This window comes from Lissotriton vulgaris, chromosome 10 (genome assembly GCF_964263255.1).
Source record: "Lissotriton vulgaris chromosome 10, aLisVul1.2, whole genome shotgun sequence".
NCBI classification, from domain to species: domain Eukaryota; kingdom Metazoa; phylum Chordata; class Amphibia; order Caudata; family Salamandridae; genus Lissotriton; species Lissotriton vulgaris.
Genome location: NC_141698.1, coordinates 587,515,051 through 587,587,139, shown reverse-complemented (window position 1 = coordinate 587,587,139; position 72,089 = coordinate 587,515,051). Strand labels below are relative to the sequence as shown.

The window sequence follows — 72,089 nt, the reverse complement described above, 5'->3', positions numbered from 1 at the left end:
CCCCAGATTCCCTCGACATTCAACGTATCTTGCTAAAAATGTCATGGAACAAACACATTGCCTTAATAAATATATACTCCAGGCCAACTCAGAGTGGGCAAGAGTCAAAGGTCATCGAACAGTTGAGTAAATTCATGCTGACACTTGACCCAGAGTATGGTATAATAATTGGGGGTGACTTCAATTGTCAGTATGAACCTTCTAGTAATACGGGTACTAATGACATTGATGAGGAGAACCAGTACTGGAATATCCCGGAACCCCTGATTCCACCTGTTAAAGCATGGACACCGTTGGTCTTACAAATTACCTCCCTCACCCTGTCCACTTCGGTGAGGTCTTATAATGGTCGATTAAATTCAGATAGACATGGTGTTGCGACTTTTAACAGAGAAGGGAATACCTTGATCATAGACTACATTATGATCGAATCTAGATCATGGGATAAGGTCCTGGATTTACGGATCCATCCACGGACGGACAGTGATCACAATGCCCTGGTTATGACTTTAAAGGCAGGGAGTTGGGGTCTGTCCAATAAGCAGATTGACCCGAAACAGATCCAACAGCCTCTCCTCCTCCACAATAATAGACGGAGAGTAAAATGGCCCTATATAATGGGCTCCCCTCGCAGGCAGTCCGAAATCTACCACCAGGTTTTACCGCACCTTAATGAAATGGCCGAGGTGGAGTTTTTGGGACGAGAAGATGGGAGGGACAACAGGCCCATCGAAATTCATAGCGAACTAGCCTCAAAAGTGTTAGAGGTATTTTTCCCAACAAAGAATGTTAAGGTTAAACCAGCCAATACTCACCCATGGTATAATGCGATCTGCCGCAAAAAGAAGAGGAACTTGATTAGAGCAATTAAGGTGAAAGATAAACCTAGGATCAAGGTACTCCGGGTCCAGTGTAAGCAAGCCATTAAGAAAGAAAGAAAATCTTGGGAGGCGGAACAGTGGGAGGAACTGAGGTTAGCTCTACAGCAAAGAGATCTGAAATCATTTTGGGCAATTGTTAGTAATGATGGGAAGGGAGAGACGAACACAATTAGTCCCAATATAGCTCCAGCGATTTGGGAAGATCATTTTTGTAGTCTATACGCTCGGATGAGTGATGGCGTCCCTGCACTGATGTCCCCGTGTCTCCCTCATGAGTGTCGACTGGGGGAGCCCAGGTGATTTCAGTGCCATAAGTGGAATCTGCCATCGCTAGGTTGCTGCCAAACAAAGCCCCTGGGCTTGATAAAATCCCTGAAGAATTATATCGGTCAGAACCAAAAATACGGGCTCCATATCTCTGCGTCCTGTTTAACTCAATCTTAATGAAGACGGACCCGCCAGAGACCTGGCAGGGGGGGAGATAGTTCCTATCTCCAAAAAAGGCTGCCCCTTGCAACCCTCGAACAACAGGCCCATCAGTCTGATAGATATTGCGCAGAAGATATTGGGACGTATAATCCTGGACAGAATCCAGACCTGGGAAGAGGAAAATGAGATTCTGAGTACCTTACAGGCTGGCTTCCGATCAGGTACATCAACTGTAGATCAGATTTTCCGACTCCAGGTCCTTTACTGGAAATCAGTGAGTGTGGAGGGTGGCAGCCTCTATCTCATTTTTATGGACCTGCGGGCCGCATTTGACCTTGTGCCAAGGGACAAACTATGGAGAGTCCTATATAATCTCGGTATTCCTTGTATCTTCTGGGAGTGCTGACAAAGCTCCACAGATAAAACTTTGCTCAGGTGAGATGCGGGAGGTCGGTAGAACTGTCAGCACGATTCCCTGTACAAAGGGGGGTGCGCAGGCTCCCACTCTCTTCTGTCTCTACATTAATGGGCTTGTAAAGTTTCTTAGAGATCTAAAGGACACCGACGCCCCGAGATTAGCTACAGGTAGGGTGCCCGCACTAATGTTCACGGACGACACCTTACTGTTGTCCCGAACATCGACGGGCATCCAACGTACCCTGGACGGGTTTTCAGACTTTTGCAGGGAGAGTGGCCTGGAGATTAATCTAGCTAATACCAAATTTATGATTTTTAACCCCCCAAGGCAGACATGACCAAACCCTATTTTGAATAGTATACCTCTCGAGAGAGTAACGACATTTGAATATCTAGGCATTACTCTCAAGGAACAATTAGGGTGGGATGCTCAGCTAGCCAAATCTGCCCTAAAGCTGACCCAGACAGTAGATTGTTTATCCAAAATGTATATGACATCAGTCTTTAAGCCCGCTGCCCCTGTTGTGGAAATATACAAGGTAGTACTCCGCTGGTGCCATTAAGGTTCGACCTAGGGTTGCTCCCGGTTGAGGAGGAGGTGACCCTAAGGCCACTTACCTACTGGAGAAGACTCTGGTCTGTTCCGGAGCTAGTTTCATATCGAGTTCAAGGAGGTGTGGGTTGCAACCAAACCTAAGACAATTCCATGGTTAACCCACATCAAGGACCTCTGTGACAGGATTGGTATCCCGGAGCTATGGACAGCACCGGAGACATCTAGCCTGACTTTTGCCAGGGTTGACTTGGTAAAACAGTACAGACACCACAATCTGATGATTCTCCATGCTAGTTCATCGCTCGGAAGATTGACATTGCAGTTCCTGCACATAAAAGTAGAGTACAAGAGGGAGGAATTCCTAAATCTGATATACCGTGCTCAAGCAAGAAAGCTGTATATGCAACTGAGAATGGGTAGTTTGCCACTCAGGCCATTCACCAGTAAATGGGATGTAAAACAAAAAAATGAGTGTCCTGTATGTAAATACCCATTGGAAAATGAAACTCATGTTTTCTTTTTTTGTCCAGAATATGAAGTGACACGCAAGCGTTGGGTGAAACCCATTTGCAGGAATTTGGGTTATCGTAATTGCGAAAATGCCCTTAGAGTACTCAAATATGATACCACCCCCCCCCCATTGTATTTTCGGATTCCAGCTTTTTAAATTGTATGTGGATAAAACGTAGAACCTTTACAGTGTAGTAAATTGTGACTAAAAGACACCACATACTCAAATGAACTTCTTTGATAACTGCCTGGTTGATTTAATTCCGTTTTACCTATGAGTTTTTATTCTTGTAAGTAGGTGTATATTATGAACGAGTTCTCTTTTTAATACTTATTTATGTACTATTTGATGATAAATTTTATTGTGTCAATGTATGTTTTTACATGCACTTTTCTGGCCCATCGTGCTTGAAATAAAGTTATCAAATGAATGAAAAGAGGTAAAACCGTCTAAATAAAAACAATTGTTTGCTTCCCAAGTTTCCTGGAGGGCGATGATAAGATGTGATGCTAGAAAAATTTCCCAGTATAAATGCCCTCTTTTACCCGCTATGTTCCATGAAAGAGCTTTTCCATACTTGGCCCTCGTGGTATTTGGATCTGGAGAGATTCTGGGACTGGAGTGGTAATTTCAACATGAACCTCAAGTGCTGTTGTTTGTGCGTTTGGGGTCATGCTAAGTGGGGAGAAACCCTGTTCGAAGTTATCACCTCGCTCTAGTCAGTCATTTTCATCCAAGTTTTGCATGTCTGCCAAAGCCAAAGCTTGAAATCTATTATAAATTGGCATGTTGTTTTCTATCTTACTTATAACCGCCGGGTTCCCTGACTTTTGTGGTATTTGCCATTACCTCCAAACTATCTTTGGGGGTAGAAGTATTGTAATGGAACTACACTTATTTGAGATTTTAAAATATTCTGGTATGCACTGTCTATCAAGATCTTAGCTTTCTCTGTGTCCTTAAAATTAACGACTATGCAATCTCCTAAACTGATCTTTTTAGTTTGTTGGCCTATCTACCCCACTCTTCTGGCCATTATAATGTCAGATGATGTATACTGGCCATGTATTACATTTTTGGTGCACCAGCGGGTTTCCCTAGTTTCTTAGCAGAGAGGGGGGGACCTCTAGTAGGACTGCTACTAACGGTGCAGATACAGGGGGTAAGTCAAGAATATTTTGGTTCACGGCTTTAGGTACACCATGATTAGGCTGACTATATGTGGATGAGGATACCTTATGATTATCCCGGGGTCCTCCGTTCTGAGCCGGCTCTGCGTTTTGAGCTACGAGTCCCAGAGCTTCAGCTTTAACTGACTTGATATACCACTACCACTACTTCCTGATGCCACGGGGCCACCTAAGCTTCGACCGCGTAGGTCAGGTTGGGTTTGAGTTTGTGTCTTATTTTGGAATACAGTTCCACCCCCTCCGCCTAATAGGTTTGGCACAAAGGACGTAGAGCATTTATTACAGTTGGTAATCAAATTATGCACCAATTCCTCTACTTTATAATGTTTTTGTGTTATAGGTACTAAGAGTGTCTTTATCATTACTTCCTGCTTTATAAGTAAGGAATCCGATAACTGCCCTTGTCCCAGATCAGATTGTGAAAATAACTAAGTCCACGTTTGTAGCCGGAGGGACTTCCTTCTAGGCTTATTATAGACAGTTTGCTTTCTCTTCGGTAGTGGTAAGTCCGAGGCCACTTCAATTTCCTCTATTGTTTTATCGATTTTGGAGCACACATCTGACTTGCCAGAGATTAGTATCTCGTTTGGGGGTGCAGAGAATGTTGGAACTGCTGGGCATTCAGGAGGGGCCATATTGGCCGCTGGGTTCCCTTGTTCAACCTCCTCAGTAGTGATTTGGCATTGGCTTTGGAGACATTTGCTAGCCTCTATGGATAACCTCCGCTCAGTCAGGGCTATTGCCTTCGTAATTGCGTGCGCAGCTTTGGTCAGAAAGGAATCGATTTTACCCCCCTGAGCACCCCCCTGTGTAGCAAGTGTTTTCCTTTTGCCCATATCGGCGTTTGTCACCAGAGGTCCACTGTCTCTGTTCAAAGTCTTTTGTGGGGGTACTTGAAAGCTCAAAGAAGCAAAGTTACAAAAAAGTTACCTTGCGATTTTTGGATGAATGTGATACCGGAAGTTAGACTTCAAGACGTTGAAACAATCTTTGCGAGTTTCGATCTAAAATGGCCAGAGTGTCAGGTCCAGCCCAGCCGCCTCCGGTCGCTGACGGTGCAGTTGGGCCCACCCTTGGCCTGAGCACGACTGCGCGCGTCCCTCGCTGTGAGAGCCCGCTCTCCTTTTTAAGCACCTCTAGGTGCTGACTGTATGATGGTGGTGGTGGCGGCAATGGCAACGGCCGCACGGGGGCTGGGACAGGTAGTGCTCCTCTCCCCCCACAACTCCAGGCTGAAGAAAAGCAAATCACCAAATGCGGGCTTCCAGCGCTGCGGGAGCCTGCTCTCCTTTTTCTTGCTTTCTTGCACCCATGATGATGACTCTAGTAGTAAGGTACCCTTGGGCCTACTGGCAGAGTAGGCCACAAGCTTGGAGGCCTATGGCAAAAGCACAGTGGCTGTAAACACAAAATGGCCGCCACCACATGACCAAGCCACCCACAGAAAGTAATTGAACTCAAGCAGGCCTACACTAACTACATGAACTACTATGGTTACCTAATGGCTAACAAAAGACAACATGTAATTACACACAAAAAAACTAAAATTCCACCACAACAGAGTTTGCATTTGAATGCAATGCTATTCCTTCATGTTTTACAGACACCACAGAAACATGGTTGGACCCATGGGTACCTCTAGGCCTACTGGATGAAATTTCAAAGAAATACATCTTGGCCCCTCATGAAAGTACAGGGCTCCATCAATAATAATTTTTAAGAAAGATTGAGAAGCCCAGAAAACTGTAGTTAAAAAAAAAACATTTACAGTACACCAATTCTCAATTCTCAAACTTACTTGTAAAAGAAAAGTTCAAATCCAAAAGTCCTCAATAAATCCAATCAAATGCTATGATGCAGCAGACATACCATACACAAAGAGTGATCCTTCCAGCTCCAAATCCAAATGAAAGTGAACACCACATGGACAAAGCACTGGGAGGAGCCTGGTGGACAGGAACAGGAAGTTGGAGACTCAGAGGCACTTCCTTTCACTTGAAAAAAAGAGTAGAAACAAAAAGAGGACTCCTTGCCCAAATAAATACAGCCAAATCACAATCTGAAGGTTTTCCTGAGCAAAATTATAATTTTTTAGAAGGTTTTAACATGCTCGAGAGATATTCTTTGCCAGATTGCAGTTTCTGCGTGTTCGGAAACACGATCTTACCAACATGGCGCTTCAAGGAAGATTGCGCGTCCTAATGACGTGATCGCGCGTCTGAATGACGTTATCGCATTCTCACAGTTGCATGAGATTGTGCGGCCGGATTCCAAACATCGTGCGAATGCGACCGGGAGAGAAAAGCGAGAAAGCAAACGCAGAACCACGGTAAGTCATTACCGCGCATGCGAGAATGCTATTGAGCGCGCGAGGAAGAAAAACTACTACGCTACGCTGTAGATTGCGAAGTAGTCGACAACTTCGCGCTCACTGCGTTGCACGAAGTTGCCAAAAATTCGCAAACTCCACGAGCGGAGCGTAGTTCTCTACCCAGCGTTATAATGGAGCCAGGGACAATAGGTTCGGGCCATTGAACCGGGAGACCACCCTTGACCACTACAAGTTGCCCTCGGAAGAAGAGTTTGTCAGGGTGGCCTTGGGAGTCTCCTCAGGCTCACCACTGGATCCCATTCCCCCAAAAATATGGAAAGAGGTAGGCCCTGAGGTCTTTCCAGTTCTACGCCAGTTGTGTGGTCAGTCCCTCAGTAGTGGGGTGGTACCATCCTGCTGGAAGCAAGCGATAATAACACCCCTCCTGAAAAAACCTTCACTGGACCCAAACTGCCCTAAAAACTAGAGACCAATCTCCCTCCTACCATACCCAGTAGAGATAGTAGAACGCCTGGTGAGTCAGGCACTTTCCCTTTTTCTGGAGGCCAACAACAATCTGGAGGATGAGCAATTTGGTTTCCGCCCAGGTCATGGGACAGAGACAGCGCTGGTAACAGTGTTGGATCATCTTCGAATGCATGCAGACAAGGGACAATCAGCAATCCTAACTCTTCTGGACCTGTCCCCCTCATTCAACACAGTGAACCATGCCATCCTACTAACAAAGCTGGAAGAAATGGGGATGGTGGATATAGCCTTGAGTTGGGTTCAATCCTATTTGGTTGAAAGAGGACAGGCAGTAACCCTCACCCCTTGCCAATCTGAATTTGTCAACAATGAGCATGGGGTACCCCACGGGTCTTCAATCAGCACCATTTTATTTAATGCCTATATGCGGCCGCTCATGGATGTCTTAAAAGCTCATAATATTAGTGTGGTTAATTATGTCGATGACACCCAACCTATTGTGTCCATGGATGGCGACCACGCTGATTCCCAAGAAGCATTCCATAAATGTATGCGGGAAATGATGAATTGGTTGAGAGACATTTTACTGCAATTTAATAACAACAAAACAGAGATTCTGCACTGTGGGGTGGGCAGAGTGCCGCCAGTTCTACCAACTGACTTCTGGCCTATCCCCACAGATGTCCCTTTGGTACCCATGAGTACGGTACGCAATCTGGGGGTCAGCTTCAATGATAAGCTTAACCTGGAACCTCATGTCAATAGGCTGGTAGGAAGCTGCTACACTCTCATTAGAGGACTCCGGAAGGTGCTGCCTTTGCTACCTTCTCAGGCCAGAGCTACAGTGGTCAGGAGTGTCATCCTGAGCTGCTTGGATGATTGGAATGCCTTGCTACTGGAGTCCACGAAATATTTAATCATGAGGCTCCAGAGAATTCAGGCAGCAGCAGCCAAGCTTTCATTGACAAGATCACGTTGGTCATCAACTTCCCAGGCATTAGCAAAGCTGCACTTGCTCTCGGTGACCCAAAGGATACTGTTCAAGTCTCTGTGTATTGTGTTTAAAGCACTAATGGACTTGGGCCTAAACCGCTTCAGGGCAGGATCGGATGGTATGCACTATGGTCCTCATCAGCCAATCTTGCAATTATTCTGAGGATAAAGAGATCTACAATGGGGGAAGAGCATTCGGCGTGGCAGCTGTCCCCCCCTGGAATAGTCTCCCCTTGGAACTTAGGCAAATACAGGACTTATTGTTGTTTCGCAAGAAAGTCCTTCCCCAGAGCATAATCATTCGATCCAGCTCCCCAGCTTACCCGCTAGCATCTTACTCGTATTTTTGCCCCAGGATGGCCGTAGGGTTACAGCACGCTTTATAAATGCTGACACAATACAATAAAAGCCATTTCAGTAGCATTCTCAATGGCTTGTTTGATTTTCTTAAAACTGTTCTCACATTCATGGGACTACTGAAATGAAACATTCTTTTTCATCATCTCTCTCAAGGAAGCACTTACAGTGACAAAGTCTTGTATATATCTAGAACAGTAGCTGGTCATGCCAACAATTGAACGGCCATGGAAACATCTGGTGGAGGATTAGCATTTGACAGCACTCGTTCTTTAGCAGAATCCTGTGTCATACCCCCATCAGAAAAGACATGACCAAAGAATTTTAGCTTTGTCTTATGGAATTCACAGTTGTCTGCATTCAAAGTAAAACCAGCATCGTAAAGTAAAGGACATAACTGTGTAGGAGCTTTATCATGTTCTTTTTGTGTAGATCTGAAAGCCATTATGCTATTGCTGTAATTGAATGCATTGATGACAGGCTGTAGGATAAGTCGAATGACAAGTTCTGCAGTGGATGACACATCAAAGCTTAGTCTTTTATATTGAAACAGTGCAAGAAGTGTAGAAAAGGTTGTACTGTGCCTGTAATAATTTTCAAGTTCCATCTGCTGATAACCTTTATTTAAATCAAGTTGAGAGAAGACTTTTACATCATTCAGTTGCATTATGTCAGAAATGTGTGGCCCTGGATGTCGTTCTCATTCAATTGCCTTGTTTGCCTGGTACATGTCAACCAATATGCATACCACTCCTTCACTGTCCTTTCTGGGCACCACCAGGATAGGAGAAGCCGATGGCGTTGCACCAGTAGAACACTCAATGATATCATGCTTAAGTAACGGTTCAAGTTCCTTTTCAACCGCATCTTATAAGTGAAAAGCAATTCACCTATGTCTCTGAGCACCAGGACAGACGTCCTCATTATTATGCAACTTTACATTCATAGTCTTACATTTTCCCAAACCATGAAACACTGAAGTGAACTAACTTACTATTACAAGGTGAGCATTTATGTTGTAGTTCATGGAAATCAGTCCCATATCAGCAGCTGTGCTGAAACTGATAAAAAAAGCTACTCAACGCTGTCCCTTGAAGCACATGGAAGGGTGCTTGCACCTTTGTGTTCTTATGTTTCATCGTCGCTACAAATGAACCTTGACTTTTCAGGTGTGTTGATGAACCCCATGTATACACTTTAGTTTTCAAATGCATAAGTTATAGTAAGGGATGCAAAATCTTTCCTCAGGCATAATATTTATCAGCACACCACTGTTGATGATGAGAGGTATCAAACAACCATTTACTTTCAGTGTCATTTTTAGACAGTATTTGAATGCCTTTGGTGCTTTCTTTTTTTTCGATTGGTATTTTTTCTTTGCGTGCCGCATGTGCATGCTTTTCGGAAATAAACATCTACATGGCACAACCGTCTTTTTCACTCTCACTTGATACTGATAAGGAGGAACTGTTTGACGATGATTTAGATGACCGTCTAATTCATTTCATATCCAAATTGTGGCACCTGATATCTTCACTGGGACTTGTGGGTGCACATTGAACATTGCTTCTGGAATGTTCCGGCGACCATTTTGTATTCATGCTGTGATGCACTTGTTTTTCCCTTTGCTTTGCACACCATCACAAAATGGTTCTCCTTCCCCCAGCCCCTACATATTTGTATAATGCCGGTATATTTGTCTTTGTGTGGAAATGAAAATCCACTTCTAAAACATAACTTATTTTTACATGGGGACATCACCTTTTATCTTTCAGTCTTTTGCTTTGACTTGCTTTTAACATTCATGACTGATTTATTTGAGGCACCTCTGGCCTCCATGTCAGCAGTTTGATGATCAACACGCTCCTCAGCTCTAGCAGCCATCAACACTCGTTCCAAACCAAAAGTTTCTCTCAGCATTCGCCTGACACTGTGACATATGACCTCTTCACCATTCAATTAATTCAACGTACATTGCGAGATGAGAGAGTCAAGTCTCTCTACAACTTTATTAATGGTTTTTCCAACTTTCTCTCGTTCCTGACTGAAAATATATCTTTCATAGTCAAGATTTGGCATTGGATTGAACATGAGATTCAAGGTTTCTTTAATATGACGATTTGTGATTTCTTCATCTTTGTTTGTGGCATTTTCTTTAGGACTTTCTTAATGCCATCACCAGCATAATTTTTGAGGTATTTGATAATCTTTCTGTTATCAGTTTCTTTTTAATTCAAATGATGATGGTGGTTTTAGGAAAGTGACAGCATTGTAATCAGTTACGGGAGTGGCTGACGCTGAGGGTGAAGTTCTCTCCAACAATGCCTGCTGTTGGTTGGACCTAGATCATCTGCACAATCTCTAAGGCCCTGTCATGTGCTGGTCACTCGGTCATCATGGATGGTCAGTGGAATACTGATCTCTTCCTTGGTCTCCATTGGAGCTCTTCACTTCGTTGAGATCTTTGGCATTGTTCTAAGCCACCACCCAGTAGCTTTGGTGGTATGCCATTACAGGTGTTGGACTGTTCAGTAAGTACAAACCCAGTGGTTCTCCTTTGGACTCTTTGTCCACCACTGAGGTCATAGAGCTCTTTGGTTTTCAAGACTCTAGTAAGTACTTTGATAGTATGTTTTAGACTTGGCATCTTTGATGTGGTTTTCCCCTGACTTTTTGCCTCTACCTCCTGTATTTTTTGATGCTGTGCTGGATTTTGCTTTTGCTGGCTTAGATTCTCTGGGCACATTGGCCCTGCTGATCAGTATCAAACTGCAAGTGTTCCCTGTATAAATTATTACAATTGATTCTCCCTAATTGGCATATTTGATTTAATGGTAAGTCCCTAGTAAAGTGCACTGAGTGTGCCAGGGCTTGTAAATTGCGTCACCCCCCAGGACTAGCTCTGAAAAGGTATCTTAGGCCTGTCACTGCAGTGTCTGCGTGCAGTTTTAAGCTTTCATGTCGACCTGGCCCTGGCATCCACTTGCCAGGCCCTAACCTTCCCTTTTCTTACATGTAAGGCACCCTTATGGTAGGTCCAAGGTACCGCAAAACACACAAGGTGATGGACGGAATGTTGCACATTGGCAAAACATTCAACCCCAGTCACAGATCTGGGTTTAATCCATCGTTATTTTGCTCACCACGCCACCCCAGTTCAGACATGGCCATATGCAAATCATTCTTGACCCTGTGCCTCATGGGAACAGTCCAGACCGAACTGCCAAGCCATGTCTTCCCTGGACCGGGATCAAGCATCCCAGGACCGGTTTCTGGCTATCAGCCATCTTCAGCCTGGATAGCTTGACTCCAGTGGCGCAGTGAGCACGGGACCCATGTCTGGGCATACCCTTCCCACATAGGGCGAACAGCAAGGAAAGGACAAAGACTGGAACTTGGCTGTGAACCTGCTTGAACCAGAATCACCAAGTGTCTGTGTGCTGGCCTCCTGTTCTGAGGTCTCAGGGACACAAAGACTTCACCCCCAGCTCCCCTGAACTCTTCTGCTGAGGGTTCTGACCTGCCACGAGGTGCCTGTTCTAGTTTTGGGCTTCTGGAGGTTGTTCCTGCTATTGTGAGCTGGAAGAAACCCAAAGAACTGAGAAAATTGATGCGTCACCCTTCTTGTGGCTGTTTTTCCGATGCAGCACTGCCGTGTGGGAAGAATCTCCACACACCGCCACAAGGACGATGCTGTACCTGTTGCAGCTGCACGAACCAATGCATCGTGGGATTACAGCTGAAGAAACCAACACAATTTTGCTTACCGTATCGATCGCCCACGCATCTCAGATTCCCACACATCGCACCTGTGTAGCAAGTTCAAGTTCAAGTTTATTTATTATGTTTTGGCTCTCATCGAGGGCCACATAAAAGACATACCACCAATACATACAATAATACTGCAAACACGATATTTCAAATACATATGTCGTTCAAGTCCATAAGTCATTCATTAAAGTAAGCACAAGAAAAAAAGCTGGCACAATGAATAAATAACATTAATAAATATCTAAAAAGCCTTTAAAAAATTTAAAAATGTAGAAGCAGAACATTTCATTTGGTGGCCAATATAAAGATTGCAAAAAAATATTTAAGGTAGATATACCTAAGCGGAGACAGATAGGTTTTAGCCATTTAAGGCGCAAAGTGCGAAGTGCTGGGCAGATCAACAGAACATGCATACGGTCCTGTATACTTGTATTACAAAAATTGCACGTATTAGATGAACCGTGCCATTTAGCGAGAAGTACATTTAGTGGCAATAGATCGTGCCGAAGAAGGAACCAGAATCTTCTGATACCATGGGGTAAATTCCATAAAACATAGTTTACTGCTTTTTTGGCAACATATGAGTTAAGGAGAAGATGACAACCCCCTTTTCCTTGTAATATGTTTTTATCGGTTAGAAAGCATAGTTCCCACGATGCCTGTTTTAGCAGGGATTTTAGTTGTACTTGAGAGTACTGGAACAAAGTACTTTCCTCCAACCTCAGAATAGTCACAGCTCTTCTGAAGTTCTTTACAAGTAATGAGAACTCTTTAAAGTTGCCTAATAATTCACTCTTCAGCAGAGCTCTCATTGTCCCCGGTTCCGCTCTGGCTAGAGAGGCCACCCATCGTACCAGGGCACAGAGCCCCTGCACCCAGCTGCCCCTTAGCCCAAACTCAAGTCTGCATGCTGCTAAAGAGCAGTTAGTATTTAGGGAAGAGATGGATCTCAACAGTTTCCCTTCGATTTTATTGCAGAAATCCCATAGTTTTATATCTATGAGTTCAATGCCATAAATAAGGGTGGCGGGGATCTTAGCCCTATATACTTCTAGCAGACAGGCAAAGTGTCTTTTGCCAGTTGCTGAGTAGAGTGTTTTAAGGCCATTGCCATGTGCTATGGCCTTTCGTGTACAGTGTTCGATGTGTGGCCTCTCGCTCAAGTTGGCCGCGATGATTTTCCCCAGAAAGGTGTAAGTTTTAACGACCTCCAATTTTTGGCCGCCGATGTGCCAGCCGAAGTTTTCCGAGCGGCACTTCTTTCTCCCCCCTATGCACATAATTTTGCTTTTGGTGATGTTAATTTTCATAGAGTGGGAGACTGCAAAGGCATTAAGCGCTTGCAACCTATTTGCCAAACCTTTAGGTGTCAAATCAAGGAGAAGGATGTCATCAGCGTACATCAAACAAGAAACAGAGGCCCCCCCTATCACTGGGGCAATACCCTCACAGACCGCCACGGCGGCAGGCAAATCCTGCGTATATAGGGAGAACAAAAGGGGCGCTAGAAGACAGCCTTGCTTTAGACCGTTGAGGGAGGAAATACGATCCGAGAGACCCCTTTCACCCCCCTGCAGCACCCTACACCATGTTTCCGTATGTAGTATACGGACAAGGTCTAACAAGTACGGGGGTACTCCAAGAAAAGATAATTTTCTCCACAGCGTTCTACGATCAACTCTGTCGAACGCTGTGGAGAAATCAATGAAGGCTGCATAAACAAATCCCCGTCTTACTTTCGTATACTTGTCGGCTATTACGTGCAGGGCAGTTAGGTTATCTAAAGTGCCATGTTCCTTACGGAATCCCGTTTGTTCGCGTGGTAAAATATTGTTCTCGTCAACCCAGTCGGAAAGTAGACTTAAGAGGCATTTCGCAAAAATCTTGCCGACTGAGTCGAGGAGAGCAATCAGGCGGTAATTACTGGGGATTTCCCTTGCGCCCTTCTTAAAGATGGGTATCAGGATACTACCCCTCCAAGATGCTGGGACCCTTTTCGTCTCAAAACAGGATTTGAATAGAGGGTAAAGAATTTTACTCCAAAGTAGAGGCTCCTGCTTGAGAACAGTCATGGGGAGTTCGTCCGGTCCCATTGCACCGGACGAGCGCATATTTTTTATAGCCGCTACTATTGTTTCCTCTGTAGGATAGATAATTTCACCTTCAGAGAATACATCAGGGAAATTAGTATCCTCTATAGTACCATTCCCCCCATAGAGCTCCCAAATATAGGAGGACCAGACATCTTCGGCAATTGGGATAGAGCTAGGGATTACTCTACTGCCACATTCCTTCCCAATTATAGCCCAGAATTCACGGATCTTGCCGTGCACTACTGCTTCCCTTAGGTTAATCCATACTAGATCTTCCTTCTCCTTTTTTATTGTCGCCTTCAATCTAACTCTCTTTCTTTTTAACCTAGATACTTCTTTTTCCCGTTCCCCATTTCTACTTAGAAATTGAGCGCGTACTAATTTATTTATCTCTTTATTTAATGTTCTCATAGCACTAGGCATGTATACCCGCTTTAAAGGACACCTAGCTTTTTTAATATCTTGGATAATGTTCCGCATAAAGTTTTCAAAACTGGATATTTCTAAACCATACCAAGCATTCAGGTCAGCTATAGTTTTACACAAACTGATATGCACCCCAGCAATTGCAGATGGGTTCCAAAAGCATCTACCAGAGGAAGCATGAAAGTCCGTATCTTCACCATTAAGAGACCATGATGCCGTACTAGGTGGTTTTAAAGAGATAGCCAGGATAATTATATTGTGATCACTCAGCATCGTAGGAACTAATATAAGATCCAAGATGCGTGGGAATATATCATAATCCGATATCGCGTAGTCAATTATAGAGGGCTTGCCATGAGAATTATGCGTAAATTTCGCTGGTACATCAGAGGGGAATCTCCCATTTAAAATAAGCCCCTCAACTGTTGATAATTCCTCAAGGAGAAGCTTCCCTCTTTTGCTAGTAGTAATTTTATCTGGGAAAACAGATTGTGGTATAAAAAACGCCTCTTCTTTGGCTGTATTTCTAAAGAGATTCATACTGGAGTTAGAAATTTTGCAGTTTAAGTCACCTACTAATATGACTTGTGGAGAAGGAATTCTATTTTTAATGAGGCCAATATATTGAAAGACCTGCTTCAACACAGGATTAAAAGACTCTCCAGGAGGAATATATGCATTAATAATAACAACAGACGTCTTCATAGGAAGTGTGGGAAGATTTGCAATAGATATAGCCTGAAAGAGGTTACTAGGGTCAATGTACTGAGCAAATTTCCAGTTCACTTTGTTGGATAACAGGCAAGCGATTCCTCCTTTAGCATGGCCTTTCTTGGAAGCAACAGCCGGGACTTCCAACACAAAATAGTCATTTCTGACATCAATTTTACTGGTGCACCAGGTTTCTTGGATACAAATCACGTTTGCACCCAACGTAAATAAAAACTCAAGTTTCTCTGGGCTGCTGTGTATCCCGGCTGCGTTCCATGAAATGATTTTCAATTGGTTATTAAAGATGCTGAAATAATTTAGGATTGTCTGTGGGTTTAGATGCTAAAGCACTATGCAACCAGTTCCACCGATTAGAATCCTCTAACAAAGAGGAATTCTGGGTCAGTGGGAGTGGTTTTATCTGGGACACTAAACGTTTCCCTTTTGCTACCCAGATCTTTAGGTCTTTGAAGGATGAACCAATCCCAGTTTGATGATCGTCTTTTTGGGTCATCCTATACGACACATCTTTATAACCAAAATTCATTATAGGTAGGACATCAATGCCTGTGCATTGGAAACACTCTGCCTGTTGCAACACCAAATTTACAATTATTTTTGAATAAAATTTCACCCTAATACTCGACACAGTTTTTCCCCCCAACAGAGAGACTAACTCAATGTCCCTTGATTGGATGAGCTGTAACTTATCTATTTCACCAAAGCGTTTTAGTAGCCATGATCTATTTAAAAGTAAATCATTATCAAATAACGGCAAAAAGTCCAACACATTTGTGTCCACATAAGGTATATCTTCTTTTTGCTCATGAGTAGCAATTGGCGGCTCCTGTCCCCCCACTGTAATAATAAAAGGAGAAGCCAGTGGGTTAAGACCCCCGGATTTCAGTGGGTTAGCATTCCCTGGGTTCGGTTCAAGGGGAGATTTTAAACCCACCCCAGCTTTTTGTACTGGGTCCTCCCCAATCGTGGGAAGAGAGATTCCAAGGGGCTCTGAAGTATGGGAACTAAGACTCATTTCCAAGGCCACCTTTGCAGTTGTTGTAATAATTTCAGTGGCACTACTTTCCCCATCACTCAGATGTAAAGAGTCTTGAAAGGTAATCCTCCTCTGTCTTTTCTTCTTATGCTTTCGCACTGGTTTCCTTTTATTTCCTTTGTATTTTTTATGTTTTCCATTTTTTTCCCTAACTTCTAGGTTAACCTCGGCAGTTGCTTTTTTATTATCCGTGCAGAAGATAGAAAATAGTTCTTGTGGAACCTGGCAGTCAAGTTTGGGCATACTTCCTTCCTCCAACTCTAGATCTCCATTCATAATGCAATTAATTGCAGTAGTTACGAGCGGGCCCTTAACACTATTATCAAGTTCTACCGCAGGTATTGGAGCTGGGACCTTTAACTTCAAGTTTTCTGTACACACCTCAGTTTCCCCCTTGTTCAAAATAGTGACATGCGGGAGGAGTGGGGTGATCATCTTCTCCGGTGCTTTTTGAACTAAATGGTCCAAGATTTGTGTAACAGAGTCCAAGATGCAGTCCGAGCTGCCAACAAATTTCCCCAGGAGAAACAGAATGGAAGCTAACAGGTGTTCCAAGGCTATAAGGGATTCCGATAGTGGTTTATCTCCTGCCCCGACTATTGGGCAACTGCCTGAGAGATTAAGAAACGGACTCCTGGAAGTACTTAATAAATCAGACATGTCATGTTTGCCCGCAGAGGGGGTACTACTGTAGAGATGGAGCCCAGATGGGGTCGCCCTTCCCGGTGGTTTATTAATTTTCGAAACATCCGGGCTGTCAGGTTTCACATAGCGGCCACAAAGTTCAAGGTCAATGGAAAGTGGTAATGAGACCTGCCCATCCATACTATTCAGAGAGGACTCCAAGCGAGGGACGGAGTTATTAACTGGATTGATTTTAGGAGAGGTTGCAAGAGGATCAACAACCCCACCCTCCTCAAAGTGCACAATACAAGGAGAGTCAGTGAGTGTCATCTGAACGGATTCAGCAATTACAGGCAAGGCGTTGCTATGTACAGCTTGAGTATAGACCTCTTGATTTGTTTGGGCTATGTTATCAATGTTATCATTTGCACCGGTCACTAGGGGTTTATCCACCGGTTTTTCCCATAGTTCAAAAAGCTGACATTGACCCTTTAGCAGCGGGTTACTCACTGATTTATTTCTCAGAGGATTAGATTTTGTTTTGGCACAGGTTCTTCCACCCACCATTCTGCCAGAACGGAGTTTTTTAGTCATCTTTTAAATCAAAACTTCCCACACTTACAACGTATGTGGAAGTGAAATATTCCAAGTGTGAGAGTGAATAAAAAAAGTAAAAAAAAAAAAATAAATAAATAAAGAAAAATTTGAATACACTCAGAGGTAAAATGTAGATTACAATAATATAGCCAGCGTTCTTGGGCAAACGTTAGTGCTCACTTCTTTTAGACCAACAACGGGACTGAATTGGATTACAAAAGAAGAAACTGAAAATAACGGGGCCCAGCCCAGCCTACCTCGGCCACTGAGGGCCCGCCCTTTGCCCGGGCTTAGCCCCGGGCGCTCCCGCGCGCTCCCGCGCGCTCCCGCGACGCGGGCAATGACGCTGCTTTAAGGCGCCTCCTGGCGCGTCCCTGGCGTGTCCGCCGCAATGCGCGATGGGAAATGTAGTCCCCCGCTCGGCGGCCGCTTGGTTGAGCTAGCGGCGGCGGGGGGACAGTGGTAGCAAGGCGGCGTTCCCAAACTGGATCCACACAGGCAGGTCACAGAGCGTTTTTCAGCAGGCTCCCTCTCCAACACTCAACAATTGCAAATCGCGGTACACCCGCTCCACCGGCAATGACGCTGCTTTAAGGCGCCTCCTGGCGCGTCCCTGGCGTGTCCGCCGCAATGCGCGATGGGAAATGTAGTCCCCCGCTCGGCGGCCGCTTGGTTGAGCTAGCGGCGGCGGGGGGACAGTGGTAGCAAGGCGGCGTTCCCAAACTGGATCCACACAGGCAGGTCACAGAGCGTTTTTCAGCAGGCTCCCTCTCCAACACTCAACAATTGCAAATCGCGGTACACCCGCTCCAACGGCAATGACGCTGCTTTAAGGCGCCTCCTGGCGCGTCCCTGGCGTGTCCGCCGCAATGCGCGATGGGAAATGTAGTCCCCCGCTCGGCGGCCGCTTGGTTGAGCTAGCGGCGGCGGGGGGACAGTGGTAGCAAGGCGGCGTTCCCAAACTGGATCCACACAGGCAGGTCACAGAGCGTTTTTCAGCAGGCTCCCTCTCCAACACTCAACAATTGCAAATCGCGGTACACCCGCTCCACCGGCAATGACGCTGCTTTAAGGCGCCTCCTGGCGCGTCCCTGGCGTGTCCGCCGCAATGCGCGATGGGAAATGTAGTCCCCCGCTCGGCGGCCGCTTGGTTGAGCTAGCGGCGGCGGGGGGACAGTGGTAGCAAGGCGGCGTTCCCAAACTGGATCCACACAGGCAGGTCACAGAGCGTTTTTCAGCAGGCTCCCTCTCCAACACTCAACAATTGCAAATCGCGGTACACCCGCTCCACCGGCAATGACGCTGCTTTAAGGCGCCTCCTGGCGCGTCCCTGGCGTGTCCGCCGCAATGCGCGATGGGAAATGTAGTCCCCCGCTCGGCGGCCGCTTGGTTGAGCTAGCGGCGGCGGGGGGACAGTGGTAGCAAGGCGGCGTTCCCAAACTGGATCCACACAGGCAGGTCACAGAGCGTTTTTCAGCAGGCTCCCTCTCCAACACTCAACAATTGCAAATCGCGGTACACCCGCTCCACCGGCAATGACGCTGCTTTAAGGCGCCTCCTGGCGCGTCCCTGGCGTGTCCGCCGCAATGCGCGATGGGAAATGTAGTCCCCCGCTCGGCGGCCGCTTGGTTGAGCTAGCGGCGGCGGGGGGACAGTGGTAGCAAGGCGGCGTTCCCAAACTGGATCCACACAGGCAGGTCACAGAGCGTTTTTCAGCAGGCTCCCTCTCCAACACTCAACAATTGCAAATCGCGGTACACCCGCTCCACCGGCAATGACGCTGCTTTAAGGCGCCTCCTGGCGCGTCCCTGGCGTGTCCGCCGCAATGCGCGATGGGAAATGTAGTCCCCCGCTCGGCGGCCGCTTGGTTGAGCTAGCGGCGGCGGGGGGACAGTGGTAGCAAGGCGGCGTTCCCAAACTGGATCCACACAGGCAGGTCACAGAGCGTTTTTCAGCAGGCTCCCTCTCCAACACTCAACAATTGCAAATAGCAAGTTTTCCAGAAGCATCACCCACAGACCAGACCTGTCTTGGAGTTGACGCATCACCTCCCAATACAGGTTGGATTTGAAGCATCACTTTTCCTGCGTGCTGCAGAGCTGTTGCATCGCCTCCCCAAAGGACTCAGGAACTGACGCATCTCTTTGTTTCGCAATGCTTCCCTCTCTGCAGCTGTTTGGCTTTTTGAATTTTACCCATCTACAGGTACTTTGTGTACAATCATGCATCCATAGTTTTCTATGGACCAAGTTGCTTGAAACCTTTTGAAAGTCATATTCCTATTATATATATGTGGTTTCTTTGTCACTTTGGTCTTGTTGAGAGTAGATAAAGATACTTTATTTTGCTAAACTGGTGTGGTGTCTATTTGTGGTGTTATCACTGTATTACTGTGTCTTTTGAGTACAAACACTTTACACATTGCCTTTGGGATAAGCCTGTCTGCTCGTGCCAAGCTACCTATTTTCCGATATGTGAGTGCAGTAGCGCAGTAACAATGTCAATATCAATGTCAATATCAATGTTAGCAGACGGAAAGTGGAGAGGAGTTTCTGCACTTAAAAAATATTCGAAAGGTACACAATAAAAAAAAGGCCATGCTTTCTCCTTTCTTTTCAGGGGTCGTTTGTATCAGCTAATGAAAGCTTCTTTCAACCAGAAAATGTGGCTCTATTTTTTGCATGCATTCATGACCTAATTGTAGGATTACTACCATTGACTGATTTATTGCCCGGTGAATTGGGACAAAACATTTACTGGACTGTTATGGGAACGCAGATCCTTAACGATAGCATAAACACTGTCCAGTTGCTGGAAATAAATTGCTTGATCTTGTGTTGCCCCCGAATGTACTTTCTTTCCGAGCATAATGTGAGACGATTGCAGTCATTTGCTAAGGAAATTGACACTTACAGTTATTCCCCAGGCTTGTTTTCAACTGTAAACAGTTTCATTGTCCTTAATTTGTTTTCCAGGCACGTTACTGCACAACAAATGGACACATGATAACACTCAAATGCATACCTTACCTCTCAAAAACATCCCCTTATGAAAGATCTATCTATCTATCTATCTATCTATCTATCTATCTATCTATCTATCTATCTATCTATCTATCTATCTATCTATCTATCTATCTATCTATCTATCTATCTATCTATCTATCTATCTATCTATCTATCTATCTATCTATCTATCTATCTATATATATATATATTTATCCATCACCCTCTCTATCTATCTATCTATCTATCTATCTATCTATCTATCTATCTATCTATCTATCTATCTATCTATCTATCTATCTATCTATCTATCTATCTATCTATCTATCTATCTATCTATCTATCTATCTATCTATCTATCTATCTATCTATCTATCTATCTATCTATCTATCTATCTATCTGTCTGTCTGTCTGTCTGTCTGTCTGTCTGTCTGTCTGTCTGTCTGTCTGTCTATCTATCTATCTATCTATCTATCTATCTATCTATCTATCTATCTATCTATCTATTGATCTATCTAGCTATTTATCTAGATGGCTACCTAGCTAGCATGCTACACACAGATAGACAGATAGATAGATAGATAGATAGATAGATAGATAGATAGATAGATAGATAGATAGATAGATAGATCATGCGAGTGAAAATAAATGTAAATACATGTAACATATTGAGTCATATTATCCAGAGTACAGGTACTATTAAACACACATGCTCACATTTTTTTTTGAAAATTTCTTTATTAGCAGGATATATGAAGTTATAGTAAGCAGAGCATAACAGTTCGCTACATAAGTCACATATTTGCATCATATGGTCGCACTGACAGGATATACACATTTTTCATTTTTCATTATGTCACTGTAACACCAAAACTATTTTTAACCACAGTGAAAACATCAACTAGGATATTATTAACAGAGTACCGGGAAATTGACAGGAGGAAAGCACCTTTGATTGCCTCAAAGGTTTCTTGCTGCAATGATTTTATAAAGGGAAATAATTCAGCGAATTGTCAGGAGGCCTCTTTCATGTGATTTTATTTTGCTGCTTTATTTTAACCCCTTGTATCCTGTATTTACTTAAACATCCTTTATTTTTAAAAAGTAAATATAAAACCATTCCTTGACCTAAACCATAGGTGTAGATGTGCAGAGTGCAGTATGCTATTTATTAATATTGTTGGGAGGGAGAAGGGGCATAATGACACATTTGAGGCTTACACTTTTGTGAATCATAGGCCCCCTCACTCAATACTCTTCACATTTGCTTATATACTGTACATTATATTGTCAGCATTAGGGATGTGGAACTGGTAAGGTTTGAGATTCCATTGAAAGGGTGATTTTTGGTGTACTAATACATTTGGTGTTGTTTGATGAATCTGCATCAAACTTTTCAATCAAATTGAAAATTGGCAATATTTTGGCATGTTACGTTTCGTTCATAGTTTTTTTGGAGACATAATAAAAAAGGGGATGCAAAAAATGGGTGGTTTCATTTTTAAATCCAGCAAGGAACCATTTGCCTCTGCTACAGCATAAACCCCTTAATATTTATGTGTTGCCCCCAGCAAATGGGATTCCCAGTGCCCGAAGGCCAACCCTACACTGAGCACGCCAAACGCTGTGCGCATTGTGGGCTTGGCAGTCTGATGGGGCTTTGGCCACAGGGCTTGGTGGCAGGCCAATCCCTATGATCAACCAATCGCTGTGCACAGCTAAAGGCTGTGTGCAGCATGGGGTTGGCTGCCTGTGGGAAGTTGGAAGCAGGGTCTGGCTGCAACACAGGCTCTGCAGCTAACGTCACACACAAGCAAAGACTGTGCATGGTGTGAGGTTGGCTACTTCTGAGCTGCTGCCTGGGGGGAGTTGGATGCAGTGCCTGGCTGCAAGCCAGGACCTGCAGCCAACACCACGCAGGGCGCAATTAAAGGACGTGCACAGAGTGAGGTTGGCTGCCTGTAGGAGGGTTGGTTGCCACCGAGTGGGTTGGTCAATGGTTCTAGCCACAAAACTGCCCCTTTTGCCAAATTCCTACTTCGCATGGCTGAAGGCCATGTGCAGTGTGTAGCTGGATGCATGCGGTGGATTTGACAACAAGCCAGTCAGGGAGTTGGATTAAAGTATGGTAATAGAAAGAAATCTTAGGAACTCACTGAAAAAAACAACGGTTAAAGTAAGTAGATGAAAATATCAGTGACAACATTAATGTTTTGAAGTTAAAAAACACAGATATTCAACAGCTTTAACAAGTAGAGCTCAATATAACTTGTGCCCACCATGCCCTACTTATGACCTCACATATTACATCGCTCATGATATCATTGTATAACATAATATATGACATCACTGATAGCATCTCAATTGACACAGTTGATGACATCACTGATGACAGCATCCAAAAAGCGTGTTATTTTGTTTTATAGTTTACATAGTGGCGGCTAGCTATCAAATGATTTCTCTACCTAATTTGGTACAGCCTGTGTCCAGCTAATGAGTGTAATTGTGTTCACAAAATGTGTGTGCTTCTAATGCATTATAGATGTGCAGAGGTATTGAACACTTTAATATTCATGTTTGTATTGAAGAGAAGCTCTGTGTCAGTTGATGACTTGTGTCTGGTATGTCCCACACAAGTTTTTGGGTTCTGCAGAAAATGTTTTCAACTGGGCAAAGATTCTACATAGTAGATATTATGGGACTTCAGATCTGAAGTCTAAGTTTAGAGATAAAGTCTAAGTTCAGTCTTGAAGTTTAATTTTTAAATTCTAAGGTTATAGTTACCCACTCTTTTCAGCTCAATAACCAGACAACACTAACTATAACTTGCCACTCTACCATGCCCTGTGCTATGACAAATAATGATACTCAACTGTACAACACTACATTGTACAAGACTTTCTGGCACTCCACTGTACGACACTACACTCAACAACGCATAACTATACTTTTGAATTGTGAAAGTTTGTGTATTTTAAACTTGGTTTGTATAGGGAAAGTGCATTTTGCTAACTATAACTAAGCTTTAACCTTTGGTTATTTCATTGAATTTCAATTTTTTTATTTAAAAATAAAAAGGTGTTACAAATTGTAGAATCCAGTGCCATAAGTGGAGTGCTCTAAAGTATAGAGGAGGAGAGTTTTCTAGATTGGAATCGAGTGGAGTAGAGTGAAGTAGAGTATCATACAATGCAGTAAACTGTTACATAGTGTAGTGGCATGGGGTCCTAAATAGTAGAGTCAAGTATCGTAGACTGGAGCATCGAGTTGTACAGTGGAATAGTGTGTCAAGCAGTAGATTAGGGTGTCATAGGCTGTCATCGAGTGGAGTAGAGTGTTTTAGAGTGGAGCAGGGTGAAGTAAAGTGTCAAAGAGTTGAGTGTCGAAGAGTGCAGTGAAGGAGAGTGCTGTAGAGTAAAGTGCCCAGTCATATAGAGGAGTGACATGCCATAGAGAGATGTTGAGTGGCCTGTCATTGACTGTCATTGAGCGTCATACAGTATAGTACAGAGGCCTAGAGTGGATGGGCAGAGAGTTGAGTAGAGTGGCACAGAGTGGCAAAGAGTATAATACAGTGTTGTAGGTTGGAGTTGCATACAGAGGAGTGGAGTGTCGGACAGTGGAGAGGTGTAGAGCTGAGTATAGTACAGTGGCGTATAGTGGGAAAGAATTTAGAAGAGTGGAGTATAGAGGAGTGGAGTACACTTTTGCATGGAGTGGAGTGTACTGACATAACATAGTTATTAAACAGTTATAAATTAGAGTGGGGTCTCATGCAGGACACTTTTGCATTAGGTGGAGTGTACTGACATATCATAGGTATTAAACAGTCATAAATTAGAGTGGGTTCTCGTACAGTAGAGTGGAGGACTGTGTTATATAGAAAAGTGTTGTAAAGTGGAACAGAGTGTTGTACATTGGTGTGTATGGGTATACAGTGGAGTATAGAGTTGAACTTGGAGTGTACAAGGATTGAGTGGAGTAGAATGTTGCAGAGTGCCATGAAGTGTGGTAGATATTTATAGAGTGGAGTTATATAGTGTCGAGGAGAGTGTTACACAATGGAGTGACTTAGAGTGAAGTAGTGTACACTGTAGTGGCGTAGAGTGAATTGACGTAAAGTGGAGTAACATACAGTGGAATACTGTACAGTGGAGTGTAGAAGAATTTAGTTACACAGAGTGGAATAGCATAGAGTGGAGTGGTGTACAGTAGAGTTGCGTAGAGTGTAATAGTTTATAGTGGAGTAGCATGCAGTGGATTGGCGTATAATGGAGTGATGTAGACTGGAGTTGCGCACAGTGGCAGGAGCAGACTATAATAGCATACATTGGAGTGCCATAGACTGGAGTGATGTAGAGGGGAGTAGCATACAGTTGAGTGGCATATAGTGGAGTAGCGTACAGTGTTATGTTATGTTATGTTATGTTATGTTATGTTATTTTGTGTCTTTTATAGCGCTCGGCTACTCAAAAGAGTGTCCCGGCGCTTTATTGACAACCTGAAAAAGACAAACACAACACACAGATTAAAAGAAACAGGGTCAGCAGAATACGGAAATCTAGGAAGCAAAAAGACAAGTTTTCAGGCCCTTCCTGAAAGCCAACAGATTTGAGGTGCTACGTAACGTCAGGGGCAGAGAGTTCCAAAGCTGTGGGGCCCGGAGCATAAAGGAACGACCTCCCATACGAGCCTTCCTCACACGAGGGACAATGGCAAGAACCATCGACTCTGAGCTCAAAGATCTGGAAGGATGATAGGAGACGAGCCTCTTCTGAAGGTATTTAGTCCCTGTGGTATAGAAGGCCTTGTGAGCAAGAGTTAAGGCTTTAAAAACTATCCGCTGTCGGATAGGCAGCCAATGAAGCGACTGCAACAAGCCAGAGACTCTGACTCGCCTATGCAGGCCAAAAATGGCACGCGCTGCCGCGTTCTGGACCACCTGCATCCGTTGCAGGAGATATTCCGGCAGGCCAAGATATAGGACGTTGGAGTAATCCAGTCTTGAACCGATCAAGGCCTGTACCGTAATCCTCCTGTGGTCCTCAGAGAGCAAAGGGAAAAACTTCCGAAGCATGCGGAGAAGACCAAAGCAGGTGCCAGTGAGGGCAAGGATCTGAGATCTTAAAGTCAGACCGTTGCCAATTTTGATCCCCAAATTCTTAGCTGACTGAGACGACCGCCCCGGAGGAGACATGTCAGCAGGCAACCATCCCTGCCAGTCCGGATCGGATTGACAACCGAAGAAGAGCACCTCTGATTTATCTGAGTTGCACTTGAGGCTGTTCAGTTGGAGCCAATCAAAAACAGCCCCAAGGCACTCACGGATACTCTCTCCATCAAAATCCTTTCCGACAGGTAAAAAGCAGCTGGGTGTCATCTGCGTAGGATACTATCTGGGCCCCGAAGGACTCGGCCAGAGCCGCCAGAGGGGTCATAAAGATGTTAAAAAGAGTCGGGCTCAATACAGAGCCTGCGGGACTCCGACTCCCAATGGCGGCATCTCAGCAGAGCTAGAGGAGGCCCAGACCGTTTGTCGGCGGCCGGCCAGAAAAGATGTAAACCAGCTCAGACCGATCTCATGAAGTCTGACAAGCAGATCCTCATGGGGGACGGTGTCTAAGGCCACCGACAAGTCGAGCATGTCGAGCATGATCAGCATGGCTCTGCCACCCAAGTCCAGCGTCTCCTTGATGGCCTCAGACACCTCCAGCAGCGCCGTCTCAGTGCTGAGATTAGGACGAAAGCCTGATTGAGTGGAATGAAGCAGATCGTGTGATTCCCAAAAATTAGAAAGCACGTTATGCACGTGCTTCTCCAGGGTCTTAGCCAATGCACGGAGAAGAGAAATAGGTCTGCAATTGGCCAAGACCTCGGGGGCCAAACCGGGCTTCTTGATAAGGGGAATGACCATAGCCTGTTTCCAAGCCGAAGGGACCACACCCTGGCTCAGAGAAAGATTCAGGAGGGGGTTGACCAGCGAATTTACCACTGCCGCCATGACAGGACTGGCCCTAGGGGAACCGATGGAACTGGACCAGCCTCAGAGCAAAGGGAGGCAACGGCCGGCCGCGGTGGAAAGGAGTCCTGAATCAGCTTAATCTTTGTGGTGAAGAAGCATGCAAGATCCGATGCCCGAGTCTCTATGGGGGCAGTCTGGGTCGCATTCGACCGTGGGGCAATAAATTCCCTGACGATCGTGAAGATCTCTTTGCAGGAATTCGAGGCATCCTCAATCCTCCTAGCAAAGTAGCTCTTCTTCTCAAGGAGAATATCTCGGTGATAGGCTTTGACCACGGTTCTGTATTCGAGTCTGGCAGCTGGATCGTACTGAGCTCGCCAGGCCCTTTCCGCCACCTTGCACTGCCTGCGGGAAGCAAGCAGAGCTCCAGTGAACCAAGGAGCAGAAACCCGTTTAGGCGATGAACGGGGGGCCCTCAAGGGGGCCAGATCATTCAACCTGTCCACAAACCAGGCCTGCAAGGACTCCAAGTCCCTATCCAAAACCCCCGTAAGAGGGCAAGGATGTTCGCACAGTACCTGTGACAACATTTCTGGAGTAACCCAGTGAAATGCCCTTGACACTGATCCTAGCTGTCTATGGGCACTACTCAGGGGTTTCTTATTGCCCAGTATGTAAAAGTTGACCAGTCGGTGGTCAGTCCACAGGACCGGCAGGAGTGCCGTCACCTCTATGGGGGACGTAGAAAAGACCTGATCCAAAGTATGGCCTTTGTCATGCGTTGGTTCAAAGAGATAGGGGGCTAAGCCCAAGGGAGCCGTGATATCGGATAGTTTAATCACGTCTGGGTCCAAAGCATCGTCCATGTGAAAATTGAGGTCACCAGCCAAAATGCAATGGTCCGCTCTCATGGCCAACGTTGACATAGCAGACTGGAGCTCTTCAAAAAAAGTACCTGCTGGACCAGGGGGTCTGTACACTAACAGCCCTTTCACTGACTGAAGCGGCGCCAATGATAAAGAAAAGGCAAGGGATTCAGACCCTTTGATAGCCTCAGTGGGAATAATAGAACATACAACGGATTTCTTCACCACGAGTGCTACGTCTATCCTGCCTGTAGATGCTATATTCTGGAGGGATCGCAGAAGCGATATCCGGGTTGGAAGAAGCTCCTAGCCAGGTCTCTGTAAGCATCAGGCACACCGGTTTTTCCGTAGTCAAGAGGTCAAAGAGCTCCTGAGCGTGTCTGCGCACTGACCAATGGAGTGTTACAGAGTGGAGATGTATATAGTGGAATAGAGTAGAGTGGAGTGGCTTACAGTAGAATGGTGTACGGTGGAATAGAGTATAGTGGAGTGGTGTACAGTGCAGTGATATAGGTTGGAGTAGTGCGCAGTGGCATTGCATACAGTGTAATAGCATATTGTGTGGCGGCTACAGTGGCGTGGCATACAGATGTATGTGAAATTGAGCAGCAATGTCGATTATGGTGTGTAGAATAACAAAAAAAGCTAATTATGCTGCCTTGCATCTCTCCAGATTTACCTATCGATGCAGAGCCACATATGGTGACCTTGTGTTCCTTTGTAAATCTGACTTTAGTATTGCATTGACCACTCAACACGCAAGGGTACCATAATCCAATAATACATTTAGGCCTTAGTTATATTTGTGCCATGGTATACAGTGATAACTTTGCAGTATACTGCAATGACAAGCCAGAATATAATTGGGTAATGGCTGTTTTAAGAGAATGAAAAGACCACTATATTGCTTTTATTAGACTCTGGCTGGGTTCAGTGTTAGGTCCTTAGATATAGGCACGCAGTAGGTCTCTTTCTATTTCTACTTCATTAAAGTGATAATAGTTAGTGATATGTATTATATATTTTTATATATTTTCAAATACGTTTACTGCCATGTACCACAATAGTTTCACAACGTTTTGTGAAATTCAGCAAAAGTACTGTGGTGACAGATATCACTACATTTAAATGCCTTATAACTTCAAAAATGTTTACCCTACTTAACTGCAGTACAAACATGCATCGACTCTGCAGCATAATGTATAATCCTGCAAAATTTCATGAAAATTCATTCAGATATTTTCGCTCTACGTTGAAAACAACAGTTTATGGAAACTGCAGTGGTGGAAAAACATGTTTTGGGACCCCTTTGTTTCTTGGCACCCTCTTAAAGAATAACCATAAAAATGTACATCATCTCAAAATGTAGAAAATATTATAGGTCTTGAATGTTTTGTGGAGATTCGTTAAGCGGATAGAAAGTTATTAGGGATCTAATATCCAGGAAATACCTATCTTTGCGAATACTAACTATAACTGCAGAGTGGCAATCATGTTTAATGTGATTCTTTCTTTTTATCTATTGTATTTTTGGGGCTTATTTACAAGCCCTTTGTGCCACTTTTGATTATTTTTTAACATAGGAAAAGTGACGTACGCGTGGCACAAGGGGTTAGTAAATAAGCCCCACAGTTTATTGGTTTACATGATCATGTGACCATGAATATGTTCTTTAGTTGCTCATGTAGTAATTCACTAACTTTACCTATGCAGTCTAGATTATTACTTGGGGTTCCCAGCTACTATTAGTAGGATTGTGCTATATATGAAGTCCAAAGTGAATGAAAGCCATTGTACACATTAAGATTACGTCTTTTTCCTAATGGCCAATTATCATGTCCAACAAAAAACACTACGGTGAGGTAGGACCCAGGGGAATATTTAGAGACCTAGCTCCGGACACGTCCCCCACAAATACGAAACAGCAAAGAAGTGCCAGAGGGTCTATCAAAGAAATGAGGACTTACAGTGTATAAAGTACAGACAAGGTATAATGACAACCTAAGTAGATGGTCAGAATCACCCATCAGTCACCACTCGATACCGCCCTTCATCATTTGGGATATTTTCAACACCATCCATGCAGGTATGTATTACTCAGTAATATAGAGACCTGGATGTAAAAAGGTCTCTTAACTAAGCAGACGAAGGTATGGTCGGCCACTCCTCTGGGCTAGTGAATGGTCAAAATGTGGTGTGACTGGGGAAGTGCAGTGCTAAAAAATGTGAAAAAGTAATGATAATAGTGTGTGTAACTAAAATTGGATGAGGGAGCACAGAACAAACTTTATTCAGATGGTGCTCACTCCGCCAATGTTAAAAAATTGTTAAAGACAGTTAGAGAAAAAATACTGTCTAGAGGTGAAACTGGGTCGACATGTTTCAGCAACCAATTACTATTATATTATTATGTTTCTTATATAGCGCCTGAATCGACCCCTGAAGGGGTTTCTCCGCGCTTGCCTTGGGAACCCATCCTGGCTTTTCCCTGTGAGATAGCCCCTACAGGGCATCCCCAAGGTGAAAGCCAGGCATCCCGCCGCGGGGGGGCCGTTGTGGAGATTAAGCAAGCTTAATGCCCAGAGTTGCAGAGTGTGAACCCATGATTAGGTCAGGCACCGAAGCGAGAATTATCGAGTCCATGGACATTTGAGCTCAAGACTCTGGCGCGTCGGGAATTGAACCCTGGTCCCGGGTCTGACCTCTGCTTCAGGGTCTGCCTGCTCTAACCAGTGAGCCACACTTCTCCACACCATTGTCCTTGCTTTCATCAGGACCTTATTAACAATTAAGTGCTACTGCATACATAAAACTAAATGATAAGTGACAACTAAAAATGGGTGCAATAGACAAGTACAGAGATCACCTGCGGTATCCAAGTGACACGTCTCGTCAAAGACTCACAGCTTATGTCGTTCACATAGCTTGTAAGTAGTGAAGACCTCACCCCACCTGGCAGTGGCTTAGGTATTAGAGTGAAGCACCGCTCTTTCCGTCGGTACTTCCTTGTTGGCGTCTGATCCAACTGGGGAGGACAACAAGGAAGTACCGAAGTAAGATGCAACTTCGATAAGCTTCAGATTAAAATGTATTTCCCCTGATGAAGTGCGGACAGCACGAAATGCATTGGGTATTTGGAGGATTATAATATCGATTGAATGGATTATTTGAGAATTTTGAAACGTTTTGGAATTTCCATATAGCTGTGATGTAACAGCATATACTGAGAATAATTTTGAACAGATGAATAAATGAATGAGAAGTCGTTTTTCGTTGGTATACTTCTTGAATAGTTTTTACCTGAAACTTTGGTTTAAACATTGGAGAGATCCATATCTCCATAAGGAGTGCAATTGGCTACCCTGTCAAGCTTGACAGCATCCATTTTGGTAGTGCAATCCTCACCATTCAAGTAAACCTCTTTTCCCTCCCTAAGGCATCTATAGGTAAATGGTAGCGACCAAGCTTCATGGAGATGAGCGGTGCCCAGAGGTTCATATCTGCCAATTGCATAGTACTTCATACAGGCTTTGAATTTGAAAAGGGGAAACGTAGAGTTATTAACCCGTGGATAAGCCACGTTGCCGAACTGTTGTCAGCCACAGAAAATGGTAACGGTTCTAACTTTTCAATGTATAACATAGAAAAAGTTGCATCTTTCATTGACATAAAACGTTGCTTTTCAGTCAAATTAAACGAGGTAAATTATGATGACGTATTCATGTAGTGCCATGGCACTTTTCCTTCTTTCAAGGTTTGTAAGGTACATGCAAACTGCATAATAGAACACAATTGATTTTGACCATGGTACAAAACAGACACTTCATCTTGCACAATATCAACAGCAGACACACTAATATCTAAGGTGTAAATGCGGGAAGAAAGCGTGTTAATGCTGTTATCTACAACTGCTAGCACTTTTTCTAAATTTGCTTGATCTATAGCTCTGATGCGGGAAGCCGCCTCAATTTGGGACAGTTTCCAAACTTTGTTGTAAATAGCATATATCCATCTTTTAGATCTGCCGGAAGCCGGGCCTTTCACAAAATCATTCAGATCAACATCGTCTGTCAATTTAAATAAATGCAGCTTAACTGACGCCAAAGTGGAATATTTGAGCCAACTCTGACATAATTTGCCTACAGAATAGGTACTCACAGAATGGGCACTTTCAAAACGGGGATCCACCCTGACCTGTGTGTAGCCTGGAGCTAAACCCAGAAAAGTATGCTGGCATGAATCAGCACTTCTGGGCTACAGCAACCAACCCTTAGGATCCAAACTGGATATGTTAAAGGAAGAATTCAGTAACAGAGTCTGTAATTCTTCGATGGAATACCTGGTATAACTATTCCAACCAGAATATTCCTCTAATTCAGGAAAGGAAGGAGCATTTAATTTTTTTCTAGTAGCCAATCCAAAGCAAGTAGTTTGTGAAATCGTACAATTCAAAAACAGCATATGGTTCGGGATGAGGCATGCACGATGCAAAGCCTCAGTGCCTTGCACTTGCCAACTTTTAGAACCCCAAACAGATTTAATTTTGTGTGGGTAAGTCTAACCTTGGAAGTCGACTTTTCAGTCATTTTAAAATAAAATGCATTGGGATTTGACTGATTAAAATCAGTAAAATAAGAGAACCTCTTCAACAAAAAAGTGGAACTGCCTTGTACAGGAGCAGGACAATGTTCCCACTGGGTATAATTAACAGTATTCCTCCTGGTATTTGCTTTATGCAGGTAGTGATTGCCAAAATGTTGATAACAAAACAAATCACCATAATTTGCGGAATCTAGATACAAATCTTCAGCATCAAGGCCAGCATAATATTTCAAATCAGAAAACAAAGCTTCTACGGCCTGAACATCCCAATCATCAGAACGGATATTTTGTTTAATTACATCCCCCATAAAAACTCTTAGGACATTTGGGACATTTATAACCTCAGTGGGCCCATGGATTTGAAATCTAATAGCATCCCACACAATCCCATCTAAGATGGGCCAAGCAGTGATATTAACAAAAGCCAGGTCCCTCTTCAATCTGTGTGATGAGGAATGGGGAGCCAAAGTTCCATTAATATGTTGAATACATGTTCTTTCTTCAGCATAGTGTCCGATGACAAGGCGGAAAAAATACACCACAAATCCAATAGACATGAACAGGTAAATTCAAAAAAGCACCAACCAAATGTAGGTCCAAGGAGGAATCAAAACATGTTTTTTAAACAGTGTAGCAAGAACAGAAATCTTGGAAGGGGTCTTCGATGTTTGAGAGTCAGTGTCAAATGAAAATCTAGATTCTGTAGCCAAACAAGTTTGCAAATCTGGCATCGATAAGCCAGTGGGGTAAGTATATTCAGTCTCATCAAGGTGAGCACCAGGTAGTGAACCCATTAAAGGACTTGAAACTGCAGGCATCTCGAGGGCAACATCAGGCCTGGGGTTAGGAGCCGGGGCCAGCAAGCTTGCTGAATATAAAGTACAGTCTAAAATCCTCCTTAGGAACCTACTGGACAGGGGCTACCCAACCAGGGATGTAGCAAAAGAAAGGAAGAGAGAACAGCACAATAACAGAGATGCACTCTTGGAAAGAAGGACACTAAAACCCTGAGAGAAAGGAGCCTATAAGATGTTTAACCACATTTTCCCCAGCATCCAACAGTGTAAAAAAAGCAGTGAAACATCATTGGCAGATCCTCAATACTGGAGACATAGAATTCGAACAGCCCAGGTTTGCTTTCAAAAGGTCTAAAAATCTGAAAGATATTTTAATACACACCAGACCCAAAACAAAACAGACCAGAACACAGGCCACACTATGGCAGCTACCTCCAGTACAGGGCCACTTCCCGTGCGGGTCATGTAGTGTGTGCCCTTTAACCAGCACGCACAAAACAATCCAACTGAGCCCCTCTTTCTCCTGGGAACTAAGAAGCCATACTAACTGCAAGACTGCCAAATGTATCTACCTAATAATGTGTCCCTGCAGCCTTTACTATGTGGGCATGACCACTCGCCCAGTCAAGGTACGCATGGCAGAACACCGCAGCAACTTCCGCTGTAAAAAACCAATACTAAGATGAGTAAACACTTCGCAGAAGCGAATCATAGTGCAGACTCTATGAGATGGCTAATACTGGAAGCCAACAATGCCTCAACCAAACAGAGCCTTTCCTACAAAGAACAGCGATGGATACATCGCTTATGCTCAGACAGTGTAGGACTCAACGAAGACATCATATGGAGCGCCCTATAAACACTAGTTGTCAACACTACCTACATACTGGTGAAACTGGGTCCATAACCCTAGTGAGATACATATTGAGACATACCTTTGATAGACCACTGTACCGTAACCACCGTCCGCCCACTGGGCTAACCACAATCTCCCCTCTGATAGAGGATGTGACCACTACACCCCATTGATAATCTCCTTGTTAACACCACCTGCCCACAATTTAGAAAGTCCAGTACACTGCCAGCATTACCTACACCAGTCAAACGAACACACATCTTGGTTTCCGCTCTATTTACAACCAAGTCATCTGGCACCACTGAGCAACTTGTTAAGGATACCTCCTTTGACTTGATAGCACTACCCCATGATAGCGTCAAATCACAACACTCTTCCCGACCAGTCACTTAAGGTTTTTGTGAAGGTTTTTGTTAAATATGGGCCTCATCTCCCATCTCCCTGTGGCTCTAATGCACCTTCTATAATACTCTAACTCTCGACATTACTGTAGATCGAATGCACTTAATGATAATTATATATGGGCTGCCATGAATGGAGTGTGTAGAATGACCCAATGCGAACCCGTCTGGACCGTATTTAAAGGCTTTAGACAATTGCGGGCTTTTAAACTTTAATTTTAAACCATTCTGTGGCTCTAATATACTTTTTTCCATACTTTTTTCCAACTGTAAGATGGTCGTCGAGATTGCACAGGAATCGCATCTGGCAATAGGCTGGTGAGCACAAACAACCTACCCCCACCACGTGACCCTACGTTCGGCTTAAGGATTCTGCCCCTGCGCGGTCCGGGCATCTATCTGGTCCCGGCAGAGAGGGGTAGGTCTTCCGGTAGGAGCACGGAGGAAAACAAGTAAGTGCGGCGATACGCTTGTGGAACGGGGACGAAAGTTTCATTTAAACCACCCGGACGATGCACCTTTAACCAGTGTGTCTGTACCAGCATACTTGCGCGATGTGCAAAATAGTCACTTCCTCTCATTTCGACTGCAATTAACTAAGGCGGGCGATGCACCTTTTAACCAGTGTGACTGTACCAGCATATTTGCGCGATATATGCGAAATAGTCACTTCCTCTCATTTCGACTGCAATTAACTAAGCTCGGCTTAAGCGAATGCTACATTTAATTCACCCGAATGGTACACCTTTTAACCTGCGTGTGTATACCAGCCTACTTGTGTGGTGGGCGAAATAGTCACTTTCTTCCAATTCGATCGGTGGGAACTTTAAGTACCAGTGCTCACATACTAATAGTATTAGATAACGTACTTTTGATTGAACTCCATTAAAACCCGGTCAGGAACCGGGAAACATTATAACATCTCCCACTAAATACTGGCGGACCTACTGACTTGTGGCCACGAGGGAGCCGGCTGGCCTGATCACATTGACAACCCCTTAAAACCAGGTGATGACACTCAAACTGTATATAATCAATCGAATATCTGTGCGCAGATGAGGAATGCCCTCAGAGAGAGTGACAAAGAGAGAGAGATGAAGGGGAACGGGGTACACAAGATAGCCTGAACGAATATGAGTGGGAGAACGATCCTGGTTGTTTAGACCAGAGACCTAACAAACGAGCCACTGATTTCTAAACCAGAAGGGGCACCACACGATGTAAACCAAACAAGACGCTCACCTTTTATGATTACCACAGATGCTTAGTGGCCATCATCTTGGCACAAGAGATACATGTACTGGCTACTGTTTTACACAAGGCTTGATTTCTATCCACCAATATTAGCCTGAAAATTGAGAGGTTGAACCCGCAGCTCTACCTGCCGGCTGCTGTTGTTGTAGCTCACCCAATCAAGATAGATGAGTGCTCAACAATCACAAATGTCATGAGAATTCTGCTGATAATCACTGTTTTTAATTAGAGGGACTTACCCCTTTCAGCATGCCACTCACTTTGCTCATCACGGTTGAGTCCACTTGTTTTTATCGCTTGTCTATTATACACCCAGATAGGCATGCCTCACAATGTTTTGTTTGCTTTTGCCACATGTCAACTATATTGGAAACGTGACCTGTTGTGATATGCTTTTTTGTCTCCCACTTTAGGCAATTACAGCGCAACACAGGTATCTTTATCCTTTACACTAATTGGTAAATGTCCTCCAGCAGGTAAAGGTAACATGTAGATAGTGAATGAATCACAAACTTTTTGTTTAATTTTCTTGGTCCTGAGGAATTGCTAGTCAGAGGACTACCAGCGAGAAATATGCCGACCGATTGATAAGCTCCATAGCCTAGTCTCGCACTAGGGTACATTATTTCCCTACGAACCTATTCTATTTTTCCAATTTTAATTTGGAATAAGGGACCGCTAGAATAAACTTGATCCTGGTACCCTTTACTCCAATTTTAATTCCTTCCTCACGTCTACATACTACTGGCCCCTCACCCACACTTCACACATATGGCAGTTGGAAAAAGATCTCCGCCAAAGAGCCCCTCTTTGAGGTGTTGCCCGTTGGGTATTGCACCGCTGACCCAACGAGGAGCATTGCCGATGATGAAACATGACACCTGCAAGGGTGCGTGAAGCCATTATATCCAACACAGTGGATACCCACACATTCATCCACGACATACAACAGTCACCAATAGCAAACCTTCACCCTATTTAGGAACAGCCTGGTACTTTTTGTGTTTGATGCCTTCTCCTGTCTGGTTGACGCTGTCCCTCCGGGTGATCTTGTATCCGTCCGGGATGGCTATGGCGATGTCGGGCGCTGAGGAGGTGTTCATCCATGTTTCCTTGAGGAAGGCGATGTCTGGAGATGTGGTGTCGAGCAGGTTCCAGAGCTCCACAGCGTGTCTGTGGACGGAGCGGGTGCTGAGCAGGATGCACTTCAGGTGGTTGCTGCTGTTGCTTGGCTTGGCGGGTGCGGTGCAGGTCCGGATGCAGGAGAAATTGCAGGATCGGCAGCGGAAGGGTCCGTGGGTGCGTCGCAAGGTGACTCGGTAGCATCCGGGGGTTCGGCCGGGGTTGAGTGCGTTGAGGGAGGTGGCGTCGTAGGTCCGTCGTGTGGGCAGGCGTTGTCGAGGGCCAGGGGCCCTGGCGCTGAGCGCGGTCCAGGCGCGGACGGGCGCAGACGGGCTTGCCTTTGGCGCGCCTTCGGTGCACAATCTGCGCGCCCGCTGCGCGTGACCGCTGCGCAAGAAGGGAGCCGGGAAAGAGGGTCCGCTGGGTGGCGGGAGCGGGGTGACGAATCGGCTGGCGGGGTGCGGGCCGCAGGGAGGCAGCGGCGGGAAAGACGAGTGCGGGCGGCTCAGCGGCGGCTGGGTCACCTGCAGCGGTGGCAATCAGCAGCAGGAAGCAGGCGGCAAAAATCAGCAACAGGAGCAGGAGGAGCGTGGGGGCGACCCGGCCTAGGCAAGGCACAGTGGTCGCTCCCGAATGAGGATGGAAGTCCCCTTAAGAAGGGAACCGGGAGGGAGGGTCCGCTGGGTGGCGGGAGCGGGGTGACCAATCGGCTGACGGGGGGCGGGGCCGCAGGGAGGCAGCGGCGGAAAAGATGAGTGCGGGCGACTCAGCGGCAGCTGGGTCGCCTGCAGCGGCGGCAATCAGCAGCAGGAAGCAGGTGGCAAAAATCGGCAACAGGAGCAGGAGCAGCGTGGGGGCGACCCGGCCTAGGCAAGGCACAGTGGTCGCTCCCGAATGAGGATGGAAGTCCCCTTAAGAAGGGAGCCGGTAGGGAGGACCGCTCAGTGGCGGGAGCGGGGTAAACAATCGGCTGGCGGGGGCGGGGCTGCAGGGAGGCAGCGGCGGGAAAGACAAGTGCGGGTGGCTCAGCGGCGGCTGGGTCGCCTGCAGCGGCGGCAATCAGCAGCAGGAAGCCGGTGGCAAAAATCGGCAACAGGAGCAGGAGGAGCGTGGGGGCGACCCGGCCTAGGCAAGGCACAGTGGTATATGTTACATTCAAGTGCTTCGGAAGTACTACAGCATACTATAAGCTTTACACACTATTATAGAAATATAGCTCTTTTTTGACCAGTGAAGGTAGTTCTGAAAAGAACAGTTTTTTTTGTGTTTTTGAACAAGTTTTTTTTTAACGAAAAAAATGAAAGTGCAACCAAAAAAAGTGTGATACAGGAACAAAACAGTAAAAAAAATGAATGGCGTGAACAACGGTGCTCCCGTTTCCTGCCGATAATGAGGTCTCTCGATTATTCACCGTAGCATAATAATTCATTACGAAATTTGCAATGAATGGTCAGATCCGCAAAATCGGGTTGGATGTTTGGGGGCAGACTGCTTGCCGGAGGTGGTGGTGCAGTCGATGTGCTTTCAACAGTAGGTGGAGGGTTGTCTTGCAACCTTTGTGTTGCAACTCTTGCATAGTTGTAAGGGTGCATAGTTTTACCTTTGGCGCACCAGGCTCGTTGTCCCAAACGAGTATTTCTCTGTGGGGTTGCCCTTGGAGAGAGTTGTCTCACAGATCTTCCAGGTCACTTTTGGGGCATTGACCTTCTTTTCTTCATCAGGGAAGGTAAAACATTTCTACATGAGAGCCTCTTTTCTTTTCTGCTGAGGCTGCTCAGGAACAAATTCTTCCTCAGAAGAGTGGTGGGAAGAGGACTCCACAACTAGGTGAACTTTCCTTCTAAATTGACAAGCTCCTCAGAAGAGATGCTTCTCCTGAGAAAGTCAAAGAAGAATGATTAAAATGGGTGGGGTCTTTCAACAATTGGAATAGGAAGTGTTATGAACAAATCAAACCTGTTCTTTTAAAGTGACATGGCTTTGCGTACGCTTACGGAGCACTTACGAAGCACTTACGAAGCACGTACGGACAGTGCACGGATGACATACTTCCTCGATTTCCGTAATTGCATTTAAAAGTAATATACGCTTATTAAAAGTTTAAAAAACTATTTTCATGATTATCCCAGATAATGTCTTCCCTTAATATGTGCATTAAATACATGATAATATGTTTTTAAACAATTAGAAACTTTAGCACCGTACGCATACGGGACGCCGTACATGACGTCACACAGAAGCGTTGATGCGACGCGTAACATCAAAGCATATTCGTAACATATGCGCCGGTGCGAGCAGAGTACGACTACGTGTACAAACTATGGTGCGAAAACCGTACGGTACGATATCAATAAAAAAACAATGAAAAAGGAATTATATAGAATTAAATTTTGACATATTTAAAAAAAAGGAAAAAATTAATTATTGCTGAATTTAGCTTTGTTATTATTTTACATTAAGAATATGAAATATAACTTAAAAATAAAATTAATATAAGAATAATAAAAATGTAGGAAATTTGTATAAAAAGAAACAAATATAATAATTAATACATTTAAAAATTATCATTTACAAAACCTTTGAAATCCACAGAAAAAATCACTACATGCATAATACATAGCACTTTGAATCACGGCATTTCCTAAAGCCTGTCTCACTGCATGAGTACATGCTTACTGAGTGAATGATTACATTAATATTTGGTAATAAAGAGAAATAAAAAAAGTTTAAAAAAAGGGAAGTTACTAGAATAATAAATCGAAAAAAGGGAAATTAATGTTAACACTCCTATTAAAAAAAAGTAACCTATAGAAATACTTTAATAATAAAAACGAGTTTAAATAAAGTATTTTAGAAATTATACGAAAGTTAAATGTTATGGAAAGAGGCACATTTACATAAACACGTGACACGATAAATCAGTGGAAATGAGAACACCTGTCAACTGAAAAACATGAATTCATAGTGGGAGGAGCAATAAATTGATCCCATAGACTGTTAAATAACCAAAAAGTATATAAACCACACCCGTGGTATGATTAGTTTCGTTTTAGAGAATGAATATGGATGAAGAAACTACGACCAAGGTAATGATTCGGGGCTGCGGAAGAATCTGGAGAATGTCTTTCATTTCCTCAGAGGGAACATATTGTTAATGTATACTTAAATATACATAAAACACTATGTTCTCTGTAGAGGAGCTGGATGAATTTCAACGGAGGAAGGAAACAATATCGAAGAGAGGTAAATTATATGAATTAAAATATAGATTATTTAATAAATTAGTACATGCAAAGTATTGATTAGGAGCGATGTCATAATCTTCAATTTTTCTTTCATTTCCAGAGAGGGATCATATTGTTAATGTATATTGTAATTTATATTAAACTCTATGATCCTTCAACCGGAGTTGATTGACTTACAACTGACAATTTTTGTTTTTAGTATGCAAGTATTTCTTTATGATTGGAAAATGTACTAAAAACAAAACTCTTTATCTTCTAGAGTGAAATTGGGTTAAAAGTATTTATATTAAGTAGTGCTTTTTGCAATTTTCACTCGTGAAGAATAGGAAGATTATCTTCGCAAGCACCTTTTTGAAAAAAGTAATATAATTATGGTTTAAAATGTTATGATTGTTAAATGTAATAATGACATGAAATGTACATAAAAAGAAAGATGTAGTAGTGAGGGAGTGTTTGTCATAGCACTTCTATTCTACTTTATCTGAAAGTAAAAGAAGCCCAAACATTTATAAAAAGATGATGGAGCAATTGCGCCTCCGTGACATCACCCGCTGCTGTGGCTTACCTCGTAGCCTCCAACAAAGCCTCAGCCTCTTGACTGTTTAAGGATTCCGAGGGATTAAGTGAGCTAGATGTACTTCCACATTCCACAGTGAGCCCAGATACAGTATCTGGTATGGCCCCCTCGGCTCGCTTCGTTAAAGATGCTCCTGTCTGAAGGGCCGGGATCAGCGTCTCTGCTGGAACTGGTGTCGTATCCAATGGGTCTTCGTGCAGCGCTGCAGGGGTCTTTGCAGTCGGAGCTCTACGTAGCATTTCCACTACGGAAGGCGCTGGAGTGGTGGGTTTCCTCGCTGACTTCAAAGTTCGTGTCAGCTCCTCCGGTCCCCCTGCCGCATTGCTTCCCGTATTCCCGCTGCCAGCTGCTCCACGCTTAAGCATATTCTCTCAATCACGGAGAGCCTGTTTCGCGGCTCGAGTTTTGGCAGCGGCTGCGGCAGCTGCGTTCTTCGGAGCCATTGCTGTGGGGAGAGCGCCGTCCAGAGTGCCTTCACGCTGCTGATATATGTGAGCAGCTTCAGGTGAGCGGGTGCCGTTTAGAAGCCGCAATACCGTTATGCCGATAAGGGAGGAAAAGAGTGAGAGCTGTGCACTCAGAGCAGTTTTTCCTTTCTGGCTGGCTGCTTCCTCTACCGCCGCCACCGCCAACATACGTTTCTTTTATCTTTCCCCAGAAGTTAAAAAGTTAGCGTATTTTAGAATCGGTGAGTATCAGAACGCTTTTTAGTTATGCTGCATCATGTTCGTACTGCTGCGGCGAGGTTGTGGAGTCATTCCTGTCCTGTCGTCTGCATGGTCATCAGAACTGGTCAGGGAGCAGCTAACAGCGACCTAGCATGTCGCCGCCATCTTGCCTCAATGTATGTCCCCAGGCGCAGGCTGTAGCAGAGATTTTTGTGTGACTTTAACTTTAGCTCCTAATACTCCAGAGATGCCCAAAATGCCAGTTATGTCTCTATTAACTAACACATTGGGTCCGAATGTCCCCCTCGCCAGTTGTACAGGAGTAGATACTGAAACACCTATACCTACATCTCCTTTATTGATAAAAGACTTTAGGGGGGAGAGTGGAAGTGTAAACGCACAGACGGGCTGCGAGAATATGGGGCATCTAGAGCGCCAGGAGCACCCAGAAGCAATTATAACTAATGCAGAGATAGAGCCTTATAAAAAGGACACTCTCAAGAGCATGGTACTGGGCAATATAATTGAAGCCACAGAAGCCACAGAAACAGAAACATTCGAGACAGATAGGGATGCCAAAGACCCCACTGACTTTTACTCGTTCTCAGAAGATGCCAATTGGTCTGGGGATACAGAGGAGGAGCTTGAAGAGTTGGATGATGATGATGCAGAATCAGTTATTAGCACAGAAAGTGATCAAGACCTACGTGCTAAGGAACTACGGTCTGGGTGAAAGACAGTACTAAAGAAAAAAATGGGCCATCACGGGGCAAATGATTTGGCGTGGGATTATACTCCAACGCTCCAGGGGCTGAACCAAAGCCAAAGCCAAATGCATTCACCCCATCCATCTCAAATATCCCCCTCTTTTCAAGCAGCATCATTAGATCAACCAGAGCATTCTGGGGCTACCCTGACTCAAGTTATGGACACCGTACTTCAGGCTATTGTCTCGCATCGCGAAGAGACCTCTAAAGATGGGCATAAAGCACGGGCGGCTCTGCATGAAGTCCAAGGAGTTGTCTGTAAGCTTACTAAAACTGTAGGCACATTTAATCATCGCATGAATGAGATGGAAGTACGTATAGTCTCAAATTAAACAGATGCAGCTGCGGTTCATGAGCGAGTTGACTCCCATGAAGCTGAGCTTCAGGATGTGAGGTGGAAACTGGAGGACTGCGAAAATCGGCTACGCCGAAACAATCTACCTGTCCTTGGTATCCCCGAAAAAAGTAAAGGAGAGGATTGCCGCTCGTACAGTATACAACTTTTTTGTGATACCCTTCCAGAGCTCACCAGCTGGGACTGGAACCTTGAGGTACAACGGGCCCACAGAGTTCCTTTAACATTAAAAACCTCAGTAAAACCGGGGGGGGTACCCACAAGCAATCCTAGTGTATTTCGGGAACTTTATACTTCTGCAAGCCATCTCGGATAAAGTTAGACCTGACTCACGCCGCAGCAGAGACTCGATTACCTATTTCGTGCTGGGGGGGGCCGCAAAAAGTCTTTCAAAGTGCACGCAGGTTAAAAACCATTCACATTGGGCACCTGATATAATAAATGAAAAATGGGCTAAGTATCTCTAAAATATATCAAACGATGTGAATCATATCATGAAGGGAATGCATTTGCACTCACCCTTATGTGGTGTATCATCTGAAATGCGACGTTTGTCCTCACCCCAATTATTTTTGTATTCACAATTATCGCTGTAAATGAAGGAAAAAGTAGCCATTAGTGCTACTGATAGTTCACTACGTGGTTATTTTATCATTCACATAAATCAGAAGGTTCCCTGTTAAAAAACGTCATGTATTTAAGAGGAGAAATCACTGTGCCATAGTCTTAATATGGGCTGCAGGTATATTGTAATCATCGAATGCCCACCTATCACAAACATATGTAGATCCTAAAGATATATCATGAGCACAAACAGAGCCACACAAGTCGCATATGTCGTTCCCGTCCTGATGAAGACCCTGTGTTGAGGAATTGAACCACCCGGTTTATGGTTGGGTCGAAACGTCGACATTTTCCTGTGGGAGCCTGCACCTATCAGCCCGTGCCCCCTTTCCCCCCCCACCTCCCTCCCTTCCAAGTCCCATTGCCAATTGTGCAAACACAGGATAACGGAGGTGGTGCTTCAAAAAGCACTAGCTAGTAAAAAAGAAAACATTTTTTGCAAGCTTTCTCTAGGGCAGGCTCATGTTTGTATATAAATAATTCACACTCTGTTTTTCTGATCTCTTTGATCAATCACCTGAGCACACACTTTGACCTTTCTCTGTGCACGCCTCTTTTTTACCTTGGAAACGAGTTTTCGTTTATTGTTAATGTAAATATTTGTAAAAAGATCTGCTAAACTCTTTTCTCCCTTTGAATTGTATATTAAATATGATAATCCAATTGGATTTTTGTGGAATTTCTAGTTTTTTGGTGCGTCTATTGTAGTAATTTGACCATGTGGGCTAGTATACCTATCTAATCAACAATACAGATTTATTCAGGAACGAGTTGAAAAATTGATCCAACCAAATATAGTAATTATTTTACGTGTTGAATTTGTGTCGAGGACCAATTGTTCATTGTAATATCAGATACCCAGGTCCTTTGACTTTATTGGGTCAACCCCGTCTTTATAACAATTTCGGTGTAGATTTAAACACTAAGTCTGTTGATGGGGGATGACATCAATGTTTAATTAACTGTCCTATCAAGGCCTTCTCTATCTTATCCTCCTTATTACTTTATTCCCGTACTCTCTTGTCTTTTTTTTCTCTTTTTTTCTCATTAAGGTTGCATGGTCATTGTGTATTGGTCAGGCAGCGCTAGTCCATCACTACAGACTCTCACAGAGTCTAATTGCCTTTTTGTGGGGTGTAAGGGGGGAGGGTCATGTAGAGGGTGTGGGTGGGGGTGGGGTTAAGCACAAAATGAATAAAATGAGCAGGTCAACATGTACAATTAACATATTAAAGAAACTAACAGTTGAGGCAGTAAGTGAGGCTCAATTTATGGTAGGACAATATGGAAAAGTTAGCATTTATTTAAATTCAGGAAAGCAAGTAATTTGGTGCAATACTATGTATGGTCTGACTATCCAAAGTGAATCATGGGGAAATTAAAACTCTGCTGCTGGAATGTGGCGGGTCTTAACGATAAGGGGAAGAGGGCACAGTTATGTCAAATAATACATCAAGGCTCATGAGATAATTTTTGCCTACAGGAGACCCACATTCCAATAGGTGAAATAGAGCTGTTAAAAATACCAGGTTTTAACATTCTTGATATAACTACACAGACATCTAAGACTCGAGGTGTTGTCATTCTAGCAAGTACTTTTTTGGGCAAACCCACGCGAAAATTGGCAGATCCCCATGGTAGGTGGGTTATAGTACAGCTTAATATAGGCATTACTTTCTGCTCGATCTATGGGTCAAATCTGGACGACCCGGCTTTATTTAATGACCTAGAACTTGAGCTGGCATCCTGGACAGGGCCTCTGGTCATTTGTGGCTATTTTAATATAACACTGGTCCATTCACAGAATAGACAAATACAGCAGGTATATACTGGACGTAAGCCCAAAGTATTTAGGGCAGTGCGGCAATTTATGGCCAGCCACAACCTATGTGATATCTGGAGCCTGAGAAATAATAAGGACCCTGGCTATACGTATTTCTCCTACCCCCACAACAAATACGTACGTATTGACTACATAATGTCAACTACTGATATTGCCCTAAATGCTGTGATAACCAAAGCCCCTAAGAAGATATCAGATCATACTGCTCTTTTTGTTGTTTTTGATGTTGCCAGCTATAAGAGGCCATATTTTCAATGGTCATTTGACCGCAAGCTTCTCGTTAATCAAGAATATATAGCGTATATAAAATTATGGACAAAGGAATTTTTTGATTGTAACCAATACAGTGCACCTAGGTTTGCTGTTTGGGATTGTTACAAAGCCGCCCTAAGGGGGGAAACTATCTCCTTTGTGTCCAAACGTAAAAAAGATTGTGATAGGTCGGCTGAACAGCTAAATACAGAACTAATAAACCTAGAGCAGCTGCACGCTACCCAGATTCATCTTGGAGAGCAAGCTGAAGATACCCTGTGTAAGATTGCAGTCTTAAAAGCTGAGATTAATAGTGATCTATCTCAAAAAGCAGCAGAAATTCTCCAGGCAAATCGGAATAAAATATGCGAAAACTGAGAAAACGTGGGGAAACATCTGGCCCTTATAACTCGCCAGAAGCAATCACACAATGCTATACAATCTATTGATTATGAAGGACATAAACATACTTCCTCGGCAAGCATTGTAGTGGCATTTCAAGACTATTACCAGAAGCTGTACCAAAATGAAGACCAACTGCTAATACCTAACACTAAAGATTTTTTGAATAATTGGCTTGTTGAAACAGACCTTGGCAAGGCTATTGATGATATAACCAGGGAGGACCTTGAAAAAGAGATCTCAATTACTGAGGTGGAGTTAGCACCATTAGAACTAGCTACCGGAAAAGCCGCAGGACCAGACAGAATCCCTCTAGATTTTTATAAGTTGCTTGGAAACCTGATTGTACCATATTTATTGGATCTATTTCTTGGCGTGCAGTGCCATAGTAACCCGCCCGAATCATGGAAACATACAAATATTGCCATCTTCCCTAAAAAAGGTAAACCACCTGAGTTAACTTCTTCATATCGTCCAATCTCACTTATTAACTCGGACTCGAAGATTTACGCCAAGGTTCTGGCCAACCGGATCAGTGGGATTGTCGAACATCTGGTCTCCCCCTGGCAGCACAGCTTCATTCCCGGTAAGAGCACGAAAGACCATACTCATAGAGCCATCTCCCTATTTGACATTATGGGAGTAGAGGGGGGCCGGATGTCAATGATCCTACTGGACGCGGAGAAGTCCTTTGACCGGGTCTCGTGGCAGTTCCTACTATAGGAAGTGTTAGAATTAAATAATCTTGCCCGGTCCTCATAAAATCTATTAAAGCACTCTATGTCGATCCCATGGCAAAAATGATGGCGAGGGGCAACGAGTCAGAGTCTATTAACATCCAGAGGGGCACGCGGCAAGGATGCCCGTGTTCCAAGATCCTATTCGCTCTCTATATCAATCCACTCAATCTTAAACTTCTTTCCTCCCCACCAATCGAACCGGTTAAAGTTGGCACGTATAGTACCAAAGTACTCGCATACGCCGATGACGTGGCGGTATTAACACCAAACCTCACAGAGGCAATCGATGAGATTGAATCAATCACACAGTCTTTTGGTTCATATTCAGAGTACTCCTTGAATAAAGATAAGACGATGGTCATATGCACCGAGAACACATCTTTTGTAAGCCTGTATAGAGTCAACAATGCGGTATATCTAGGTGTAACCATCTCTCCTAAAGTAAATGAAATTAATCAACTTAACTATGATCCGCTTATCAAGAAAGTTAAAAAAGATCTTGTTAGAGTTAACAACCTTCATTTATCAATAATTGGCAGGGGCAATTACCTTAAAATGAGTGTGTTTCCAAAAATGTTATATTTATTTCGGGCAAGTCAATTTTTGGTTGATAATGGCATAATTAAAATCCTCGACTCCTCCATGTCAAGATTTATTTGGAATTATGGTAAAATCAGGAGGGCCCTACCCAAGTTAACTTTACCCCACCAAAGAGGAGGGCTTACGATACCAAACTTAACATTCTATCTGTGGGCAACTCTCCTGCAACAAATGACCACTCTCTTTAATACTAAATCACCAGTAATTACCAGCCCAAGACACGTTATACCATCAATATATGAGCTGTTGTTAGGAGATAAAGCTAGAGGACTGCTGCTAAAACAAGTTGAACCATCTTATTTCAAAAAGATTAAATTTAAGATCATCACAGATGCATGGAGAATCTGGAAGAACACCACTAAGTACTTGCTAATACCAAAATACACCATATACACTCCTCTTTGGTATAGCTCAATTATCCCGGCCCAACTTAATGATAGTACCTCTAGGAGATGGGAGAGTCTAGGGGTAGTGAACGTAGGAGATTTCCTTGGTCGGGACTCTGTACCATCTTTTGAAGAATTATGCGGAAAATACCACATCCCCCGCACTGACTATTTGAAATTCATACAAGTTTACACTACCCTTAGACAGTTGGTACCTAGAATAGAACTAAAGGCTGTTCCAATCTTAGAATTATTCGGTAAACGGACAACCAGGATAGGTAACATCTATGAATTATTTATGAATAACCAACCTGATGATCTAGAACAAATCGAAAAAAGCTGGGCCACTAAGTTAAATAACCCAAACATCGATGTAGACATGTCCCTGATGTTATCATCTAAGCTGTTTCTAACTTCTAACTTAAAGGCACAAATTTATAAAACAATTTATGATCTCTCCTTTACCCCTGCAAAACTATTTACCTGGGGCAAAAGAGTAAGCGATCAATGCCCGAGATGCTCTCTTGGCCCAGCTAATCTTATACATATGCTAGCTGCTTGCCCTAAGCTAGATACGATTAAAAAAGGGATGTCCGAATATTGGGCTGAAATATTTGGACATGAATTAAGAACATCATCGACACTTTTTGTTCTGGGTTATGATGACTCTTTAGGGTACAGTAATAATGAAGCAATGTCTGTGTTCGTTGGGACAGCTGTATTTAAAATCATTTTGGCAGCGCAGTGGAAAGATTCAGACGCTCCTACTTTCCAAGGATGGCTAAGCAGACTACTAGGAATTTACAAGCAAGAGACTGTAATTTATAAAACTAGAGGGAAAAAATCAAGAGCTCTCGGGGCTCAGATATGGGCCCCTGTTGCCACCTGGTTTGATAACAAAAGAAATTCGTAGCCTCTAAAGACGAGATGGTGTAGGAATGTATGCTTTGTATTTTATTTTTTTGGGAGAGTAATTGGGCATGACTGTGATAAAATTTAAAATGAATTATGTTTTATGATTTTGATTATGTAATTTGATCTTTGGGAACGATTGAAGCAATGAACTGTCTTTTTTAGCATTACATTGTCTATTTGTTATGAACTGTACATTTATGAACTTGCTCAAATAAAAATATCAACAAAAAAAAAGATGATGGAGCAACACTTATATAATGTAAACATAAGGAATGAGTGCTTATGATAAAATAAAATAAATGTGGTCGAACGCGTTATACCAATGAATGTAAAATAATTTTTGTATTTCACCCATATGATGAATATAAGACTCAATAAAAAATATTTTGAAAACATTAACATTTTTCTTTCAAGGGTGGTTTGAAGAGTTATACATTTTATAAAAGAACATAGTACTGCACGCTAAAGGAGAAAAGTCAGCACAATTATGATAGAATAGAAAATAGAATAATGTTTTTAAATACTTTTACAGTCAACAAACTCGTAAGCAGAGTACACAGTTTAAGTTAAAAACACCCTACCACAACTAGTTTTTGAAACGCATAGTAAGATAAAGTGCATCACAAAATGGGCTACATGCATTGTGACTGTATCGTAACGTCACATAGAAAAAAGAAAGCCAATCATGATTAGCATCAGGAAGGTAGACGTAAGTACACAACAGCCAATCAAATGTTTTTCAAAATCTGCGCAAGGAAAGGGATTGGTCGCTAATATGTTTTCTTACAATGCTTCACAACAATCAAAAAGAGGTGTTGAAAGTTTCTGTTTTTAACATACGAGCAAATCAGATATGTTTGCATGTACACGCAGGGAGAGGCAATTATTAAAGATGACTTGCTTTTGTAAGACTCCGAAAGGCTTCTTCCAGAATAAGTACGCACTTCACTGCCAGACCCCATTTAATTATTATCCAGGCTCTCAAGCCTAAACACGTCAGAAATCATCTCTCATCACTTTCTCTTCTTTTTTAGTGTATTGTGTGTGGCAGACTGCGTGACCCTATGCCCAGCGCCCTCGAAGGCAATGGAGACTGCCATGCTCCAAGACCAGCTCCTGCCGTGTCCCAGAGCCGCGCTGCCCCCCTCCCAACATTTAAAAGCCCCGGGGGGTTGGTAAATTAATTGAGACTGAATACGTTAGTACATCCCACTGTGCTTACGCTACCAGGAAAACAGAACCACACTACATGGCCCAGAATTCCATTGTAATGATTTCTTAGTTCCAGGTCTAGTTGTTCGATCAGCACACACACTCCCTCATGGCTGGTATACACCCACACCACACCCATCCAGCGCATCCCTCATTACACACGTGTCCCTATCTATAAAAAAGATGGAGCACACGTGTTGTACGCCATTTTAGAGTTGTTCCAAAGCTACCGAACAAGGGGGCCCACTACCACAGGCGTGGCCTCTTTAGTCACTGAGTTAGTGGTACCCGAAGCACTGAGCGGGTGAAGAACCTGCGATGATGATGATGGGAGCACAAGTATGTCGTTAGCCATAGAGATATCAAGACTCGGCACCATATATGAGACTTCTTTTTTGCAGATCGGGACTACATGATGCAGAAAGTGTCTTTTCCACGAAAGGGTAAGCAGTTAGGCCTGGGTATACATTGGAGGGAGTCAAAGGGCTGTAGCAGACTAGATACAAAAAGGCGACACAGCGATTTAGACGAACGCACTCCTATATAGTGTATCAAATTACATGTATATATTTTTTTCCCAATAGCAGGAACGTTTTTACAATCGCTCAAATGTCCAGAATATAACCTATACAAATAGTTCTTTTGAATGTGAGAAGGAATGTGTATGAAAGCACAATGTTATCCAACTCCACATTAAGGTAGTAACAATTACCAATCATAACATCTTTCTTTTACTATCTTTTAGATGTAGAGCTTCAGGGTGCATTACGTCCGGCACGTGGTGAAAAACACTGGTGACAGTAAGGTGAGCTGCGAATATTGTTTTCAGCCACTCTCTCATTTCCTCTCTCCTTTCATAAAAAAAATTATACCCAATGTTAACTTCCTTTTTATCTTACAGGTTGTATTTTACAAATTGACAACACCCCACCCCCAAAAGAAACCTACAAAGCTCTACGTTTGTGTATTCTGCGAAGATGCGTGGCCATTGTAACAACGATTGAGAAGCCTGCTTCGACACATAGTGCTCCCTGTTTAAAAGACGGCAATGGCACAAGGTGAGCAAAGAAGCTTGTTTCCGAAAGAACGATAAGTTATCTGTGAAAGGAGAGAATGTGTAGTATGCAGCAGGTGCGCAACATCCATTGGCCTAACGGGGCTTCAGCTAGGATGAGATAGCTTTCCGGTCCCGCACACAGTCACACCTGAGTACTTCACAAGTCTTTTAAAGACCTTTTGCTTGCTAATGAGGCTTTGATGTCCCCCCCTGCTTAGAGCCCCTGCAGCTCCACTCTGTCTTTTGCTTGATTTGATGATTTGAAGCTTATAAAGCGGACAGCTACTTCCGGCGGGGTGTCCCGGCGCTGCGGACCGTAAGCAACCAGAGGGATCAGACATAGCCTAAAGATTGGAAAACAGCCAAGTTTTCAGTTTACTCCAGAACAGCAGTGGTGGTGAGCTGAAGGCCCAGTGGGAGGCTGTTCCAGTGTTTTGCTGTAACTACAGCAAAGGCTCGAACCCCCGTTCTAGAACGGTGAAAGCGTGGGGTACAGAGAAGGCGGAGATGGTTTGATCTGAGGGCTCGGGAAGAGTGAACAGGTTTGAGCCTATTTCTCAGGTAGACCGGGCCAAGGCCATTAAGGGCCATGAAGGGAAAGACTAAAGCTTTGAATTGAATGCGACAGGTCACTGGCAGCCAGTGTAGCTTCACCAGGTACGTGGTGATAGAATGGCGATAAGGGATGTTACAAATCAGCCTGGCGGCAGCGTTCTGCAGAATCTGCAGTCTCTTGATCAAGTAAGCTTGGGCTCCTACATACAAGCTTTTAGAATAAACAAGATGAGAAGTGATTAAGGCGTGAACAACGGTTCTCCGGGAATCAAGAGGAAGAAAAGGAAGAATTTTCCTGATCATACGGAGTTTACCGAAACAGGCTGCGGTGACTTTGTTGATTTGGGTTTTACAAGACAAAGCGTTGTCGAATTGGAAACTCAAATTACGAGCGGCTTGGACTGGAGCCGGTGGGGGGTTTAACTCCGCAGGCCACCACAGTGTAGAGGGAGGTGGGGAACTTGATTGAAGAATAAGACCTTGGTCTTATCCGTATTAAGTTTGAGATTGTTTGTAGTCATCCAGGAGCAGATGTTAACAAGGCAGCGTTGAAAGTTGGAAAGGCTGCCGTCAGAGTGATCTCTAAAGGAGAACACGAGCTGAGTGTCATCAGCATAAGAGATCACTCTGACCCCCCAGGATTTCCCCACTTCCGCCAGGGGAGTGAGGTAGATATTAAAAAACAGGGGGCTAAGTGCAGAGCCCTGCGGGACACCACAGAGCAGAGGTTTCTCTTCGGAAACAAAAGGCCGGAGAAAGACCTGCTGGGATCTACCCATCAGAAAAAATCTAACCCAGGCTAGAGGAGTACCCCCAATGCCAATATTGCGCAAACGATCCAATAGGATGTCATGAGAAACGGTATCGAAAGCCGCGCATAGGTTGAGGAGGACCAGCATGGCCTCCTCGCCGGCATCCACGCACTCCCGAATGGACACCTCAAGTAGTGCAGACTCCGTGCTAAAGCCTGGTCTAAAACCGGACTGGGAGTCATGAAGGAGTTGTTTTGATTTAAGATAATTGACTAATTGCTCCTGCACCACTTTCTCAAGGATTTTTGCTGGCTTAGGGAGGAGCGATATAGGCCGATAGTTGTTGAACAGTGACGGGTCAGCATCTGCCTTTTTAAGGATTGGAATCAACATGGCCTGCTTCCATGCAGAGGGGAACAGGCCTGAGAGCAGAGAGGTATTCCAAATGGCAAGAAGCGGGTTGATCACCAGGGGGGCAAGGCTGCCTAACACCTTTGCTGGAACCGGGTCAAGGGGAGACCCAGATTTGCACCGGCGTAACAAAGTCAGAGCAGACTCGAAGGTTAGATTTTTAAATGAAACAAACGTCTCCTCTTGAGCGGTTTTAATATCAGGCGAAGGAGGAGCCCTGTCCTGATTGAATGTGGATGAGATATTAATGAATTTCTCATGGAAAAAGTCAGAGAGACCATCACAAAGGGTCTGACTAGGGGCAATCGGGGAGGCCAAGGCTGAGGGGTTAGAAATTCCTTAATAATAATAAATATAGTCTTTGATGAATTATCAACAGCCTTGATTTTCTCTATAAAAAATTCCCTCATGGTGGCCCACTTAAGTTTGTGGAAATTCTTTAGAGCAGTTCTATAGGTAGTTTTAGCAGCCGAATCATTCAGTCAGTCGCCAGATACATTCCAATTTTTTACATCTGCACCTTTCCTCGCGCAGTGCCGACGAAAACCACGGGGCAGACAGGTTAGATCTTAGAGTAGCTAGCGATGGCATAGGGGCAATTAGGTCAATAGAGGAGGAGAGACAGGTGTTGAACTTGGATACGTCTGAGTTCAGATCATTAGAGGGCTGCCCTATCAATTTTGTAAAAATGGTTTCAAGGGCATTACAAGTAACCTTGTGCCATTTTCTACCATGGTCCCTGACTTTAGATGGAGAACCAGATGGCTGTGGCACGGTCAGCTCGAGAGGGATCATGTAGTGATCAGACCAGGTGAGAGGTAAAGAAGGGAGAGTATCTAGGCCAGGGTGATTAGAGAATATGAGATCGAGAGTGCGGCCTGCTGAATGTGTAGAGCCCTGTACCAGCTGAGTCCGGTCAGGTTGAGGCCGAGCGTAGAATCCAAAAAATGACTAGCCCGTGTGCATGTAGACACATCTATGTGGAGATTAAAGTCTCCCAGAACAGTAAAGTAGGGATGCTTTAGCGAAAGATAGGCAATTGTGGCCAAGAGAGCAGAAAGCGGGGAGGGTGAAGCGCCCGGGGGGTTATAGACCAAGACGCCTGCAAAGATGGCGGAGGAGGCATCAAGGATGGAAAAGTACATTGCTTCAATGAGGCCTAAGTTAGCAATTTTCCTAGTAGTAATTTTTAGATAGGATTGTAAAATTACAGCAATCTCACCCACCTACCTTTGTACCCTCGCAATTTATTCCCACAAAACGATATCCAGGGGGGGTAGCCAGGTTGATGTCAGGATTAGAGGAATCTTTAATCCACGTCTCTGTCAGAAACAGGAGATCCCAAGCGTGGGTGAAGAGCGATAGCCAGATGTCACTGGCATGGCGGGGAAGAGAGCGACAGTTAAGCAGGCCAGCCTTGAAGGTCACAGGGTGACTAGATGGCCTGGGATGCCTAGCCTGCATAATGGAACGTTTTCTAAAAGGTTCCAAGATAAAAGTGCAATGCCTGCATCTAAAATGCTGCATTTCAGGCCTAGAGAGACTGCATCGTGCTGCAGGGGTGCAGGCCCCATTTCCCCAACTCAAAAGCTGAGACCTAGACCAACGGAGCCGGGTAGTCGGGGAGCAACCAGTAGCATGGCTGGCGCTGGTCGCGGGACAGGCGAGGACGGGTTGAAGACTGGCTTGCCTTTGGTGCACCAGCGGCGCGCCAGTGGCACGCCCGCTGCACATTGTGAACTTCATGGCATTAAATAGCCTAGACCGCTAACCCCTGACTCCACCCTTGTGACCGGCGGTGAAGAACGGTGGCCCTTGCTACCCTCCACAACAATCGGGCGAATCCCGTGGTGGACCGGGGCAGGAGGAGGAGAGATGAAGGTACGAGGTAAGCCGGCACAAGATAAAGTTTAAGTGAAGAAAAAACATAAATTCCGTTGTAGGCAACAGTACAGGTTAAAAACCGTCTTTCTTTAAAAGCTATGGCAGTAGACTAGCAGCTAGCGTGAAACAAACCTGATTGTAACGCGTTTCTGCTGCGCGTCATGAACTTCATAGCATTAAATAGCCTAGAACGCTAACCCCTGACTCCACCCTCATGACCGGAAGTGAAGAACGGTCGCCCTCGCTACCCTCCACAACAATAGGGCGAAGCCTGTGGTGGACCTGAGTAGGAGGGGGAGAGATGAAGGTACGAGGTAAGGAGGCCCAAAAAACAACGTAAAATTCCGTTGTAGGTAACAGTACAGGTTAAAAACCGTCTTTCTTTAAAAGCTATGGCAGTAGAATAGCAGCTAGCGTGAAACCAACCTCATAGTAACGCGCGTCCATGCTTGAAGTTTAGCCCCCCCCCCCCCGAAAACATTTTCTAGCTCCCCCCAGATATTTTTGACTCTGGTTGCGCCTCTGGCTTTATCCCCCCCACCCCCGTCGTGTGTGTCTCTCCCACATTTTAATGTCCTTTTTCTCTCTTTCTCTTTCTTACTCTCTGTCACATTGTTTCTCTTTCTTTTTTAAAGTTTTGGAAGCTGCTGTCTCCAGTCTCCTGTATAGAACCTTATCTGAGTTGAAGTGGTGAACTCTCTTGGTTACAGTGAAGCCTGCTTCAACACGTAGAGCACCCTCTTTGAATCACGCCAACGGCACTAGGTGAGCAAAGAAACTTGTTTCAGAAACAACAACAAATTATCTGTGAAAGGAGAGAGTGGGTAGTGTGCAGCAGCTTGACTGTGTAGAAATGTATAATTACCTCCGAGCAGTGACAACAGATAGGTTACAACAGTCTGAGGAACAGATCTACAAGCTTATTGGGCCACTTTTGTGTCACTTTTAACATGGGAAAAGTGGTGCAAGGAGCTTGTAAATCTGCGCCTGACTTTTCAAGAAAAACTCTCAACTCCAGACTCTGCGAGTCAATGGGGTGCAACAGTCTAGGTTCGCAATATTAAGAACTCACATTAAAATTCCCTTTTGTCAGGAGTTTCGCAGCTCAGTTTACAGAGATTAATCAAAGGACCTTTTCTTTGCTTCAACAAACATCCTTCAGTACCAATCAGGGCATATATACCATTATTGATGTTTTCTGTAATATTCCGTTTAAAAATATAGTTTTGCAGCACTTCATTGAGACAAATGTTCTCAAGATGATGACTTCTATTTGGATAATATGTATCCAACATATTTGTTTTCACAATATCTGTACTTTCTGGCTCATTTTCAGGTAAATATTAATTTTTTGTACAGATTTAAGTACTCAATAACGTGTTGCAGCAAGACCTAGACGCACCCAAATGATTCTTCTAGATTTGGAGTATAGACTTGCAGATGATAAGCAATCCGAGCATTCATACGCTCCAATACAATTTCTTAGTCAGACTCTTCTCGTGGGAAATCTCTTGCCACATTTCTTTAAATTCCATCTTTTCTGATATTGTTATGTTGGATGTTACATATCGAGCAAGTTGAGGGTGTACTCTGAAGCAGCACATCCGTGGACACACAACGGAGGCAAAAGGTAAGCTATGAGTATTTTCTCCTGTATTAACTGCTACATCTATAACTTTCTCTCACAGTTTTAATGTTGTTTTCTCTCTCTCACTCTCTGTGACATCATTTCTCTTTCTTTTTTAAAGTTATAGATAGTTTGACGTGTAGAAGCAGAGTTAAATTCAAGTTGGGCATTCTTGTTGGCCACAGTGTTTATACACGGTGAGCACAGCGGCCTAGATATAAAATGACTCCAATTAAATGCATTAGAAATAAATCGGCGTATTTACAATCATGTTGCTCCACTTTTGTGTCAGTAATGCAGTAGGCACTTCCATAAAGATACCACTTGAACGCAGGATTATAACGGAAGTGAAATGTACCAGGCATACTGCACGCGTAAGATCGTAGTGTTGCCTTGCCTTGTAATGTTTGACCTTATTTAGTCACATCAACATAATTTTAAACACTAATTTTCTTTTTTGTTTTGCAGATTACCTATTGCACGTCTATTGGAATCCACATCACAATTTGTTGATAATACTGTTTTATTGAAGTTCTTTTTCTAGTTGTTTATTATATTGTTATCTTTAAGTTACGTTTCCAGTTATTGTTGTTTTGATAAAAATTAGTAAAAAAAAAGATTTACGTCTTTTTTATTGGGGGGTGACGGTCCACAATAGAAATAATATTTATAATTTGAAGTACTATGGTAAGCCATTTGAGAGTAGGGTTGAAAAGTACTGGCTCTATAATAAGTTATATTTACTCTGGATCCTCTACAAGACAGCAAGGAAATCAAAGTAAAACGAAACAATTTGTACCAGATTTAAAATCCCTTGCGCCACTTTCGGGTACAAAGCCACCCCCTACAAAATTAAAAGTGTGTGGGCCTCAATGACACACCTCAAACCACGGAAACAACCACCCCCCGGAGATTTCTATATTGTGCGAGGGGGGCTGCGTGATACTCCGCCTGGTGCCCTCGAGAGCCCTGGAAACCGCCACGCCTAGACCCGGTTCCTGCAGTATTCCGGGGGGAAAAGCCATTACAACGTGGTCATAGCCACGCGTGACAGTCACCATGAAGCCATTAACACGCATTTGGCTTTACCACGTATGCCTTTACCACACATGCTTTTACGACGAGTATGCATTTACCACGCATGATAACGGCATAAGCATGGTAATGGGTTTGCGGTGACGGTCACGCTTCAGTTTCAAGTTTATTTTATTTGCATAGTTCGTTAAAACCATTGCACCACGAAAATATTTAATTACAACCAATTTTTGTATATAAAAGCTCCTTAGTTATGAAAGCATAAAAATTCTATAAAAAGGACTGTACAGTGAAAATTCAGGTATTACAAGTCAAGTTTTTAGGCACGCTATAACCATAGTTGCGTGTCATGATTCTAGGATACATTACTTTGTTTATAGACGCGCAGGTAAATTTAAAAGTTAGAACTTCAGCCAATATTTTGATTTCAGGCAGTTTCTTTTGGCATGCTGTCAAGAATTTTACCAAAGCACAGTTTAATTAAGGGTCACTTGGGGCAAAGCAAGCCAGTAATCCACACAGGAGCCAAGGGGGAAAAAGGTAAGGACAGGGTAGCCCCCCACTCAACACGTTTCAATAACAACAACCCTGTATCCAGGAAGCTTTTTGTCACGCAGTTACTTCTTTTCGCTGCTTTTAATTTCACTGGAAAAGCGCAAAGTCACCATCCAGTGCCACAACCCCTACACATAGAAATGGGTGTGTTGTCTGTGTTACGTCCAACTTTTCAACTGATATAAATGGGGAATCTCCTAGTGTAATTCAAAAAGACAGTCCCACAGAGCAATGTATAATGTCTGCAACCCTGGAGCAGTACATTCACCCACTCTCAATATCTAGTGAAAAAATGTGTGAAGAAAAGAATGACACCTGACGGGCGCAACACCCTAGAGGCAAATGGCAGATGTTACCAAATTATAACCCCATTCTCATCATTGGTAGTTATTCAGTTCATAAAGGAAAAAAAGTGTCCAAAAGGAAAACCAACTAAAAGTGTAAAGAATAAGGTGCAAAAAAAAGGAGCAATGGCATTCACTCCTTGACGTGACACAAAAACCATTAAAATCAACAGGCACACCAATCATACACCTTTATTCCTAATTTAGGTGTGATTGGATGAATTAAAAAGGATGGTAGCTTAAATCCGCATACCAATACCTCCAGCCAACATGCTTCACTGCCTTCACAACTTCTGGCAGATTCGTTAGGGGTCACCAAATGGTCACTGCACCAATGTAGGACACCTTAACTCTGGGACTGTCAAATTGAAAACACACCACAATTAAAATTTTGTAACCCATAAGAAACATCCTCTCCAGGCTTAATCAATTTGTACATAATAATCAACTGGAACTGATTCATTACCCTCATACTAGCCACGTCTTCTCATACCAGCTTGATGGGGTGAACAAGATCGGCTCTCAACACAAACCTATATCTATTATTGGAGCGCACTTCCCGGCGATAGTGTCATCGATCTATAAAAACAGTACCATATAGATTTATTCAACACAAAAGAGAGGCGCCTCAACTGCAAAGAACACTACCATATGGACTCATAGAAAGTTCATGATAACAGCCTACAGCAGACTGCATAAAGGATGCATATTGCATGTTCCGGTGTTCATAATGCCCCTGCTTCAGCACAGGGTAACACACGCACACCAATGGTTAATTCGCAACGAACAACACGGTCCATATCTCTTTTTAAGACCGTGACGTACTAATACAACTCTTTACAAGACCCTCCTTGGTGACAGGAATGCTCTATGAAGTCATAGATGCTGCACAACTGTTCAAATCTTCATTTCTACTATTGTTGCCCACACATTGCGCCCACAAACCGTGATTTGCCAGGCGCGATGGCGGTCAGCGTCCGCAATTGGATCCCTGTGTATCAAGCACACCAATAGTGTGCTGCTCAACTTTGGCTTCAGAAAGCCGATCGTGCCCTGCGCGCACTTTTCAAAACCAGCCGCCCCACTCCTCACCGTACGTGGGTTCTGAACTTGCTGTCTCTCATCCCAGGAACAACGCGGGATCCAGAGTCTTCCGTATTTCAATGGAAACCCTGCGGGAACCGTTCGCGGGCACGTGATCAGAGTCAGTCACATGACTACCAAACCGGCTAGCTAGCTTTTGCAGTTGAGGCACCTCTCTTTTGTGTTAAAGTAAGGCTGCAATGTCCAGTGGTTTTGTAGAAATGCATTTTTTAACCTACCACCATGAATAGCTAGCAAAGCAAGCCAGAACAGCCTGCCTCCTACTTCGAATCCCGCGCTGGTTGAATTTGACTTTCAATATTTGTAGCCGTTCATGAGAGAGTTGGTTGCAAGAGCATAATAGATGCAGCAGGTCTTCCGATGCTGACCCATAAAGGCGGCACCTAGAGTCCACCTTCTCCTTCAGCCAGGGTGGAGAGTGCTGAGTTGCAGGTAGCAGGCCGAGTTTAAACTTCATGAAGCCGATTTTTGTATGCTCATCATAACCCATGTTAAAATACTTCTGGGCTGCTTGCTCGCAGTAAGTATTCAGAGTCATCCAACCATGAGACCTTTCAGCGAGTGAGGCTTTGTCCTCCAGCCATGATAGATATTTGACTGATTTCCACACTAGTTTCTTGAGTACACCGGAACTAGTGGGGGTTTCCCAAAGTTGGTTCAGTCCCAATTTGTGTAGTCCTTCTTTGAGGTATCTTGCTGCGGGAGAGGTAGTGTAGCTTATCTCTTTCCATAACTGGGCATTTAGTGACCCTGAAGCGCCTTTCTGTTTTTTATCCCACATTATGATGTATGGCCCTTGTCTCGTGAGAGATTGCTTCTGAATGCCAAACTCAAGCCTTATTTGTGAGGGGGAGGTGTATTTGGGTAACCTGAATATAATCCTTTATGTGTTTGTTACTGTAGAGTTCAGTAATTTGGCGTCTCTTCCTTTCTGGGCTTTGCTTCTGTAAGTTATTGTTGGCAGTAACTTTGCACGGATCACCTCCACTATGGGCAGAATCGACAGGCCGGTTAGTTTGGAGTTCAAAGATTTTAGGGAGGTTGCCAGTGCACTTCCTTTGTGCCTGATGGTGTTTCTCTGTGCTAGGAATTGCCCTCCTTTATCAATCTTTACGCCCAGATATTTATATTCCGTGGTGCTCTCTATTCGGGTGTTGCCTCAGAACCATACTGAGGGTTTTTCCCTTTTTTTGCTCACAGTGATGGTTTTAGTTTTGTCGAGGTTTATCGTTAGACCATTTTCTTTTGAATAGTCCTGTGTGGCATTTATAAGATGTTGAAGGCCTAATATCATTTTGCTGATCAGAACTATGTCGTCTGCATATAAGAGGCATGCCAATAAGATGTCTCCCAGTTTTGGAGCAGGCGAGTTACAGGCGTTTAATACCGGTATAAAATCAGCTACAAACTAATTTAAAAGTGTGGGGGCCAAGACGCAGCCTTGTTTAATCCCTTTGTCCGTTGGAATGCGTCTCAGCTTAATCTGAACCAAGGTGTTGGTGTGCAGGTTTATCAGAAGGTTTAGAAGGGATTGGGGGAGCCCCCAGCTATGCAGTTTGGCGACGGTCACGTGGTGTAATGGCTGTGGCTTACGTGCTTCAAATTAGTTTTTAGATATGCGTGTGACCAAGTCTGATAAGATCGGAGGCCAAGGACAAACACCGTGGTGTCTGTGGCAGGAAATCTCATGGCTCACAGAGAAGGTAGGCGGGAGGTAAAATAAAAATGAAAGTGGCAGGTATAATAAAAAATGACAGAGGAAAACTACTAAAATGGCGAGGATGGTGTATGTAATCTAGGTTTGGCGTCCCAGGCAATACGTTTCAAATAAATATAGATAGAATATGATTATTAATATTAATATATTAGAAAAGTGTAGCAGCGGATGAGGCACACAGCTTGGGAGAACAAAGCGGCAATTTAATACCTGAAATCAGGAGAGGTTTGCTTGGCGAACTTGCAGAAAAAGAAAGGAGTCTGGTCTTGGAAATGAGGCTGCGCATGCGTAAAAACTACAACTGGTGCAGAAAAAAAAGGAAACAAACAATCTCGGAGGTGTACTCGTGGACCATTGAGGAGCACACCAGGTGTAAATTCACTAAACATTCATTCAAACAAAGTTTTACACACTATCATAGAAATGTAGCTCTTTTTTTGACCAGTGAAGTTAGTTCTGAAAAGAACAGTTTTTTCTGTCTTTTTTTTAACACAAAAAAATAAACTGGAAACAAAACAGTGTCCAACAGGAACAAATAAACAACAAAAAAATTAGTGTTGTGAGCAACAGTGCTCCTTTTTGCGCTGTTTAATTAAATTAATTGACTGCTCCCCTAGCAGAGCATCTCATTGCAAAATTTGTAATGGATGATTAAGTCTGCAAAATCCGGTTCGATATTTGGATGCGGAGTCCATGGCTGTGTGGTTGGTGCGGTTGAAGTGCTGGGAACAGCAGGTGATGGATTGTCCCGTAGCCTATCAGAGCAAGCTCTTGTATAATTGCGAGGATGGCAGTGTTTCACATGGTGAACCATGCTTGCTGTCCCAAATGAGTACTTCTTGCACGGATCTCCTGTTGACAGTGTGGTGTCACAGATTTTGCAGGTGACCTTTGCAGCATTTACCTTTTTCTGTCCTTCTGGAAAGGTGAAAAATTTCCAGATTAGTGCCTCTTTTCTTTTTCCCTGTGACTCCTCACCTATAAATTCCTCCTCTGAAGAATATTTTAATTTTGTTTTTTATTATTTTATATAAAAAATGTGTAATGTAACTTAAAAAATAAAATAACCAAAATTATTATTATAAAAATGTTGGAAATTACTATAAAAAGAAATTCATATAATAATTAATACATTTAAAAATTATAATTTACAAAACCTTTGAAATTCACTGAAAAAACCATAGGTTTCAGCCACGTTATAGTTAGGAATTAGCATTTAAAAAACCATTGAAATTCACTGAAAAAACCATAGATTTCACACATGTTATAGTTAGCTGGACATTTCACTCATACAAAACCATTGAAATTCCCCCGTTATAGTTAGTTCAGCTAACTATAACTAGCGCGACCACAATGCACTGCTGATGACGTCACATATGACATCACTCATTACATGGTCAGTGACATCACTCCTGACATCCCTGATGACATCTCAAATGACATCTCTGATGACATCACTGATGACATAATCCTTGTGAAAAAGTGGCAGACCTCCTTTCACCCTAAAATAACCTTTGTTATACACATTCAAAAATAGAAATTAACATTTTCCAAAAAATGGAGATACCAATACCAGTTACAACAACCTATTCAGCAATTCCAAAATCCACATACACATTGGGGGCGCTAGAGGGCGCACAGCGGAATGGCTGCTTCATAAGGCAGCTCAGCCAGCCAGGTTTTATGATCCGCGAGAACCAGCGATTAACAGGTACTTGCAAGATCGCAGATGCCATGAAATGTGATCGGAAATCGTCGGGATCACTGTGCGCGTGATAACAGACACGATTGTGCCCTCTTGCAGGAAATACTTCGATATTTGCACGGAGCACTGCTGAGAAACTACTAGGCGACATAAGATGGCGGTGGCCAGCGGCTAATGCAATCGGAAGCCAGAGACCCTCATCTTCTACATGCGAGCTACGAATACGCAGCGGAAAGCGCCAGAGGCAATCGTAGCGGAAGGCGAAATCTGGTGAGATTGCATGGGCTGTAAAGGAGCGCTAAGAAACGAGCGTATGCAAGTCCTGCGGGGAATCGAGGTGAACTGGAGCGGTGACGGGGCAGGATTTAAAATGGCGGCCCTTTGAACGTAACTGGCCTGGACACACAAGACTGCTTATGACTGGACACATGCCCTAAAAGTGTAAAGCCTGGCACCCGGCTCAGATTGAACTACACACCTTCAGCAGAACGAACCATATCAAATACCCATATCTTCTACTCTGCCACTGGCACTAGCGATAAAGTGGCGCTACGAGGTGACCTAAAATGGTGGCGCCCTGAGCTCTATTTCAAGATGTGCAAGATCCCTGGAGGCGAATGTGCCAGACACTAACTGCTGTGGCAATGGGTAATGTTGAGAGCTGGTGGTAATAGAAAGAGCTATTTACTTTAACATAGCAAGCTGTCAGATGCATTCTGAGGTCCTTTGAATGTGTGCGGCGAGATTCCCTTCACACGCAAAGCGCATCATGTAGCACTGAACACTATCTCCAGCAGGGATCAAGGAGGGTCATAGCAATGCAGCATACGTTCACGCGTGTTACTGAAAGAAACGCGGACATACTGCTAGGCTGAAACAGCGAATGAGACTAAGGAAAAATGGCGGATTGTGCTCACTGGGAGAGACACTAAGGGAGAGAAGGCCAATCAGGGCAATACTCTGAACAGAACGTGTGACACTACTGGTAGCGGCTGGGTAGTATGAATGCGGGATCTACTCACCCATAACGACTCGCGAGGGATTACCCCGCGAACGTGCAGAGGGCTGGTGCATACTACTTACTACCACCCGCTCATGAGATATCGACTCTGCGACAGCGATGGGTAAACCGGACAAAGTACAGACCAAAAAAAATCTGCGAAAGGAAACACAGCTCAATCGGATGCTGACATGGGTGACGAAGCAACACCAACCTCTGGGCTGGAGCAAGTTCTTAAGGATATACAGAAAGGTTTGCTGGATGTGCATGGCAAGTTGAATACTATCACACAGAAGCGCGCTTATCATCGGTGGAAGATGAATCACATACCACCACTCAGAGATGCTCTGACATGGAGAAACTACTCGAGGTCATTAAATCTAAAACTGAGGATGTGAAAGCACAGTCGCGAAGAAACAACTTTCGAATAGTGGGATTGGCAGAGTCCACCAACACTGGTAAGATGGAGACCTACGTAGAAGATCTGTTCAGAAACATATTTGGGGCAGAGAACTTATCTTCGGTATTTATCGTCGAGCGAGCACACCGCACTCTCGCTCCCAGGCCAAAGCCAGGGGCGCCGCCGCGTCCCATAGTCGCCCGACTATTAAATTACCGGGATAGAGATCTTATTCTGAGGTTGGCGAGAGAAAAGAAGAATATCGAATACCAAGGCAACAAATTAGAATTCTACCCGTATTTTACAATGAACGTCCAACTGGCCCGTAGAGAATTTGCGCCCATGAAACAAAAATTGGGACTGGAGTATGCAATGCTGTATCCTGCTCAATTGAAGATCACAAAGGACGGCAAGACAATCATCTTCCACACACCAAAGGAGGCGCAGGAGTTCATTAAAGTGTGAGTCAGCGGTGACGGGAACAGAACCGCGCCGAGCAGCAACACGACTCAGACTGAAATATTTCAGACTGGATTCCAGAAAACGTGGCGAACTTGAGAGGTGATGGTAAGACCCCAACTTGGGCGGATTGAGACACTACACACACTGAACTAAACTGTGCTGCCTGGGTGATTAACGGAGCTGTTGGGTTGTGTGACCGATCTACTGACAAGGTAATTGGGATGAACTGCGAGGACGGCAGTGTTTTCTGAGACGCCACTGTAAGTCATGAGTAGAGAGGGGGTATGTGAAATGTAACACGAAATGTGATCTGCCATCCATGAACTCATGCTCTGTCACGGTGGATGTGGGAGTCTCAGCGACGTTACAAGCAGTTGTATGGCCAAAAAAAGATATAGTCCATAATATACTCACTGTTGACATGGACCTATGTTGAAAAGCATTAGAAATATGGCACGTTGCTATAGATTGGTAGTAAGGAGAGACTATGGTAGTCTTGAAACATGAACTCTCTGAAAATGGTGAACACAATGCTGTAATACTCTTGCTTAGGGATGATATTAGCCAAAATACAGGTACTTTAGGATGTAATTGATATCCTGGCCACATTCACTCATGTTGGATGTTGATGTGTGACCTAGATAGACCCCCTAATAGGGTGTTCCCCTACCAAAGTTATGAATTGTTCAATGTTTTTCTCAGGGTATGTCTTTGGCATGTTTGGGTTGCCAAAGTGGGATGGGGATGGATGGGTAATTTTGAGGGAGTTGGTTTTAATTCACTGCATTTGAAAAGCACTGCCACACTCCAACATAGGTACTCTCACGAAATTGCTACAGTCTTGGCATACTGTGCGAAAAACAGGAGTTCCACAGGGTACAATAGGGGGCACGGAAATAACATGGTACGTAAGACATGACCGGCAGGAAACAGTCAGATAAGCTAACATTTATAACATGGAATGTACGGGGGCTTAAAAACCCTAAGAAAGTATGACAAGTACTAGCCTATTTTACTAGACTCCATGTCGACATTGCATTTATACAGGAGACGAATATAGATCCCAGCGTACCAAACCGCATGGGCCAAAGGTGGGCAGAATTGGTCCATGGAGCTGCTTACTCTTCATATTCACGTGGGGTACTCATACTGATTCGGAAAGGGCTGCAATTTAAAGTGGATCAGGTTCAAGCAGACAGGCAGGGCAGTTTGTGGTGATTGCGGGATCATTGAGGGGGCAGAAACTCAACCTGTTTAACATTTAGGCACCAAACACGGATGACCCTGATTTCTTTCATACCATCTGGCAAACCATAGCTAAATTACCCGATGTTCCACTGATGTGGGGTGGAGACTTTAATGTTGCGTTTAATGAAGTGGTAGATAGATCCACAACATCATCAGAACCACACAGACACACGTTGGCACAAATACACAACATTAAGTGAGAAAACTGCCTCCATGATCTCTGGAGGCTGAGACATCCCACACAATTAGAAGCCACGCATACCACCGCAGCACATGATAGTTGGTCAAGAATAGATTATTGGTTGGGTTCCGCTGAGGTGTCCTTATGGGTGGAGGAAGTGTCCCACCAACCCCGTACCCTCTCTGATCACAATCCAGTGCTGCTTACACTAAAGCACCCACATTATGTGCCCCCCCTTTAGTTGAAGATTCAACGGACAAGCTTTACTAGATCCATTGTATTCGGACGCTCTTAGGAAAGCCATAATAGAATTCTTCGACATAAATGCTCCTACCGACGATCCTGGGCTCCTATGGGAGGCTTTTAAAGCTACCATCAGGGGTGTCTGTATAAGTACTCATGTGGGTATTCTGCGGGACTTGCAACAGCAACTAAGTGCCGAGAGGGTAAGATACAGGAGCTTGAAAAGGAATATACCCAAATGCAAAACCCAAACCGTCTAAGTCAAATTAGGATTGAAATATCGGTATATCAAAAATGTGCGGAGGACGAGCTGAGATATGTCTCTAAGCATCATATAGTGAGGAGCTATGGAGAGGGAGGTTGGCCGGGTGCCTTTTTAGTGGCCAAAATTTGTTCCAAGAGACCGCCACCGGTGATTCAGGTGGTTTGTGATGCTGAGGGTACTTACCAACATAATCCGCAGGGTATCTTAAAGGAATTTATCCAAACGTACGGGGCTCTATACGCAGAAGAGACTACAGCTCCGGCTGCCGAGATAGAATAATATTGTGACGATGTTGCTCTTGCCTGGCTCTCCGACCCGCAGAGAGCATATCTATCCTTACCTGTTACGGATGAGGAGGTAACAGAGGCTATGAAAGCGCTCCCTAATGGAAAGGCTCCGGGACCTGACGGATTCACTGGGGATTTCTATAAAACTTATGCTGATTTCCTAGCCCCTCATATAGTAGCTATCCTTGGTGATGCACATGAGAAAATGCTGTTACAGGAAAACCACTGTGAGAAGCGATGATTCTGGCCCTCCTGAAGCCGGATAAAGATCCGGAAAGATGTGAATCCTATAGGCCGTTGTCCTTTATGAATGTGGATACCAAAATTCTATCTTCACTATTGGCTAACAGGCTTAAACATCTGATTACTCGGTTGGTCCTCCCTGACCAATCTGGTTTCATACCCACACGCTCTACATCACATAACACCCGAACCCTGTTTGCATTGGCGCATTATCTGACACCCCAGACCAAAGCAGCTGCGGTAGTGTTAGATGCTGCTAAAGCGTTTGACACCATAGCTTGGACCTATCTGCACACAATACTGAGAAGAATGGGGTTCCCGCCGATGTTCCTGTAATGGATCAAGCTACTATACACGGCCCCTACTGCCCGTATACGGGTTAATAATTACATTTCAGAGATAATACCTATCGCTCGTGGCACACGACAAGGGTGCCCATTATCCCCTTTGCTCTTTGCCATAGCGCTAGAGCCGCTGGCATGTAAACTACGGCAAGGACATCATTATTGGGCGTTTCAGTTCCCACAGCGTCCCCTACATATATCATTATATATACCTCGATTCCGTAAATCCAAAACCGGAGGCACCAGATTCTCTGTTTTGGGTCCCTCCTTCTGGAATAGTCTCCCTCTAACAATCAGATCCATTACCATTTATTCCCAATTCCGTAAGGCCTTAAAAACCCACCTGTTCTCCACTGCTTATCCCTGCTAAACAGTTTTGGCTTCCCCTGTCTCCCTCAGCTCCCCACCTCTAGCGCCAGGAAGCCGCTTGGTCACAGTGCGCTCTATTAAGAACCTTTTTTCATTTCATTTCATTATATGCTGATCATATGTTGTTATATGTTCGAGACCCAGAAGTAAATTTAAATCCTCTACTGAGGGAATATATTACATTTGGAAGGCAGTCAGGGCTCAAAATTAATTGGGCTAAATCCGTAATACTACCTTTAATGGACAGTACGCATAGCTTTCCCACGGACTTCCCGCTAGCCTGGCAGACGGAACCAGAACGCTATTTAGGAGTCTGGTTTCATAGAGACCCTGAAGTGGTCATTCGCACGAACTACGGCAGAGTGGTTTCGGCACTGGAGGACAAGATACAACGGTGATTCCAGCTCCCCTTATCACTCGCAGACAGGCTCGCTATTGATAAAATGGTAGTCCTACCCAAGCTGCTATATCGCTTCAACAACATCCCCATTAAACCACCAGAAGCGGTGCTTCCAAGACTAAATACTATGACATTAAAGTTGATTTGGGCAGGTAAATCGGCCCGGATTGACCTGAAATCACTAACATTGCCGTACTCAAGGGGGGGGTTCAAGGTTCCTGACCTGTTTCAGTATTATCTGTGTGCTCAAGCTCAATATGCGCATTTTGGTACCATAAAATTCCATATCTTTCACATGTGGTAATAGAAGAGGGAGATGCGTTGCCAGTTCCATTAGATGCAGTTATAACTCACAAAAGGGCACCTTTGCATTAACAAGATCTAAACACGATTGATACAACAAATGCAGCATGGAGACAGAAAGGTCAAAAGACTAATAAGTTACCACTCTATTCATCGGAGCTGCCACTTCACTTCCATCCAGATATATCAGTCACACAAGAAAAGGTGGGAATGGAGTTACTTCAGCGGGTGGGTGTAACCACAATGGGTGATTTACATAAAGAAGGGATGTTTAAGACTCTGGAGGATTTCGATCATGTTCAAAATCAAACACCGCTTTTCAAATTTACATATCTTAGATCACAGAGGGCGATAAAGGCACTATTCCCAACATACCCTTCTGAACCACCAGTAATACTGAAATTGCAACTACTCCTGACATCGCCTGCACCTAAGCACTTAGTCTCCAGATTATATACAGCGCTGCAAGCTCAGATAGGGGCAACAACGGATAAGGCATTACAGAAATGGAACAAATGTTTAACTGTCCCACTAACAGAGAACGAATGGTCTACAGCGGGTACTATAACGGGCTTACTGACGCCAAATGGTAATATGCGATTGATCCATGTCAAATATTTGCATCAAACCTATCATAGATTGCACAGATTTGGACTTCGCCAGGATTCCAGGTGCCAACGATGTGGGACTGAGGGGGCAGACTTTATCCATCTTGCATGGTATTGTAAAGGGGTAGCTGAATTCTGGGTGAGGGTGGTGGGCATGTTGGGGATATGGTGGGCTCCAACATAGACTGCAATATACGGACATGTTTATTGGGACTGTTGCCAGGAATTCGTGCTTTGAAGCGTAAGTTCTGTGTCATAGCCTTACTTATAGCTAAGCGAAGGGTCTCAATTGGTTGGGGAGGTAAACAGAGTCCTAAGGTGAAATTGTGGATCCAACATATGATCTATTGCAAAGACACTTTGCTGACATACGAAGAAGAATTACCTATACGATCGCGCCCCAGGAATTACTGGAACTTTTTAGTTGAATACCTCAATGACCCTAATGTAGAGTGCCTTGATTGTAGTGATGTATAAAATTTTGATTTACAAATGTATATGAATTGTTGGATTAGGAGTGTTGTAATGCAGTGATACTATAAGATGTTACACCACTAATGCCTGGCTCGGTTTGTTATGATTCCTTTTATGAAATGCCAATAAAAAAAATGCAAAAAAAATGCAAAAAAGTACTCACTCATCATATATATTCCTACACTTATACATCCTGTTACACACCGATACTCATCCATAGAGTTACTCACACACATACTCACACATGCAAATAAACTATCAAACATCCATTTACTTGCATATACAGCTATACACACACCACTACACTTACTTCTACAGAAACTTACACATACTTATTCTCTTAAGCAATCACAGACTAATTCATACAGGAACTCTTTCAATCTCTCACTCTCACATATACTCACTTATATACATCAATACTCACAAATTCCTGTTCAAAACATATGTAGCTACTCATAAAGATACTATTGAGACGGTCATTCACTCACTAACACACCCATACACACACTCATCCACCCATACAGTCCTGCACACATGCTGTCTACAAAACACATACAGTGAGTCACTCATTCATGCATCTGTGTGGTAAGTAATACCCCCACCAAACCATACAGACACTCATTCTGATACTCAAAAAACCAAGTAATAACCCATATAGACACTCATGTAGCTACTCACCAACCCATGCGGCCACTTATACACAAAGTGAGACACTGATACAGATATTTACATATTTAAACATTGCTCCCTAATACATGTATTCACTAAGATACACTTAATAAGTCAGTTATACAATCAAATTTTACAAAAAAAACCCATCCATTTAGGCACTTATTTACACATTTATTCTTCCATCGACCTTTAGATATACATATCTAAAAAATATTTATTTTTCTGAAAGGCACACATTCACTGGATGATGTCATCAGTGATGTCATGAGTGATGTAATATGTGACATCATCAGAAGTGTATTGCGGGCGCGCCAGTTATAGTTAGCTGAACTAACTATGAGGCCGATTATGATTGCGGTTTATCCGGAACAACCGCTGCAGACTGAAAAAATACCCCCCGCCAGATTAGGATGGCTGGGGGATCTTTTTTTCCGTCTGCCGCTTTTCCGCCGCGGTCGCCTTCCGACCACGGCAGAAAAGCTCTAACATGGCTGGCGGTGTCTATCAGACACCGCCAGCCATATTAGGATGTCAGCAGTCCTATGCCTTTCCACAGTGGCATTTCTGCTGTGGAAAGGCATACAGACTTTTCTTTGGGGGCCCGTTGCGGGCCCCCAGGGGTGAAGGGGGTGCACATGGGGGTACCTATGGTATCCTCCCTGCCTTTGCGTGCACGAAGCGGCAGGCACCATGCGGTGCCTGCTGCTTTGTGCACGCAATGGTAAACATGTTTATTTTAACATTGCCGCGTGTGCTGCTTCAAGCAGCACCCGCCGCAATGTTAGAAATAAAGGATGTGACCGCCAGGGTTGCGGTCACATCCTAATTAGCATGGAGGGACTGCTGCAGCCCCTGCGGACGGTCCCTCCTCCTCTGGGGTGGCGGACGGACGCAGGTCAGTCCGCCATCCTAATAGGCCCCTATAACGGGGGAATTTCAATGGTTTTGTATGAGTGAAATGTCTAGCTAACTATAACATGTGTGAAACCTATGGTTTTGTCAGTGAATATTTATAAGCGACATCTACCTGCAAAACGCGTTGATCGAAGCCTTTCCAATAAACACGCTTTTGCAACTGCAAGTGGCCCGGATAATCTTTTCTTTAAAGGAGAAGTGAAAGGTTGGATCTAAGGGGATTCGCTATCCCGTCCGAGGCCCGCCACTGGAAGCGGCAGGGGTCCTAAGCGTTTACGTTGCGTTGGATATATATATATATATATATATATATACATATATGTTGCCACACACCTGCAAAATCCTCAGATGTCCAAGAAAGATGGCACTCCAAGTCAGTATTGTTCCCAAGATGGTTTATTTGGCAGACCCCCCTGCCCCCTCGACAAACGCGTTTCACCTATTCGGCACTGTGGGGTCTATCCCTCCTTTTCTTGAGCTTTTTCTAGAAGAAAAATTGTGATAATATTCTATGGACTTAAAAGATCAGTTTATAGTAAGCACGATGGATATGTTTATTTATTTATTCATTGTAAATGTGTAAATATGTATATATATGATACTTTGCTTAAATAGTTGTACAGTTGTATATACTCACTATGAGTTTAATTGTATTTTAACTGTATAGACTTTGGGGCGTAAATATGTAGTCCCCTGTTTGTTTTCTTGTAAAAAGCTCAGGATACTGGTCTAGGGGGCGTGATAATATTTGTCCGCCCTCTATTTTGATTATAAAATCCATTGCTTGGTAATGTGACCTTACCATGTGATCAAGACTGTAGGAACAGTCGAAACACGTTATGGCGGACATGCTCAGCAAGACACTTAAATAAAACACCCTGTTACTGCACAGAAGCTGGGTTCAACTCTTAGTTCTTTCCTTGCTGATTGTTTGATATAATTGGCGGCACAGGCTTGTGCCGGAACGAGTTCTGTCCCATTCTTGGCACTGGGAAGGCTTTCAGCAGTGCGAGTTGAATCCCTCCCCCTTTCTCTGGGCTCGGCGGCGGAAAGCTTTCAGTTCCTTTCGGGAATTGAATCTACATTTCTTCGGCGTGAAGTTGGCTGCCTGGAGCCCCCGGACAACCACAGAGTCCTGCCTGTTTATGAGAGTCGGAGCCTTCAGTTTCAAGTGAGGCGTTGGCGTGCAAGACAGCTCACGAAGGTAGGAGACGTCAGAATCTCCGGAGGGGAGTGTGTTTGGACATCGCGGCGTTTATATGAGTGCGCAACTCTAAATTGACTGCGAACGATCAAAACAGTGGTGTTTTGTCAATTTCATTGCTATATCAGAGTCATGTCCGCGGAAGCGTTGCGGAGCAGAGAGGAGCCTCATTTTTGTGCAGCCCCCGGCTGGGGGCACTGAAATCCCAAAACAAACAGCACAAGGAAGTACTAATCCTTCATGCGGGAAGAATTCTGAAAATTGGAGAAACTCAGACTTAAGGAACAGTCCAAATGGTGGGAGAACAAGTCCCTAAATATGTATTTGCAAGAGCACAGGGTACCGAGAGGTCTTAGGATTAATTTAGCACCCAGCTATGAGGCGCCTGACCCAAACATGCTTACTGAGTGGGCGGAGGCTAACTTGGAATCATCTGCTAAATTAATGGCAATTCTGGTGAAATATCATGAATCTGACCGAGTTAAAATCCAAGCCCAAATTGAAAAATTGGAAGAAGAGCTGGCGTGTTTGGGTTCCAGTGAAGCAATTGATAAAATGAGGGCGGAAATGGAGTTCAGAGTCAAGAAAGAGGAAGAAGTGATCAAAAAGCGGAAAGCTTTTAAATTTGAGCGTGATCGCTTAGACTATCTCAACGGCCAAATTTTCACATATGCAAAACGCTATGATAAGGTAAAAACAAGTGCCAGAAAAACACGCACTACACAACTGAACAGCACAGTAAGTGTACCCTCTTCATCAGATGCGAGTTCTTTGGGCAGTGAATCAGAAAACGAGGGTATGATGAATAAGGACTTGGGGTTTACCAAATTAACACTGGCACAAGAAGTCAGTGTTATGTG

General features: G+C 44.0%; 1 long non-coding RNA gene across 1 annotated transcript; it reads left to right on the top strand.

Annotated features, from left to right (window-relative positions):
• The first annotated feature begins 49,785 nt into the window (after positions 1–49,785).
• On the top strand, positions 49,786–55,733 carry LOC147688560 (uncharacterized). Its single transcript, XR_015300521.1, has 3 exons — positions 49,786–49,923; positions 54,160–54,289; positions 55,620–55,733. It is a non-coding gene; the product is annotated as an uncharacterized LOC147688560 (long non-coding RNA).
• The last annotated feature ends 16,356 nt before the right edge of the window (positions 55,734–72,089 follow it).